Source organism: Pteronotus mesoamericanus, unplaced genomic scaffold (genome assembly GCF_021234165.1).
Source record: "Pteronotus mesoamericanus isolate MK-2021 breed Mesoamerican mustached bat unplaced genomic scaffold, CSHL_Meso_final scaffold_137, whole genome shotgun sequence".
Classification (NCBI taxonomy): Eukaryota; Metazoa; Chordata; class Mammalia; order Chiroptera; family Mormoopidae; genus Pteronotus; species Pteronotus mesoamericanus.
In genome coordinates this window covers 6,640,171-6,707,983 of record NW_026555306.1, presented here as the reverse complement: position 1 = coordinate 6,707,983, position 67,813 = coordinate 6,640,171, and the positions used below count along the sequence as shown (strand labels likewise).

Below are 67,813 nucleotides of genomic sequence, written 5' to 3'. Positions count from 1 at the left end.
CCCAAAACTGTTATTCTCCAGAGCGTTTGAGATTTTGCTCCCCGGCCTACGTCTCCAGTTTGGCTCACATCAGCTCTTACAAAAACCATTTACAGGTCTGGGTCCCTCTTACCCTGACAGCGTTTTGGATTTAATGCAACAGGGTACCAAGGAAAGTGACTGTGGGTGAGGAGTCAGGTTGCCATATTAAATAGGTGACCTCATTCCACCACACAGTGTTAATCTATCCACGTTGCTGTTTGCTCATCTAGTTTATTGTGTCTAACGGTCACAGTCTTCTCAACCTGTGTGGTCCAACATGGTAGCCACTAGCCACTTGTGGTCATTTTAAAATTAAGATGAGCTCCATTCGACCCATGTTGCATTTCCATTGCTTAGTTGTACCGCCACATTCTGGCGCTCAATAACCACGTGTGGCCGGTGGCAGCCATATTGGGTAGAGCCAATAAAGAAAACATTTCCATCATCGAGGGAAGTTCTATTGGACGGTCCTGCTCTAGTCTGTGCCTCTGCTTCTCATAGCATTGTCCCAAGAACAGCAGACTTGTAACCACCTGACGCTTAGTAGACGTTCAGTCTTGGACCCCCACCCCAGACCAACTAAAGCAGGATCTGCACTTTACTGAGACCCCCAGGGGATTCCGTGCATATTAAAGTGTGCGAGGCACCAATCCATGGTGTCAACGTAAGAAACGTCCAAACTGGCAGAGAATTTTTATAAGAGTTTATTTGAGCCAAACTGACAGTGTGTGCTGGGGAGAAAGATCTCGAATGTTGTGGAGAGTAACAGTTTTGCAGCTTTTTTTTTTTTTTAAAGATTATTTTATATTTAGAGAGAGGGGAAAGGAAGGAGAAAGAGAGGGAGAGAAACCTCAATGTGTGGTTGCCTCTCCTGCTCCCCCTAGTGGGGACCTGGCCAGCAACACAGGCCTGTGCCCTGACTGGGAATCCAACCAGCAACCCTTTGGTTCACAGGCCGACACTCAATCCACTGAGCCACACCAGCCAGGGCGTGCAGCTCTTTTTATGTATTTGAAACTAAGGAGTGAAACCGTGGCCAAGTAGCTCAGTTGGTAAGAGCATCATCTTGAAAAGCCAAAGTTGTGGGTTTGATCTCCAGTTCGGGCACATACAAGAATCAATGATTGCTTAAGTGGAACAACAAACCGATGGTTTCTCTCTCTCTCTCTCTCTCTCTCTCTCTCTCTCAAATAAATAAATAAATAAGCCCTGGCTGGTGTGGCTCAATGGATTGAGCACCGGCTTGTGAACTGAACAGTCACTGGTTCAATTCCCAGTCAGGGCACATGCCTGGGTTGCAGGCCACGTTTCCCAGTAGGGGGCGCGCAAGAGGCAACCACACATTGATGTTTCCCTCATTTTCCCTCTCTCTGTCCCTCTCTCTGTAAATCAATAAATAAAATCTAAAAGGAAAAAAGAAATTAAGGAAGGAACTAAGGAAAATTAAAAGAAAGTAGAAGAAAGCAAGGCAGGGATTTGATTACAGGAAAATTGGTAAGATTATGTGCTCTCTTGAGGGTGGTTATGCCTTCAAGGGGTAGTACTTCTGGCATTTCCAAGGTATGTTAACCTGGATGCACAAAAACAATGGTCAGGACAGCCTTAAAAACTTCTCACTACAGGTGTGATAGGTCCGGCGCGAGACTACTCACCATGCCCTGCCCAGCTGGGAATTTGTGACATATTTCAGCTCCTCTTTTTCCTCTGCCATGTTAGTGACCCAGTCCCCCAGTGATGGACACACCTCGTTCCTTCTACTACCCAGGCAATGGCACAATGCCTACTGGGGTGTCGACCATAAACAAAAGTTGACTAGGTATTTATTTGGTCACCAAAAGGGATTTATTTATTTTTTAAATGCAATCCAGTATGGGCAGCCATGGCCAGCCACCTGGAAGTTCCTGCCAGGACAGAGATGGAGAAAGGACCCTGGAGAGGGGGAAAGAACCTTGAGGGGATGGGCTGTTACAACCAAGCGACATGGGAAACATGGATTGGATCCTCCAGGGCTTTCTCAACAACACAGGGAGTGAGAGCTCCCCCTCCCGACCAGCCCTCCCAAATCCTGTCTAGAGTAAGGTCTCTGTTCTAAATTTTGACAGGGGGCATGCTTCTTCTATACCTAGAGGAGACGTCCTGGGAACACAGGCGCGGAACTACTGGACCCAAAGGCCTCCTCTTAATCAGTTTCACCAAGTACCAGCAGGATTTCGTCCAGATGAGGCTTCCTGTCCCCCCACACCCTCAATAATGCAACAGTTCATTCATTCAGCAAATAGTCATTGACTCCTATTATGTGCCAGGTACTGCTCTAGGAAAAAAACAGTTGAACACTTTTGCCCTGGCTGGTGTGGCATAGTGGATTGAGAGCCAGCAGGCCAACCAAAGGGTTAGCAGTTCGATTCCCCATCGGGGCACATGCCTGACTTGTGAGCCAGGTCCCTGGTTGGGGGTGTGCGAGAGGTAACCGATCAATGTATCTCTCACACGTCGATGTTTTTCTCCCTCCCTTCCCCCTCTCTCTAAAAATAAATAAATAGAATCTTTTAAAAAAAGCAAACACCTCTCCCCTCGGGGAACTTCCAGAGGAGAGGCAGGCAAAGAAACAGCGAATAAATAAAGTGTAAAATATTACGGGTAGGAGTGAGCTGTGGAGACGAAGAAGACAGAGGGTTGTAGAGAAGGGTTGCGCTGTTTTGTTTTTTTGTTTTTAATTGTCGCGCGAACACCTCCCACGTGCTGCCAGGACTCAAATGATTCCGTTAATGGGTGAGTCCCCTCTAATTTGTCAATGACACTTGACATTCATTATTCTCTTATGTTCACTTCAGGTGTACAGCATAGTGGTTAGGCATTTATATAATTTATGAAGTGATTCCCCAGATAAGCCTAGTACCCACCTGGAACCGTGCCTAGTGATTACAATATTATTGACGATATTTCCTGTGCTGTGCTTTACATCCCTGAGGGTTGCAATGTAAAGTGCGTGGTTGTACGTGAAAGGTTGTTAACTCAGCAGGTCCTGCACATTACAAACAAAGGTTTGGCCTTTGCCTGGATTCTGGGAGATAACCACTAAGCCTCTGTGATACCCTGTTTTTGTTTACCTGGGGGCACTGGACCATGCCAGAGAGTCGATCCCAGTAAGGTTACTAGGTACTCAAAGCACGTCATATCCATCTGACTTCTGGAGGGCCCAGAGACTAAGTGAGGTCAGCCACAAAGGCAGCTGGCTGTGCCTACCCGACCAGCTCTTAGTACAATACCTAGATACCAAAGCACAGGTGAGCGCAGGTGGGCAACACTCTGTACGTGTTTTCAAACATCCTTGCTGGGCGCAGCCACTGTGGAAAACAGTACAGAATTTACTCAAAAAAATTAAAAATAGACCTGCCTTATGACCCAATGATTCCACGCTGGGAATATACCCTAAGAATCCCGAAACACCAACTCAAAAGAACTTACGCACCTTGACGTTCATAGCAGTGCTATTTACAATAGCCAAGTGCTGGAAGCAACCTAAGTGCCCAGCCGTGGATGAGCGGATTAAAAAACTGTGGTTCCTGTACACAATGGAACACTACGCAGCAGAAAGAAAGAAGAAGGAACTCCTACCCTTTGTGACAGCATGGAAGGACCTGGAGACTATTGGGGTAGGTGACATAAGTCAGTCAGGGAAAGACAAATACCACATGATCTCGCTTACAAGAGAAATCTAATCAACAAAATCAATTAATGAGCAAATCAGAGCCAGAGACGTGGAAAGAGGGAACAGCCTGACAGCAGCCAGAGCGGGGGTGGGGCGGGTGGAATGGTGGAAAGAAGGGGAAGGGAGCAGTCAAAGAGCCTGTACGAATGACACGTGGACACGGACAACAATGTGAGGACTGACCGTGGGAGCGGGGGCGGGGTGGGCTGGACAGAGGCGAGCAAAGGGAGGAAAACTGGGACAACTGCAATAGAATAAACCAGATTCAAAAAAAAGGAAAGAAGCCACTGTTGGGAGAATTGAGTGTCGTCTGTGTGACTATACCAGGGAGCAACAGGAAGCTCGTGCCTCTCTCCCGGGCTCTGCCCTGGGTGCCGTTTTCCTTTGTTTGTGTTGATCTGTAGCCCTTCGCTGTTACAAACCAACACCGCGCGCATAGCAGCCTTTCTGAGCTCTGTGAGTCCTTCTGGGGATCCCCGGAACCAGCCTGGGGATACCCAGCTACCGAGGTCCAAGAAGTCTTCATGGGGACGATGACAAGTGTGGAAGAAAAGAGGCCACGTATTAGCCTGAGGAGCTCAGGGGAGGCCTGCGAAGAAGCGGCCGTGCAAACTCAGAGACCGAACGTGACCGCAAAGGATGGTCTGAAATTAAAACATATTAACTGAAGAAGTTCACGGCATGTAGTGCTGTCCTAGGCCAGTATTTTACCTTAACTGAGCCTGTCTGTTGTCTTTCTGCGTCTAGGATAACAGACCTTTGGGATGTGAGGGTGGCGTCCCTTTTCCCCAAACCCCTTGTCTCCTCGTTGTTATCACATTAATCGTTGACTGTGAACTACCCCTGACCTACCTAGGTAAAAAAAAGTATGTGTGAAAACAAAGATTTTTAAAAAACCAAACTATATGTCTCTCTGTGTATAATGCACACTTTTTTACCCAAGTTTTTTTGAGGGAAAAATAAGGATGTGCATTATATGTGGGTATAATGATTACACACCACAGGCATAGTAACGGGTAATCCCGTGTATAGTGCGCACGAAACCGTGGGTGCACGTTATACGCGGCAAAATACGGCATCCCTTTTACTTTTTCTCCAATCCCAGAGGTTTCACCACTTGGCTTTCTCTCGCCTCCCTCATCTGTCACCCGTGGATTTCCTGTTACCGTTTCGTGTCTCCTCCTTTGATTTCAATGTACAAAATAAGGTGCTAAATCGCCATCCTCTGGACCATTTCTCAATCCGTTGAGACGTCGCTTCCCGGCAATCAACGTCCATGGGCTCCGATAAAGTCACCAAAAATTCTCCAAAATTCTCTACAGGTTCAAATGTTTCCTAAGCCGACGCAAAGCTAAGAGAACCCATGGACGCAGCTGGCTGGGAAGAGGGCTCCCGCGGCGTGAAGGGCAGCCCTGAGGGAGGAGTACGCCTGGCAGCCCAAGAGGCGCAGGACGAGCAAAGGTAGGTGATGCCAAAGGAATAGGTGATGCCGGGGCTAGAGCCTTGTAGGCGACCCTAAGGAAACTTGACTTTCACTCTGAGTGAGGCGGAAGGCATTGCAGGGTTTTGAGAAGAGGAGTGACCTGCCCTGACTTACTTTTTAAAAGGTCAGTCTGGCTGCTGTGTCGCAAACAGAATGTAGGTGGACAAGGACAGACCAGAGAGATCAGATAGGAAACGTACAATAATCCAGGTGAGAGATGATGGTTCCTGGGAGGGACCAGGGCGGCAAGGATGGAAGGTGTTGAGAAATGGGCAGATTCTGAATCTATTTCGAAGGCAGAGCTGACAGGGTTTGGTAACAAAGTGGACGTGTGGTATGAGAAGAGGAATTCAAGGGCGAGACTGAGGTTTGGGCCAAGGGCTGCAAGGATGGGGAGACCATCTACGGAGAAGACGGAGACCGCAAGAGGAGCCTGTCCAGGATGTGAGAGGAGTGGAGGACATGAGTTTGGTTTTGAATGTGGAGATGTTGAGTAGGCAGTTGGATGAGAAGGCAGGAGTTCTAGAATGAGGTCTGGCTGGAGACACAATTTTGGGAGTCGTCAGCAAGTGGATGGTATTTAAAGCCACGAAACCAGATGAGATCACCCAGGGAGTGAGTAGAGACAGAGGAGAGAAGAGGACCTGAGGTGCCCCACCACGTAGAGCTTGGGGAGATGAGGAGAAAACAGCCTCAGATACGGATGAGGAGCAGCCAGTGAGTTATGAGGAAGACGTGTCCCGGGAGCTGAGAAGAGAAACTCTTTGCAGGAACAGGGGGTGATCCACTTGTTAAACGCTGCTGATAACTCAGTAAGATGAATCCTACAGAGCCGGCCACAGGGGCCAGCAACGTGGGAAGTTATTGGTGCCCCTTAACAGGAGCACTGTCGGCGGAGCAGTCGGGGAGAGAGCCCACAGGGAGGGGGCCCAAGAGAGAGCAGGAGGAGAGGAATCGCAGGCAGTGAGCGTAGCCAACTCTTTAGAGAAGAACTGTTGTCCAGGGCAGCAAAAATGCAGCCGGCAGAGTATGAAGGACGAGAGGGTTTTTTAAAATTCTTTTAATGGAACATGGGGAAGATTGTGGCATGTTTGTGTGTTAATGGGACAGCTCACTAGGGGCGGAAAAACTTGATGACACAGACAAGGCAGCGAGAGAAGGGCTGGCTGGAAGGCCGCCCTCAAGAAGACAAGAGGGATGGGATGCCCAGCCCACGTGGAGGGGTCTGCTCCCGGTGGAGTGCAGACCGTCCATCTGTAGACATAGGAGAGGAGGCAGAGGATGTGGGCACACACGCAGGTAGGTGGCAAGGCGGCCCTTTCTAGCTTTTGCTGATCTGAAGGGTGTAGAGTGGCCGGTCATTGCTGCACAGGAAGGACGGCGGCCGGTATCTGTGACACAGGGACCCAGCGCTAAGGAATTCCTGGCGCTTGACGCGGTGCCTCTTGCGTCTGGTTTTTTCCTGGGACGTCGCGCTGTCTCGGTGCCTTGGTGCCCTTGCGTCTCACTCTGTCTGCATTTCCTGTCCTCTCCCACCCACGTTGTCTATCTCTGCGTGTTTATCCCTTTGTCTCTCTGTCTCCCCCCTCCCTTCATGTTTGTATCAGGGCCTCTCCTCAGGGCCTGGTTGTGGGGCCAACTCTCTCGTCCCAGCCAGCGCTTCCAACCAGAACTTCCAGTTCCTGCCTCACAAAGAACCCCATTTTGAAGCCAAGCTAGGGTGGGGCTTCCAGGAACCTCGGGCTGCCTCCATCTCGGATTTACTTATTTAACAAGCACACGAGTGGCCCTGGGTCCATATCAGGCTCTTGCATAAGCGCCTTCCAGTATTAACTCATTTAACCCTCCTCTATGCGGTCGGTGCTACTGATAGCGCCATGGCACATATGGGGACATGGAAGCACGGAGGGTCCTTGTCACTGGAACTCAAGCAGTCGAGCTCCAGAGTCTCAGCTCTAAGCCACCAGGAACGCTGCCTCTTTTTCTTGCCCTCCTTTCCCCAGCCTTGCTCTCTAAGACCCTGCCCCATGAGACAGGACACAGGGACTCGGTCGAGCTGGTGTGTGGCTTTCATCACCTCAGTGCCCTCCGTGGGCTCCCGTCGGTCCTGTGAGGGGGTGGAACACACCCAGCCTGCGGTGGGTCCATGACCTCACTTCCACGGGAGTCAGCCAGCCTAAGTTGTGGCCAATCGTAAGCTCCACTATCAGCGTTGACCCGGCACTCACCCCTCAGCAAATGCCAACGCCGGCCGCCCCCACTCTCGGTTCCAGCCCTCCCGAGTGAGAAAGGCTTCTGTGGCATTGCAGACCCGGGCCATGAGAAGGCACAGGTACCCTGTCTTCCCACACAGGCCTGTCACCTCACTTAACCCAGCTTCCTCCCTCTCGCCACCCAGCCTGAACCCAACCCCACTAGAAAAGAGTGAACGTAGCATCCGTCCTGGGCCCAGCCCTGTGAGGTGGGGGAATTCCAAAGTGGGGAAGGACCATTGCTTTTCTTTCACCTTGAGAGGAGTTCACAGCCATGACCCAGCCCACTCCCAGCAAACCCTGCTGAGCACCGCCACTGACACGCAACCTCATGCCCCGTCCTCGCCGTCCGTGCCGACGCACAAAACCGATTCCACGGCATTTCAACACCTCCCCATCCGAAACATTAGTCTTGGCCCCATCTTCAGCCCCATCCCGGCAGGACTGCATCAACAACCTTACCGCCGGAGCCCTCGCAAGTACAACTCAATCCTCTCCCCCAAACCAACTTTAACCCTATGCCCCCTGCACATCCGTTCTCCTCCCAAAACTCACTTGCAGTCCCAAGGCTGTCCTCAGACCCACCCTAAACCTGACCACGAACTTTTCTCCCTAGTGTATGGAGAAATGATTGATGAACAGGTGTCTTCGATGGAAAACTAGATGGGTTAGCTGGTTTTGAGGAATCTCTGCTCCTTTTCCTGTCTTTGAGCTGCTTAGCAACTCTAAATTACAGCTAGCCAATAGCAATGCGAAGAATTCTTGGCCACAACTATGCAAATAAGTTTGGTCAGGTAGAAATACAATCCCCCCTTCATACAGAATAAGACAATTTTACATCTATGTATAAATTCATCTCAGCATTCCTTATTGCCTCTATCTGTAGTTCTTTGTACCATCATTTATTTTCATGAATCAAAATAAAATTAATTTTTATTGATTTGGAGAGAGAGAGAGAAAGGGGGAGAGAGAGAGAGAGAGAAACAGAGATCTGTCGTTCAACTCATTGGCGCATTCTTGGCGTCTCAGGACGATGCTCTTACCAACTGAGCTACCCGGCCAGGTCAAAATAAAAGCTTAGGCCTATGTTCATTTTATTTATGGAGGAGAGTCACGGTTAGATTCTTTCGAAAAAATTCTCTTTTACCGCCAGTCTTGGTGCCTATATCCGAGCGTTAACTTTCCCTAACACGGACTGCACCGACTCTGGATTCTGACGTTCCCATCCCCTCGCTCTGGCTCAGCCCCTTATCCTCACCCTGACACCACTGCTCTCTGCGCGTCAGCTGGCCCCCATCCCTGGCCTTCTTCCTAATGCTGACCCCACCTCTACCCTCCCTAATCCCTAATCCTACCCCCTCCACCCCCTAGGATTAACTCACAGCCCCGCCCCATCACATGTCCAAGAGACTCCTACTCGTTCCCAAAACACCCTCTTCCTCCTTCCTCTTCCCTCGTTCCAGCCCCTTGGGCGTCTCCCTCTTCACCTCCATGCCCACGGACTCCCTCACCCCACCTGGCCCTGCTCCCCAAAGGCCATTTATCCAAAGCACTGCCCCGTCCATGCCCCCGACCGCGTTCAAGGACAGCTGACATCCGATCACCTATCTGAAGATGACCTCCCAGGGCCTCCTGGTTGGGGGTGGGAGTGGGAAGGGCAAAATGGTAGAGTAAGTTCGGGCCTCCCGTGTTTTCTGAAGAAAGTGGGCTAGAGACGGCGTTGGGCTGGAGAGGAGGCCAAGAGCCGGGATTTAGACCTGTTGTGTTTGGTGCCGAGAGATAAGGGTGAGAGGAGGCACTGCTGGTGGCACTGGTTTTGAGGGCTAGGCCAGGAGGCAAGGGGGTGCATGGTGGAAGTTGGGCAGAGAGGGCGCGAAGAGGGCAGAAAATGGCCTTCCGGCAGCTGACGTCTATGACGAATGCGCACAGGCTTGGAGTGGAGATTGGAACGCGGGTTCTGTTGCAAGAAGAGGGTCATGGGGATTTAGGGTGGGTTTGGGGAAGGAAGTGATGGGCTTTCTCCTTCCTCCTAGGTGGGTCCTGCTGCCTCAGGGTTCACAGTGGGTTCAACGGGCGCTTGGGCGGGGCCAAATCTGGGTCCCAGCTTGTCCTGAAAGCTCCACCCCCAAGCAGAGGGCCAAGCCCAGGCTGGGGGGTGCCTGGCACAGCCTGCTGAGCCATCGGGGGTGGAGAGGGGTAGGCCAGCAACCGGAAAACGCTGAGGGCGCTGGGGGAGGGAGTTCAGGGGTTAAAAGGCATGGGTCGGGGCTGAAGTTGGAGGCAGCTGGCTGCAGCTCTTCACCCAGGCCCCTCACCCAGGTAGGGTCTGGCTGGGGCAGGGGCTGGAGCCATGGAGGAGGAGGAGGAGAGGAGAAGGAGAGAGAGGGAACGAAGCTGAGTCAGGGAGATGGAGCGGGCACCCAGCGGCTCAGTTATAGATAGAAATCTGCAGACAGGGAACTGGAGCCGCAAAAAGATAAGCAGCTCAGTTTAAGACCAGGTGTCAGAACCAAGCGCGGGACAGGAGACGGTGGACAGAGCGAGGGGCGGGGGAGTGCACCCCGGACCCTGCTTGCGGGAGAGCAGGGGCAGAAGGCTGGCCGCGCGGGTGGAGGGGCAGCAAGCCAGTGCCCGAGGGGTGCACTCCGCCCCGCAGGACGGATTGTGGCGGCGCGGCGGGCGGGGGGGGGGCGGTTCTCGAGGTGAAGGAAGGAGATGCGCAACTGAGATGTTCGTGAGCAGAGCTCAGGTGGGCGGAGGGTGGTCAGCGACGGGGGTTGCGGTCAGCCCTTAACACCTCCCTTCAACTTCTCAGGCCCCTCCCGCCCTGCCGCCCACCCGGGAGCCGCCATGTGGCCCCTGGCCACTGTGATCGCCTTCCTGACCGTGGCCCTGTCAGGCGGTAAGAATGCGCGGGGGCGGGGGCGGGGCGGCCGCCCCGGACAATGGTAGGAGGGGTCAGGACGCGGGGAGGGGGCTGGGAGCCGCGCGCTCCGCCCCCCGCCCACTCCGGGCAGGGTCCCGCGGGGACAGCCCCGAGAGCTTCCTGCTTAGCCCTGAGTGACCTGGTTTCGCGGCTGGGGTCAGCCCACGGTCCCCACTGGGCCCCTTTCCTGTTTTACTCGGAGCCAGAAAGCCCACCCTCAGCCCTTCAGACAGTCCCCAGCAGCCCCTCCCACATTCAAGGCCCCTGGGGCGGGGGGCGGGCGGGGGGGGGTCCCAGGCCTGCCGGTTCGAATCCCGGCGCTGCCCCTGGGAGCCAGGGCCGTCGCTTCTTTGTGCCTCGATCGTCCCGTCTGTAAAGTGGGAACCTGTGAGTCCTTTCCCCAGAGGGCTGTTGAGGCAGCAGCGCCCGCCTGTGCCGACTGCCTGGCGCAGAGAAGGGATGGAAAGTTCGTCGCCACTCTCGTTTCCTTGGTTGTGTTCTCTAGCGGCCGCAGCCCCTTCCAGAAGCTTCTAGGCCTTCCTTTCATCCTGCGGGTGTCCCCAGACCTATCCGAGTCCACCCGGAGCTGGAACGCTCCCTGCCATTGAAGCCCCTCTCCCTGCCTTTGCGAGCAAGTTCCCTGGAAACGCCATTCAGGGATCATTTGTTCGTTTATACAGAGGACGTATTGTAGACCTGGCTACCCTGGACACGTATATAATTGCATTAACCAATGTCACCCCAATAAATTCCATTTAAAATAAGTAGCCCTGCATGCCAGGTGGCGGCCGGGTGTGGGCAAGCAGAGACAGAGTCCCCGCTCTCGGCGCCCAGAGCCTAGCGGTTCAGCTGCGGACATTATTCCGAAATTGCCCAAATAATTAGCTGATAATTAGTTACAATTGTAACACGAGGGGTCAGCTGCAAGGGGCCCAGCAGTTTCCTGCCGGGAGGCCCTGCACCCCGCCCCCTCCACCCTCCCAAAGGACGAGACCCTCGCTCGAGCTGAGACCCAAGGGAGGGAGGGGTCCAAGGGCACCCGACACCCAGCACCACCCTTGGCCTGGAGGTGGGGTGGCTCATCTCTTTTGGCGCTACTCCTAGGACTCCTGCCCTTGTCCCCAGCCCCTCCTGGGGCCCACACCCTGGGCTCGGGACTCCACATGCATTGGCTTGTGGAGTCCCCAAGAGCCTTAGGCTGTCTGTGAACTATAATTACTCCGGTTTTATGGCTTAAAAAGCCAAGACTCTGACCAAAGTCAGTCCAGCCCCAAAGACAGCAGCGGTGCCTGCGTCAGGATCCTGATCCAGGGGCCGGCTGTCTGCCCTGCCCCTGCGGCCTGGACTTCACGGCCTGGCAAACCATCTTCATTGTTTTATTTTTTTATGGATTGATTTTTTTTTTTTTTTTTTTTTTTGCTGAGAGGGAGGCAAACATCGATTCGTTGTTCTGCTCATGGATGCATTCGTTGGTTGATTCTTGGGTGGGGCCCTGAGCGAAGATCGACTCCGCAACCTCGGGGCATCGCGATGATGCTCTGACCATGCGCGCGAACCAGCCAGGGCCCGTTTCCATTATTTTAGACTGAAAGGTCTGCTTAGACTCGGCTGTTTTTAACTAACATCACAGCACATTAAAAGTAAAGGTTATGTCATTGCCCTACATGGAAAACCACCTTCTTGGCTATAAATGAGAGAGAAAAAAAATATCCTGCACAGCGAAACAGAAACGGTATGTTTATTGGGTTGGGCTAGGTGAGATTGTCGGCCTCTCCCCAAATAGCGATTGTAGATGGCTCGGCTAATACATTTTAGGTTGCAGACTGAGGATTCTGGCCCCCTTGGGTTTTAAAAAGTGAGCTCGTTTAGTTCATTAGATTCCGCATAGGAGTGAAAGCATATGGTGCTTGCTTTCTCTGACTGGCTTATTTCACTTAGCGCATGCTCGCCAGGGCCATGCGTGCTGTCGCAAAGGGTAAGATTTCCGTCTTTTTTTATGGCTAAGTAGTATTCCACTGTGTAACTGTACTACAGCTTTTTTTATCCACGCCCCTGTGGATGGGCACTTAGGCTGCTTCCCGATCCGGGCTATTTTAAATAGCGCTGCAATGAACATGATTCTTTTGCATTAGCATTCGGATTTCAGACGTGTAGACAGAGAACAGGCGGACAGCGGTTGGAGGGGGCGCTCGGGGGGTGCAGGGATAGAGCCAAAGAGGAAAAGGAAAAAGAAAAAACTCATAAATATGGACGACAGTGTGGTGATTGCTGGCGGAGGGAGGGGGGAAGTGGGGGGTAAAGGGGGGTGAATGGTGATGGACAGAGACTAGACTTGGGGCGGTGAGCACGCAATGCCGTGTGCAGAGGGTACAGGCAATGCGTTGTGGAACTGTGCCCCCGAGACCAATAACACTTGGTGAACCAGTGCCCCGCCAATAAATTCAACGAAAAAGAAAAAAGTAGTACGTAAAGAAATCAAAAGTGAGCTCAGCAAAGATTCTAGAGGCATTAAGCGCACACTGGCACCATCCTAAGACGTCTTCCTTGATAAAATCAGAACTGGAAGAGAGCTGGACAGTGACTCAGTTTCTGAGGCGGCGATGATGTTACTTACACCTCGCCCCCACAGCCACCTAACATGACCTTGTGCCCAGCAGTGACTTCTGTCCCCAACTTTGAGAACTCCTAATCCCACTGCTTATGGGGGCTGGGAAGGGGCTTGCTGGCCACAGAGCTAGGGGTCCCCCATTGCAGCTAATAACAACAGTCTCCCCTTACTGAGCGCTGTGTGTGTCTTAGGCGCAGGATTTTACTGAATCCCACAGCCACTCCATGAGAGAGGAAACGGTTACTTTCCCTACTTTATAGGTGAGAAAACTGAGGCTGGCAGCTAGTAACAGGATCACCCAGCCAGAAAGCAGCGCATTCAGGATTGGACTTTCTCTAGGCCATTGTCAGCTGCTGTGTCTCCAGTGCCAGACGGTGCTTGGCACCCACAACACTGGTTGAGCACCTGCTGTGTGTCAGGCAAGGTGCTAGGTCTATCTCCTTCCTATATCTGTAGGGTCCAATGTGGTGGCTACGGGCCACTTGGCGTTACTGAACATTTCAAATATGACTGGTGTGAGTGAAGAACTGAATTTTTTTCATTGATTTGAGAGAAACATGGATTTGTTGTTCCATTTATGGATGCATTCACTGATTGATTTTTGTATGTGCCCTGACCGGGGATCAAACCTCCAGGCTTAGCATATCAGGATGATGCTCTAACAACCTGAGCTACCTGGCCAGGGTGAGAACTGAATTATTAAGTTCCATTTTAATTAATCTAAATGAAAACAGTCACATGTGGTTAGTAGCTACCATATTGAACAGCACAGGTCTAGAGAAAGAACTGTCGAAAAAGAGGAAGCAGCAAAGGCAAAGGATCTGCTGTGGTTGAAGAAAAAGATCCATGAAACTGGAACAGAGTAAGTGAAGAACAGAGAGGTAAGAGATGGGGTCAAAGAGGTCAGCAAAGGTGAAGTGATTCAGGGCCCTGGAAACTTTGAATTTGGGAGCCGTTAGTCTATGGCTGGTATTGAAGCCAAAAAGAACCCAGTACATAGGTGTTAGAAAGATGGATGGATGGCTAGATGGACGGATGGATGGATGTTGGATGGAAGGTTGAGTGGATGCTGCCTAGGTGGTTGTGTATGTCTGTCTCCCTTCTGCCTCCTGAAACCATGCGCATGTTGGAACGAGAGGAAGTGCAGGTGGGGAGAAAGCCAGACTTCCGCTTCTCAGAAGCATCCTCAGTCGGTGAACTCTTCCTTCAACCCCACAGTGGAGGGCATGACACGTCTATGGAAAAGGACATTGTCTCCTTGCTCTGACTCCCCTCCACTATGTAGGAAACAGCAACTCTCAGCCTCCAAGAAATGAATCCTCAGTTCCTGGTCACTGAGAGCAAGTTCTGACCCTCTCCCTCAGCCCAGCAAGTACACCCCCGGGCCTCCCGCTCCGCCTGGGCCCCAGTTCCCAAGCGTTTTCTCCTCTTCACCAGGTACCTCTCAGGAGTATCCCAAGATTCTCAACGGCACCAACAGGACCAAAGGGTTTCTCCCCGGTGGCTACACCTGTCCGCCCCACTCTCAGCCCTGGCAGGCAGCCCTGCTGGTACATGGGCGGCTGCTCTGTGGGGGGGTCCTCGTCCACCCAAGATGGGTCGTCACGGCCGCACACTGTCTGAAAGAGTATGTAGGGGCCGGGGGAGCACGGGGTAGGGATGACAATGGGGCTGGGTGGGGCTGCATTTGAGGAAGAGGTTAGCGTTTCCGTTGGGACAGGAATGGGTGAGAATAAGGTTTGGCAGCAGGTCGGACCCTGTCCGCTGGGCAGGGACTTGCAGTGGATGCTTTGGGCGGGATTGGAATTGATGTGGAAGGCCCCGTGTTTGGAGATGAGGAAGGTGAGACGAGGGGAGGAGGCTGGGGCTGGGATGGGCTGGGGAGGGGTTCATCTTCACCTCTAACCACCCTGCTCCGACACCCGCAGGGGGTACAGAGTCCACCTGGGCAAGCACGCGCTGGGGCGCGCGGAGGCCGGGGAGCAGGTGAGAGACGTGGTGCGCTCTATCCCCCACCCTCTGTACCGGCGGAGCCTCACCCACCTGAACCACGACCACGACATCATGCTGCTGGAGCTGCACAGCCCGGTCCAGCTCACGAGCCACGCGCGCACGCTGCCTCTCTCCGACAGCGACTGCCTCCCCGCTGGCACCTGCTGCCGCGTGTCGGGCTGGGGCACCACCACCAGCCCCGAGGGTGTGTACCCGCACAGGTGGCCTGGGTCTCTGCGGGCGGGGGGCGGGGGGGGTGCCGGGGACCCTGGGGCAGAGGCGGGAGAGAAGGCTGGGGGAAGAGTTCCTTTATATATAAAAATGAAAGTTAAAAAATAGATAAGTATCAGGGAAAACAGAGAAAACATATAGTTACATGTTATATAGTGCATGTAACATGTATAAAGTTATGCATATCTTTTATAAAGATATGCATTTATAAATATATAGTTATGTGTTATATATGTCCTTTATATAAACTGACAAGTATAAAGTTATTTATGTTATAGATCATATACTCTATAGTTATATACCTTTATATAAATTTACAAATATAAAATTATAGGAAGTTGTTTGGGCATATTTATAAAAATAAACATACATCTGTTTATAAATATGCCAATGATAAGAATTAGATTTATTTTCTAAATTATAAGTCTGTATTTATGCATTCATTTAAATATATTTGTATATAAAGTGTATATTTTGCAGAAATATGTTTAAATAAGGACATAAATACAGACTTTAGAAAGTAAACGATATTTTGACAGCTATTAAGTGTAATAAAATAGAACCAACCGCGCCCTTTGTGCATGAGGTACACGGTGTGAAGGTGAGGGGGACCTACCGCAGCGGAGCCCGGGGCAGCCCCCTTGCCACCCCCAGCTCCCTGCCAGCCTCATGTCTGTGTCTCCCTGCCCCGCGTTCCCCAGCTCCCCTTCCACACTTCCCTACTCCTGCAGGCCTTCCATCTCGCCTGCGTTTCCTCTGCCTCCAATTCTCACTCCCCATCCCTGTCTTCCTACTTCTCCCGGCCCCTCTGTCTTGATGCATCAGTTCTCTGTCCTCCTCTGCCTTCCCGCTCGCTCCTGTCTCTCCACTCAGTTCCCTGCCTGCCCCCGGCCCCATCTCCCCCTCCACTTTCCTTTCACCTCCCCCCCACCTCTCTCCACATTTCTGGCTCTTCCATCTCTTCGCTTCCCGCCCCCGCCCCCCGCTGTTAACTCTCATCTCAAGGCCTGTCCGGGGCAGCAGCGCTCCTCAGCCCTTCCCCTCTCTCCTCCCCAGTGAGTTACCCACAAACCCTACAGTGCGCCAACATCCAGCTGCGCTCGGATGAGGAGTGCCGTCAAGTCTACCCCGGCAGGATCACACCCAACATGCTGTGTGCTGGCACACAAGAGGGCGGCAAGGATTCCTGTGAGGTGAGGCCATGAGGGGCTGGGCTGGGGGCTGCCGTAGGCCAGGATGAGAAGCCGGGAGGAAAGGACAGATGCCAGACGGAAGGATTTGCTTCGAGCCTCTGGGGAACTGGCTTGTGTAAGGTGAGATATCCCTTAGTGCAGAGAGTCAAGACAAAACAAAGTGCCCATGGATGACAAATGTAACTCATCTTAAGCCCCAGCTTTGCCTGACAGTGGCTGCCCAGAGCTTGGGGTTGACATGCATAGAGATGAGGATGTTTTTTGGTTGCTAAGGGACCAAAAAATAAAAAAATAAACTTAAAAGAAACATCTCAGACTGCCTTGAGCAAAACGCTGGCTTCTATAACTAAAAAGTCCAGAGGTTCCTGCGTCAGGCATGGATGGATCCAGGTACACACATGAGATGCTTATGACTTACATACATGTCTTTTTTTCTTTCTTTTTTTTTTTAAAGATTTGATTTATTTATTTTTAGAGAGAGGGGAAGGAGGGAGGAAAGAGAGGGGGAGAAACATCTACGTGTGAGAGAAACATGGATGGGTTGTCTCTCGCGTGTCCCCACTTGGGGACCTGGCCCACAACCTAGGCGTATGGCATGCCCTGGGAATTGAACCAGCGACTTTCTGGTTCACAGGCTGGTACTCAACCCACTGAGCCACACCAGCCAGGGCAAGACCTTGAGCATGACTCTCGCTAGGCTGACTTAGGTAGTGTCCTGGGACCATTGCTCTGGACAGAGCTGTGGGATTCCCTGATAGACCAAATCTGGGTCACCTGACTAACTGTGGGGGATGGGAGGGGCAGGGACAAGCATTGAGAGTGGGGGAAGGGTCATTCCGCAAGTGAAAAAATCAGGAGGCTGTTACCAAAATAAAGTAAAATGGGTATTACATGGGCAAAATGGCAACCTGTGTCCAAGAGAGGAGGCTTCTTAGGTTGAGGTTGAGGTTAGTGGGAAAGGGTACAATTATGAATCGGTGATGAGTGCCTTATCAGTAGTAAGAATGTATGTTCTGGGCCCAGGGGAGACAAAGCACACATGGGTGCAAACCCCGCGCAGATGTGGAGAGGTTAACTCAATAGTTAGATGACATGAAGAAACCATAAAGCAGGAGCAGGTTTGGGGGACCAGAGGGCACAGGGCAGGACTTGGTGCCAGGGAAGCAGGAACAGGTGTGTAAGGTAAGCTGCCACTGCTTGAATGGGACAAGAACAGAGACGCAGAAGTCTCTCTCTCTCTGTCTCAGTGTCTATCTCTGTCTTTCTATTTCTCTCTCATTCTCTGTCCCTCTGCGTTTGCCTTCTTCTTCTTTTGTTTTTTTAAAGATTACTTATTTATTTGTTTCTAGAGAGAAGGGAAGGGAGAGAGAAAGAGAGGGAGAGAAATATCAATGTGCGGTTGCCTCTCGTGCGCCCCCTACTGGATACCTGGCCTGCAACCCAGGCATGCGCCCTGCCTGGGAATCGAACCAGCGCTCAATCCACTGAGCCACACGAGCCAGGACTGTGTTTGCTTTCCAGTCTCCGCTTGTCTCTGTTGCTGTCTCTCACCGTCTCACTGTATTCCTGCCCCTGCCTCTGTGTCTGTCTCTCTCCATCTTTCCCTCTCTCCCCACTCGTCCCCATCTCTGCCTTTGTTTGGCCCCAGCAAGGACCCCGTCTTTTTGTCTCCCCCCTCAGGGTGACTCCGGAGGCCCCCTGGTCTGCAACGGAAGACTCTATGGCATCATCTCCTGGGGAGACTTCCCCTGTGGGCAGCCCAACCGGCCCGGCGTCTACACCCGCGTCTCTCAATATATTTCCTGGATCCAAGAAACAATCCGAACACAGAAACCTCAGGAGCGGAAATGGACAAAAAGCCCACAATAAAAGTCGCGTTGACTTACCCACCTCCTTCCCCCCATGGTGCCCTCCTTACTCAGCTTGCCCAGCCCTTCGCTGCCCCTCCCAGATTGTCCCACTCAAATCGACGATCCACGTTCTCAAAAACTCCCATCCCAGCTGATGTTCCGTGTTTCAAAAGCACACAGTCACTGCCAGCATCACGCTCTGCCAGACGTTGCATCCTTGAAACACCCCAGTGCCCCGTCTGTCCCAGCCCAGACACGTTCCAGATCTCCCAACTGTTTCAACATAAACCCAGATCAGCATCTGAATGTTTTATCTGTGAAACACTTCAATACCTCCAGCCCGTCCTAATGAGATTCTATGTCCCGTGCACACACCACCCGTGAAAACATCCCATGCCCCTTCAGACATGTGTTCATTGCCAATATTCTAGATCCCTCTGTGTTTTGTACTCAAGATGGTTCTAGACCCCCATGATCCCATGCCGTTTCATTCTGAAAGTACTCTTGGGCCCACAGTTTTCTGCCCTGACACCTTGCTATGTCCTTCTGAATGTCATCGCCACTCATGTTGAATGTTCACACTGGTTCACGCTGCCATAGCTCTGGGCCTCCCAGATGTGCCGTCCCTACCAACGTCCGGCCTCTGACGATACTGCCTGTCTGTGAGTCCCCACGCCCACTCTACGGTAGCACTCGAGTCGAGGACCACGGGATGCAGTATCCCAAGGCCTCCATGCCTGCGCCCTACGGTCCATCAAATATCCTGCCATCTGTCTCCTTGTTCGGTGTCCCTTGCTGCGATGACACCTTTGCTCATGACCACATGAGCCAAATGCTTAAGCCACTGGGGTCTCTGCTTTGAATGAGTCATAAAACTCACCATGTCTCCTTCCTCATCTGTAAAATGAGGCTCATGTTTTTGATTCCTTTTATTTATTTACTTTCAGAGAAGGGAGGGAGAAAGAGAGGGAAACATCAATGAATGATAGATACGTTGATTGGTTGCCTCTCACATGCCCCCAACTAGGGACCTGGCCTGCAACACTGGCATGTACGCTGACTGGGAATTGAACCAGTGAATTTCCAGTTGGCAGGCCGGCACTCAGTCCACTGAGCCACACCAGCCAGGGCTCATAATTATTCTTCATGGCATTATCGTGAGGATAAATGTTGGCTTACTGCTACTATTTGCATGGTTCCCTATAAAATATAACCTTTGGGTCCTGGCGGGTGTGGCTCAGTAGATTGAGCACCGGCCTGCAAACCAAAGGGTAAAATCTTTTTTAAAAAATGTCACCTTTGGCTGTCAATAACAACCCCTTTGCAGAGTATCCAAAGGGTGTTGCATTTGCTTCTTTTTCTCAGCAAACATTTATTCAGGGCTGACATGTGCAGTCATTCTCCTGAGTATTGGTAAATATAATTTTGTGTATTCAAATGTTGGTACCTATGATAAACCAGGCACTCTCGTGGACACAGGTGATAAACAGTGAATGAAACAGGTAGACATTCCTGCCCTTGGAGAGCTTACATTTTTGGTGAGAAAACATACAATAAAAAGGTGAATTAAGAAATAGATTGTCACGTGGTTAAAAAAGGGGGTCAGGGTAGAAAGGTAGGTTAGGGAGAGTGAGTGGGATCGTATATATTTATTTATTTTTAGAGGGAGGGAAGAGAAGGAAAAGGAGAGAAACATCAATATTTGAGAGATACAGCAATCAATTGCCTCTCACATGCCCCCAACTGGGGACCTGGCCTACAATCCAGGCATGTGCCCTCACCAGGAATGGATTTGTTATTCCACTTATTTATGCATTCATTGGCTGATTCTTTTTTTTTTTTTTTATTTCACTTATTTTTAGAGAGAGAGAGGAAGGAAGAAAGAGAGGGAGAGAAACATTGTTCGGTTGCTTCTCCTGCGCCCCCTAGTGGGGACCTGGCCCACAACCCAGGCATGTGCCCTGACTGGGAATCAAACCTGTGACCTGGTTCACAGGCTAGTGCTCAATTCACTGAGCCACACCAGCCACTGCTCATTGGTTAATTCTTATATGTGCCCTCACGAGGATCAAACCTGCAACCTTTGCATACTGGGTTGGTGCTCTGACCAAGTGAGCTACCTGGCCAGGGCTGGAGTTGCTTTTAAGTAGGGTAGTCTGGAAAGAAGGCAGTGCACACAAAACAATACACGATTTGTTATACCATATACTAATAAAGCTACAACATTATGAATGTACTAACTGCCACTGAACTGTTCACCTTGAATGGTTACCTTTTCTTTTAAAGGTTTTTCTTATTTCGTTTTAGACAGAAGGGAAGAGACGGAGAAAGGGAGAGAGAAACATCCATGTGTGGTTGCCTCTCGTGCGCCCTCTGCTGGGGACATGGCCTGCAACCCAGGCATGTGCCCTGACTGGGCATTGAACCAGCGACCCTTTGGATCGCAAGTCGTCACTCAATCCACTGAGCCGCACCAGCCAGGGCTTGAATGTTTACTTTTATAGGTAAATTTCATCTTAATTTTTTTAAAGCTATGCAATAATATAATAGCAAAAGATACACAGTAATGGAAACAATAACAAGGATATACAATAAAAATAATAGCACAGGATAGACAATAATAAAAGCTAGCAAAAATACACAATAATAAAATCAATAGCAAAGGGTACACAGTAAAGATAATGGCTAAAGATACACATTAAAGATAAAGAGAATAGCAGGAGAAAACGGGAGAAGAGGGAATAAAATAAGGAAAGCAAGATCACCCATTCAAATCTCTATTTGAGGCTTAAGAACTAGCTAAATATATCAGTAAACCTTGAAAAAAGATAGCACGCACTTCAAAGGGCTCCTTGGGAAGATCAATAGCGTTAACATGTGAAAAGCGCTCGAAAGAACACCAGGTTCTGAGTAAGCGCTTAGTTAGTGGCAACTGTCATTAGTATTGTTGCTCTTATTGATATAATTGTTATGACGCTACGTCTCCCAGGCTGCCAGTGCCAGAGCAAGCAGCCGTAGGTGACAGCTGAGGATTTGCGAGAGGGAGAGGTGGCCGCCCAAATCCTTCCTGTGGAACAGGGAACAGAAAATAATGACATACCTGAGCTGAAGATGGAACTGCCCACACCTTAAATCAGGAAAGCCGGCCAGGGAGCCGGGCTCTGCAGCTTCTCAGCCTTTCCTCCTCCCTCCCTCTTCTGAATTTGGAAACCTAGTGTTCTTTCTTTCTTTCTTTCTTTCTTTCTTTCTTTCTTTCTTTCTTTCTTTCTTTCTTTCTTTCTTTTTCCTTTTTTTTTTTTTTTTTTTTTTTTTTTGGTCTACAGAAATTTTAATAACAATGGGGATCTGGGTGGAGAGGAATTTGGAACGCCGGAGGAAGGGACTGGAGACCGGGAAAGCCAGGCGAGAGGGGAGTCGAAGGGAAGGCGATACTTCCAGACACCGGCCCCGCTTAAGAAGTTTCATTCTCCCGAGACCCCCGGGGAGGATACGGCAGCGTCCCGATTTACAGAAATGTCAGTCTAGACTAGGGAAAATTCATCAGTGATTTGGGCTTGTCCAGGCTGATGGGGACACATTCCTGTGCTTGTCCCCAGGAGCATCCCCAAGGACTTCTCCCTCGCCATCTGGAGGGTCGAGGCCAAGCTCAGTCACTGCCCCAACGGTGGCCCTTGTGTAAGGGACTGGGCTGGACGTTCAGGGCTAAGGGGATAATAGGGTTCTGCACCCGATTCTAATGCGTGGGGTGGGTTCCCTCCCGTTCCCAAGCAATTCGCAGGCACCAGCGGGGTGCCCTACAATTGAAACTCGAGGCAGACACTGTCCACCAGGAGAGAGTCAGACCCCACAGGTCAAAGGCTCAGCCCTGCAAGACTGCCCCGTCCCACCTGCTGGCCCCTGCTTCGGATGCCAGTCGAAAGCCCGAGTGGTCACCTGTGCCCTGACCACCAGCAGGAGGTCTGAGGTTACGACTCCCTCCTTGGGCTGGATTATTTGCTGGGGTGGCTTGCAGAACTCAGACACTTTACTTATTGGATCACCACTTTATTACAAAAGGACATGACTCAGGAACAGCCAGAAGGGGGAAAGGCAGAGGGCCAGGTACATGGGACGGGGCTCAAATCCTGCATGACCCCCCACCAGGTGCCTCTCCCCCCAAATCGCGTGTGCGCCGACCCTGAAGCAGCTTTCTGAGTCCTCTCCTCCTGGGTTTTTATAAAGGCTTCACTACACAGGCAGGACTGATTAACTCCTTGGCCATTGGTGACTCATTCAACCTCCAGCTTCCATTCCCTCTCCTGAGGTGAGGGATAGGGGTTGGGATTGAAAGTTCCAACCTTCTAATCACACTGTTAGTTCCCCTGGCAACCAGTGCCCATCCTTAGCTGCTTTCCAAAAGGCACTACATTAACCTACCAAGAGATGCCACCACTTTGGAAATTCCACGGTTGTCCGGAGCTCTGCGCCAGAATTGGGGATGAGGACCAAACATTTATTTCTTGATGTATTTACACTATCACAGGGGACCATGGGCTTTAAGCCCAAGCTTTGGTTTTCACAAGTGTAATGACAAGATGAGAGAAACGAGCAGGTGGCAGGAGGGCCGAAGAGGCCGGGGACCCAGGTCAGGCAGCTTGGAAGCAAAGCGGACTCAGAATCCAGTAGCAGGCAAGACAGATTTCAGGGGCAGGGAGCTGGTGGTTGAGCACTCAGTCTTGGGGCCTGATGGGATATCCCAGGAGACATCAAGGGAAGTGGGGTCTAGAGAGGCTTGGGCTCCTGAGGGTCTGAGGCGGGGGACTGAATAGCTGGAGAGGCCACCAAGCAGACAGGCTAGGACCTGAGAGCAGGTCAATGGGGACAGACGATGAGCTCAGTCTGGGTCATTTGGGAAGTTGGGGAGAAGCCTGAGAGCTAAGCTGCCCCAGGGACAGGTGACAGGTGAGATAGTCAGGTGTATGCAGTCAGTGCATTCGCTGTGGCTTAGGACAGGGCCCTGGGAACACCCTTGTTTGTGAAGACACCAGGGAAGGAAGAAAAGGCCTATTCATGCAAGAGACCAGGAAGGGGAGCCAACAAAGTAGGAGGAAAACCAGCAATGCACGGCTTCCGGAAGCCGGAGAGGAGCGGCCGGCATGCGGAATGTTGTGGAAAGGTTGAGTAAGAAATGCTCAGATAAATGGACAGACAGGTGGCCTCTGGGTTGCTCAACATGGAAATCTGTGGGAACCCAAAAAGAGCGTGGCTGCAGGGTACCAGCAGTGAGCGGGGCCCTGCGGAGGAGTTTGGCTGGGAAGGGTGGCAGGAAGGCAGGGTTGTGGGGCTGGCTCCCAGGAACTCTCTGGTCCCAGGGTCAGCCAGCACAGCAGTAGGCACACAGGCACCTCAGACGGTTTGTTGAGTGACTGAATGAGGGGCTGATGGGATGAATGAATGAGCAGAGGAAGCAAATGAGGTAGAAAGATAAGACAGAAGAGGAAGAAATTGTAGCACCAAGTTGTAGCTGCTATTTCTTCACTATCTGAGAAAAAAAAGGTTGTTATCTAAGTCAGCTTTGTTCATTTTTTTAATAAAGAAATTAACACTCTCTGTCTGACTTATTACACTTAGCGTAATAACCTCTAGGTCCACCCGTGTTGTTGCAAATGGTAAGATTTCTTTCTTCTTTTATGGCCAAGCACTGTTCCATTATATACATGTACCATGTCTTCTTTATCCGGTCACCTACTGGTGGACACTTAACTGTAATTGAAAAAGTAAAAATTAAAATGGAAAAAATAAAATTCTAAAAATAAATAAATTTTTAATCCTCACCCGAGGGTATTGGTACTGTTTTCAGAGAGAAGAAGGAGAGGGCGGGGAAGAGAGACATTGATATGTGAGAGAAACACTGATTTGCTGCTTCCTATATGCTCTCCGACGGAGGATTGAACCCGCAACCTGGGTACGTGCCCCGACTGGGAATTGAACTCACAACTTTACGCATGCATGGGATGACCCTCCAACCAATTGAACAACCAGGCTAGGGCAAAGAAATAAGTTGATAATGGTAATTTTGATAGTGTCTACAGCTCACCTATCTGATATCCCCACTCATCTTTGTTACCATGTTTGATGAGCCCAAGAGAAAGTCATGTGTAGACATTTAGCTTCGTCCTAACCCCATTTTTCAGATGGACCAACAGAGGTCAGGACAAGCAAGTGGCTCAATGGCCCCCAGTGAATCATGGGATGGACTGAACGTTCAACCCAGTCCACACGATTCCAAGTTATCCTCTTTCTTTGAAACCCATAAGAAAGGTCCTACATCCATCTAGTCACACATATACCCATTCAGTTATTCATCTCTTCATTCGTATGTCTGGACAATAATTAACAATACAGGCTCTGGAGACAGCCTGCCTGGGTTCAAACTCCGGTTCAGCCACTTACCCGCTGGGCGTGTCTTCATCAAGTGGTGCCTCAGTTTCCACATCCATGGCCGGGTGTTGGGTGGCTGAGTTCTCTCTGGGCAATGGGCTTCCTATGGGACGTATGACGACAGCCAAGAGTAAAGCGGGAGGCGTGGGGGCTCTCCCAGGGGAACTTGGCAAAGGTGCTCAGAGCTGCAAGCCAATCTCTGCTCTGTGAGCCCCCAGCTACAAAAACATGGGGTTGGCTTTAGCCAGAAGCCACAGACTGCACGTTTCTGTGTCTGGGAGAACGGCCATTTCATGTAAAGGGAATCCTACAACACGTGGCCTTTTGTGTGTCTCTTTTTCTCCCCACTCAGCCTCCTGTTTCCAAGGTCCGTCCATGCGGTAACAGGTGTCCGCGTTTCATTCTTTTTCATGGCTGAATAATGATCCCTTGTGTGGAAGGACCCCATTTGATTCCTCCATTCATCAGTGGACCAACATCAGCTTAATGGGTGTGCGGGTCTCTCGAGGGGAGGTGAAAATGTTCTTGGATGAGACCGTGGCGATGGCCACACAGCCTGGGGAGCGCAGTGGAATTCATGGAATCGTAGATTTTAAAATGACTCACATGCCCAGTTTTATGTTCTGTGAATTTTACTTCCAAAAAAGGAAAAGAGATGCAGAGAGAGGGAGAGGGAGGTGGGGAGCGGGATGGGAGGAGAGAGAGTTCTGAGTTGGACCCATAGTTGTATTTTGGGGAAGGGCAGATTGGCCAATATCTAAAGTTGGGAAATGTCTCAACATAAATCTGAATTTCCAGCTTTTCTTGAAACGTCAGGAGAGGACTTGGCAACGGTGGGACCGGGTTCCAGAGGGCAGCTCCAGACTGAAGCTGAAGAGTGAGTTTTATTGCCTATAAATTGCAAACCAGATTCACACACCCCCCCAAAAAAATCCACAAAAAGGGAGAAATCAAGGAGTATTTCAGAACAAACCAAAACCTGAAGGTTTGTGATTCTGAATTCAGAGAGAAAAAGAGACCCAAGATCGCCCAAAATACAGAGGAGTGGAGTGGGGACCCCTCCCCTACTTGTCCCCTCCCCCACTGTCCCTCTCTCAACGGAAGCCCTTTTGCAAAAAAAGTCTGTGATGCGCCCTGGCCCGGACGGGGACGCGCTCAGCACACCAAGGCTGCAGGTTCCGTCTCCAGCCAGGGCGCATACAAGACTCACCCAATGAATAGATCAATAAATAAAAATCTTATAATTAAAAAAAAAATTCAGTGAGCACCAGACTTCGACCGAACCCAGTTTGGAAACGCTCCTCTGTCTCCTCCTGAAATCGCTTCCGTCTCCTCCTCTCCTCTGTCCCAGGCTCTCTCGGCCTCCGGCGGTGCTGCCTCTCACTTCCCCCCTCCTGACCTTTCCCTGCACCGCCGGGGGTGGGGCCAGGTGTCCGCGAGCCACGCCCCCCCGAGTTTTTTTCACTGGAGTTGGGATTAGAGCCCAGCTCTCGGATGGCCCTGAGTCAGCAGAGGGAGATGGGGTGGGGGCTCCTGGCTGGTTCGGAGAGGAAGAGGGAAGGGGTGGGGTCGAGCCCTTCCTCCCGGCCTTCCCCGGGCCCCCTCCCGGCTCCCCTTCCTCCATTCAGCTGTGAAGCTCAATTAGGCGTCCTCAAAGTCAGGAAGAGTTTGTAGGGGATTAGAAGGCGCCCCGCCCTGTGCCTTCCTCATCCTCTCCCCTCCACCAGGAAACTGAATGGGCTGGAACAATGAGAGTTAAAAGCCGAGTCAGCTGCCGACCCGGCCAGACGGGAGGGGGACAGGTGGGGCAGCATGACAGCTGGCTGAGAAGTCAGGTGGCCAGTGGGAGCAATGACTGGCCGGCAGGTGACAAATTAGGCAGGTAGGTGGGCAGACAGATAACTGAGGCACAGGCAGGCTGACACCGGACGGCCACGTGGAAGACCCAGCGGACAGAGACAGAAGGTGAGTGGGAGGCAGGCAGTCACAGCTGAGGGGGTGACAGCGGGAGACTCGCCGAGCCCGGGGAGGGGGACGTCGCCTCCTCGTGTCCCCGTGGAGCACACGTGGGAAGGATGAGGACGGGAGGGACCGGTCGACAAGAAGAGGGCCGTCTCTGAGAACCCCCTCCTGTCCCCCAGAACCTGGAGGTGGCCCACCATGGGGTCCAGCATCTTTTTACTCCTGTGTGTCATTGGTGAGTTCCTCAGGGGGACGTGGACTCCCTCCCTCCCCCATGAAGTGGGGACCCTCATCTCCCCGTCTCAGCACCGCCCCCCGCCCTCCGCCTGGCAGCAAGGCGGGGAGAAGGGCCGACTCTGTTCCTTCATTCCCCTCCAGCGCCTGGGCTCCCTCCCCTCCCCCCGGCCCCCCCCCAGCCTTTGACCCACCTCCCCTCTATCTCCCCCGTCACTGTGTCTCTGCTCACTCACTCTGTGTGGCCCCTCTATCTTTAAGCATCTCTCTCTCTCTCTCTCTGTCTCCCTTTCTCTTCCGCTCTGTATCTCTAGGGGTTACACTGTCTGTGTCTTTCATCACTAGGTGTCTGCCTCTGCCTGGCTCGCTCTTTCTTGGGGTCTCAGTCTTCCTCTTGCCTCTTTCTCTTTTGTGTGTCTCGCCATCTCTGCATCTCACTGTCTGTACCTGGACCACAGTCTCTGGGTCTCTGACCTCTCCTCTCTGGCCCATACCCCTGTCCTCAGGGCTCAGCCACGCGTCCACAGAGAAGATTTTTAATGGCACGGAGTGTGTGCCTCACTCGCAGCCTTGGCAGGTGGGGCTGTTCGAAGGTACCAACCTGCGCTGTGGGGGGGTCCTCGTCGACCGCAGGTGGGTCCTCACAGCTGCTCACTGCAGCGGCAGGTAAGCCCCCTGTTTGGGTCTCTCGCTGGCAAAGATGGGTGGCGCGGAGGAGAGGGCTAGGGGGTAGGGGCTCATGGGAGGGAGCGGCAAGGAGAAGGGAGAGGGTCCTGCCACAAAGGACTCTGAGGTTAGACAAAGAGGAGGACTTCCTCAAACACGGGCCTGTGGTGGGGTTGGCTGGGCTTGGTGGGGTGGAGGGCCAGGCAGGGCCCTGGAACCTGCCCACCCCGACCTCCCATCCTTCGAACCCCACTCCCTTCCTATACGGCATTGCTCACCAGCCCCAGCCGTTCTCTGACGCAGCCTGGGCCCGGGGCCCGTGTCTGACCCAAACTCCGGTGCAACCGCAGTCACTGGTCCCCTCTGCAAAATGACAGGATTGGGCTTTCTAGGTCTGACACTCTGCACTTTATGTGGAAGGAAAGGTTCAGGCACAAAGAGATGGAGAGCTTTGGGGACAGGGGGAACCCCAAGCAGGACAGAGAGCATTCCCTTAGTTGACAACGTTGAGAGCCCAGGCAGCCTCCGAGGTGGTGGGAACAGAGCAGCGAACGAGAGTAAAAGACGTCCCTACCCCTGTGGGCCTCACCGGCTAAGGGCATCAGAAGGGGACACAGTACAGTGGCGGGGCGCTGGGCGGGGTGAAGCTGGTGATGGAGGCTGAGACCAAAGGTTGGAGAGAGAATGCCTTAGAGAGAGAACGAGAGCAGATGAATGGGGGACACGAAAGAGAGGCAGGAGGGCCTGGGAACCTGGGGGCAGCCACCTGCTGAGCCACACTGCCCCCCAGCAGGTACTGGGTGCGCCTCGGGGAGCACAGCCTCAGTCGCCTGGACTGGACGGAGCAGATCCGGCGTAGCGGCTTCTCCGTGACCTACCCCGAGTACCAGGGAGCCCGGAGGAACCATGAGCATGACCTGCGACTTCTGAGGCTGGGCACCCCCATCCTCTTGACCCGCAGTGTCCAGCCCCTGGCCCTTGCCACCAGCTGTGCTGCACCTGGCACGGAGTGCCACGTCTCGGGCTGGGGCACCACCAACCGACCGTGGAGTAAGGGGGCCCCGGGGTTCGGGGTCAGGATGGGCAAAGGGCTGGGTATGGGGAGAGAGGTCAGGAGTAGCACCATGTCAGAGGAAGGAGGGGTCAATGTCCACACGTCAGGATTGTAGTTTGAAGTCAAAGGTCATAGTGGATGAGGTCTTGGGAGTCCAAGTGGTTGAAGGTTGAGTATGGAGTCCGAAGTGATGGGTCAGGGATGTCCGTAGAGGTCAGAGTGCTGTCAAGGATCATCAGACTGGAGCAAAAGGCATATACAAACGGGATGACGGAGCCGTGGGTTATGGACTCTGGGCATTTGAGGTCACTGGAGAATTGAGGTCATGGGATGCACATGTTGCAGAAGCTGACCGCAACCTAAGAATGGAAATCAGGGATCAGTGGTCTGGGGTTGGAAGCCACAGTGTTTGGGGCGTGGAGCCAGACGTTAGGGGTCACATAGTCAGGGTTCAAATAGACAAGGATCAGAGGTCACTTTGGAGAAGGGACCAATGGTTTAGAGGATGCAGAGCCGAGGCTGGAGCTTAGGGTGAAGACCAGAAATACAGGGTCAGGAGAGAGGCGACGTGAGGTCAAATTGGCATCAAAGGATGATAAGATTGAAGGTTGAAGATCACGGTAGCTGAGACAGGAGGAGGAGGTCTGGTCTGGGTTCACTGTCCCTTAAGTTGGAGGGACAAGGAGGGTCTAGAGTTACGGCACTCAAAGGTAGAGGTTGTTAACAGGTCAGGGGACTGGGGTCAAGGGTCACCATGAAAACAAGTCGTACATCCAACATTTGGAGGTCTGAGGGCTGTAACGGAGGTTGCCAGGAGGGGATGGGTCATAGGCTTGGATCGAGCTTCCTTGAGAGGAGGGATGTGGCCGCAAAGTGGGAGCGGTAGGGGAAACTGCAGCATGCATCTGCTACCCCCAGACCCCTTTCCCGACCGGCTGCAATGCCTCAACATCTCCATCGTCTCCACTGCCGCCTGCCGAGCTGTGTTCCCCGGGAGAATCACGGACAACATGGTGTGTGCGGGCGGCATCCCCGGGGAGGACGCCTGCCAGGTGAGCGGATGCAGGCAATGCCCGGTCCTCCAGGACCGGAAGTCAGGGACCGAGAAGGGGAAATGGGGAGGGTGAGTCAGAGGAAGGGGGTGAGGGAGAAAGCTGAGGTCCGAAAGAAAGGGAGGCACAGAATAAAGGAGGGGGACGGAGCAGGAGGAAGAGCCAGGGAATGGAGGACAGAGAGAGGGAGGGTGGGCAGAGAGGAGAGGGAGGTGGGGGAGGGCAAAGGACCAGTCCGCAGGGCACCTGGGGCTCAGGCAGGGAACCTGCTGCCTCTCCAGTTCTGAGTCTTCCCCATAGAGTCCTCCAGTGGACACTGGCGCCTGCGAGAGAGTTGAGGGTGGAGGCAGGAAGGGGGACTGGGGAGCTCTCTCACCCTCACATTCTGCTACCTTGTCCTCTTGGGTCTTCCAGAGAGGAGGCCTGCCCCACCTGTCAGTCCCCTCCAGGGAACTCTCAGAGTCCCGCCCTCAATTTGCTGGGATTGGTTACTGACGCCTGTGTCCTCGACCTTCATTGGCCAGGGTCCCAGCCATTGTCTTTGAGGGACCTCATTACCCTTTGTGGAGCCCCGCCCCCTTCCCTGGGATTGGTCATTGGTGATGGTGTTCTCTTCCCTCATTGGTCAGAGCCAGAGACATTGTCCTTGAGGGAACTCTCTACCCTTGGCGGAGCCCGCCCGCCCTTCGCTGGGTTTGGCTCCTGGAACAGTGCCTTCGTCTCTGGGGTTCAGTCACTGCTGTTGTCCTTCTGGAACCCGGCCGTGGTCTTTCTCCGGTGCCCAGGCTTGGAGCCCCTGTCCTCAGGCCCAGAAATGGGTTGAGGAAGGGGACACTGGAACAGGATTTCTCCGTATTCAGGCCCGGCTCCTTTTCCTTCAGGGCGACTCTGGTGGCCCCCTGGTGTGCGGAGGCGTCCTGCAGGGTCTGGTGTCCTGGGGGTCCGTGGGGCCTTGCGGGCAAGGAGGCATCCCGGGAGTCTACACCAACATTTGCAAATACGTGAACTGGATCCGGAGGGTCATAAACAACTGACCTACTCCTTCTACCTCGGCCCCCAGCTTGGGGGCCACTGGGACCTTCAGAGCTCCAGCATCTCCTCCACCGTCAGCCCCCGCTCTCGCGTGTCTTGGTCTGAGGGCCTTCTTCCCAGAACTCCACTCCAGCCAGCGCTCCCAAGGCCCACGGTTCAGGGAGGAGGGAGTGTGTGACTACTTGGAATAAATAGAACTTGAGAATGGGCGATGTCTATTTGGTGCCCCCGTGCTGGCTGAGAATGGAGGGAGGGCTCATCAGTTCCCCGACTCACAGCTGTAGACATACAGGTCGGTGAGGGTTTCCCCTCAGAGGCCTCACAGAAAAGGAGTACAGAGTGTATAACCAAAATAAAAAAAAAGGGGGGGGGGCATTTTTCTCCATCTGGTACAAGAGGAAGAGCAACCCAGAGCTTCTATGCTTTTCCAGGGTCCATAAGGACCTGAAGGGGGGAAAAAATTATTGGATGCAAGATACCAAATGACAACTGTGAAATCCAATTCATGACCATTTAATTAAATGCCTATAAAATGTAACATTCCTCCGACCAGCCAATGGCAGCTCGGTTCTGCTGGAGTTGAACATACATTAAATTGAACATGGAATGTGGGTTCGTTTTTTGTGCTTGCGAGGACGGAGGGTGGGGTGCAGCCTTTGGAAGGCAAGAAGACCCATCCTACCTCTTGGAACAGGCCTGCCCGCCCCCTTGGGGTCCCGTCTTCACCGTCCCTCCCCCCCCGAGGCAGAAAGAGAACTCCCCCCACCCTCCCCGGCGAGCGAGCAGAAGGGGGATTTGAGACGTGGCCCCAACCTCTGGGGGAACCGCTGCTGAGCGCCTCCTATCCTTGGCTCCCCTGCAGCCCTCATTCCAACCCCCCAAGGCAAGGCCGTCACCCCCATGTCGCAGGTGAAGAAACTGAGCCTCGCTCGGGTGGAGTCCCTTGCCCTACGTCATCGAGGTAGGAAGAGGCAGAGCTGAGGACTGGGGCCAGGGCTGGCTGCCTTAGGAGCCCAGGCCTCCCCGGCAGTCCTGCTCCGCGTCCGGTTAGGGGAGAGAGGAAGGCAGGACGGCAAGGAGATCTGATCGATAACAACCCAGGAGAAGCAGGGGTTGTCCCTCGAGTTTGCAGACGAGGAAAATGAGGTGGCTCAGATTTGGGAAGTCGTCGGACCCAGGTCACCCAGCGAGTAAGTGCCGTGGCTGCATTCCAGGGACCCTGGGGCTCCTGGCGGACCGGACCGGGAGGCAGGGCAGGGGAGCAGAGGGAAGGGTCCGCAGAGGAGCCCTGGTTTCCCACTCTCGGGCCTCGACTCCCACAGGCCCCAACCTGCCTCCCCCACCCTCCCGTCCTGCCCCTTCGCCTGGCAGCAGCCCCACCTTGGAATGGAGAAGGGAGGGGCCCGGGGGAGGCAGGGCCCCCCCCCCAGCTCAGGCTTGGGGAGGGAGGGGCAGGCACCGGAGGGGATGAGGCAGGAGACCTGGGAGAATAAGAGAGCGTGGGAGAAAAAAACCAGAGGGAGACAGAGACAGAAAGGCACAGTCCCACAGAGACAAAAAAATGACATGCATGCAGAACCACAGAAAGGCGGGGAATGACAGATGAAGAGAGAGATTTGCAGTGACAGGGCAGGATGTAAACAGAGATAGATGGGCAGACGGGAGAAGCCGAGAGAAGAGGGGCTTGGAGAGGCGACAGAGGCGGGCGGGCCGGCGGGCGGCATTGCCTCTGAGGCCTGTCTGGGGAGGGCCCCCACACATACCCCGCCCCCGGGGCAATAAGGCAGGGCTGGGAGGCCCAGTCGTCATGGGCCATCCCCCTCCCGCCTGCCTGCCTGGTGCCTCGAGCTCCGGCCCAGCCTGCCCCAGCCCGCCCCAGCCCGCCGCCGCTGCCACCACCACCGTGGGCCCCGGAGCCCCAACCCCAGAGCCCGTGAGTGTGGGAGGGAAGGGGAGGTCGCCCTCCAGGCCGCGCCAGCTGGAGTGCAGCAGGCCTTCCGGTTCTCCAAGCAGCACCAGCCCTCCTGGGCCTCGGTGCCTTTCTCCCTCTGCTCTGTCCTTCTAGGCTTGGGTGGGGGCTCTCTGTTTCTCTCTGTCCCTCCAACCTGCTGCCCCCCAACCTCAGTGACCTCTGACCCCAGCTTCTGTCACTGAGTCCAGCCCTCCACCTCCACCCCTGCTGGCCAGGGCAGCTGAGGGCGCTGACTCTCCCGTGACCAGTCCCTCCTAGCTCTGTCCAGTTGTCCTTCCAAGGGGCAAAGGTTCAGCAGCACGAGGTCCCAAACACCATCCCAGGCGGTGCCCCCTCTGCACCCGGGGAGCCCATGAAGGGCTCATATGCCCCTGGGTGGCTGCCACACGGTGCCCGTTCCCTCTCTCCTCCTGCCCCAAGCTGCTGGGGCCTGGTCACGTCTCAGGCGGGCAAGGAGAGAAAAGCATTCTCCAGAATGAATCTCAGAGGTCCAGCGGTTGGCTTAAAGTGGGGCCAGCCCATCACCTGGCCTGGCCAAAGCCTCTCCCAGCCACTTCCACATCCTCCTTGGATACCAGAAGCTTCACGCTGAGATCAGGTCCCCAGGCCAAGCTCCATTCCAAAGACTCACGCCAAGGCTTTGGAGGTTGGGGTGCTGCGAGAATGGGGCGCTGCGAGAATGCAATTCCAGACCTGTCGTCTCTCCCTGGGGAGAGTCGGAGCAGGCAAGGGAGAGAGGACGGGGCAGGGCCCAACCCGAAATCTCCCCATAAAGTGATTGGGCCCCTTGTACCTCCTTGTCCTCAGAAGACCCCGGGGCCTGCCCTCTCCCCCTCCAGGCCATGAGGATTCTGCGATTCATCACACTTGCTCTGGTGACAGGTACGGCGGGAGGGCGAAGGGGAAGGGCACGGACCTCCCCCTGCGAGCTCCAGAGTCCCCCAGCCCTCTGTGTCTGGACGTGGACGGGGCTGACATTCCACACACAGAATAGCCCAGACGGCACCCGAATGGGTATCCGGGCCCTAATGAGGTCCTTCCTTTACGTGGAATCCCTTTAGATGCTCCAACACGGAGGCGGAGGAGGGCCCCAGGGGAGGGGCCAAGGCTGCCGGGCTGGAGCGGGGGACATTCAAAGAGCGCAGGACGGTGGCTACTGGCCAACCGCAAGGAAAGGATGTCAGTCGTTTAGGGTCCGGCCGGTCGGCACCGCGCGTCCCAGCAGGACACCAGGCCCCGGGTGCAGACTCACCACAACCCGGCCCCTGTGCTGGGAGCCCTTTCACCCCTGAGCCCCCTCTTTTGCCCCCACCCTCTCCAGGGCACGTAGGGGGAGAGACCAGGATCATCAAGGGGTACGAGTGTCCTCCTCATTCTCAGCCCTGGCAGGCGGCTCTCTTTCAGAACACCCGGCTGCTGTGTGGAGCAACCCTCATCGCCCGTAAATGGGTCCTGACAGCCGCCCACTGCCGCAAGCCGTGGGTGCGGGGGCTGGGGCGGGGCCGGGAGGGGGCTGGAGACGGGGAGATGGATGGAGAGAGGCTTGGGGATGGGGAGAATGTTTGGGGGGGGAGAAAGGTGGGGTGGGAGTGGTGGAGCCCTCTTGGGATTGAGGAGAGAAGTATGGGGGGGCGCTGGAGCTGCGCTGGGGTTGGGTATGGAGCTGGGTGCGCGGGTCGGGCTATAGTCTGGAAGGGGCTTCGGTGGGGGCCAGAGGTGAGGACGGAAGTGGAGGTGTGGGCCTTTATTCTCTCGGGCGCGTTCATGTCTCCCCCTCCCCCAGTGCCTCTCGCCCCACCTCCTGTCTCCCCCCGCCCGCCCTGCCGTCTCTGACCACCACCTCTCCCACCTCAGCCAATACACAGTCCACCTGGGGGAGCACAACCTCCAGCGGCCGGACCACTACACGCAGATCCGAATGGCCACTGAGTCCTTCCCCCACCCAGACTTCAACAACAGCCTCCCCAACAAAGACCACCGCAACGACATCATGCTGGTGAAGTTGGCAGCGCCGGTCTTCCTCACCCGCGCCGTGCGGCCCCTCACCCTGTCGTCCCACTGTGTCGCGGCGGGCACCCAGTGCCTCATTTCCGGCTGGGGCAGCACGACCAGCCCCCAGTGTAGGAGCCCCACAGGGGATGTGGCGGGGGCAGGGCGGCCGCGAGGGTGGAAGGATGTAGGAGACCGCAGTGAGGTGGGGGTGGGGGGCTCCGTGGGGTGTCGGGAGCGGGAGCGGGATATGTCATGTCGAAAGGAGGAATTGAAAGTGAAGGCGGGGCTGGCAGGGGAGGTGGAGGCAAAAGTGTGGGCCTCAGAGTCAGACAGACGGGACGCGCGGCCCCAGGTCCACCCCTGCCGCCTGTAGGACCTTAGGCAAGTGGCTTCACCTCTCTCTACCTTGGTGTTCTTCCCTACAAAATGAGGGTGATCACGCCCACCTAATAGGGCTGGATTGGGATCATGTTTCTAGAGCAACTAAGAACTTACTCGATAGCTGCAGTAACAAGCAGAGAGACGAGCTGGCCCTGAGCAAACCCAGGGACGGGATTGAGGGCAAGGCCCCGGGTGCGAGGTGCAGAACAAGCTCTGCAGTGAGGGAGCGGAGCCAGGAGGCTCGCAGTCTCCACACCCCTTCCTGACGTTTCCACAGTGCACCTGCCCAACACCTTGCGATGTGCCAACATCACCATCATCAGTCACAAGGAGTGTGAGAACGCCTACCCCGGCAACATCACGAACACCATGGTGTGCGCCAGTGTTCGGGAGTCCTTAAAGGACTCCTGCCAGGTGAGAGGGCGACGCCCGGGGCTCCAGCCTCCGCTGCGTTTGTCATCCACATCCCCAGCCTCACGCCAGCCCTCCCCGCTCCCCGCTCCCCCACCTCGGCCCCAAATCCATCTTGGGCCCCGGCCCCCGACTCTTTCCGGCCCGCAGCTCCAGCCTTACCTCCAGTCCGCTCCTCAATATTCACCACACTCCCAACGCCGTCCCCACCTCCTGCCGCACGCCAGGCCCAGCATCTTTTCCTCTCCCACTGCCTCCCACCCTCTCTGACTGGTTTTCTCTCTCCCCACCCGCAGGGCGACTCTGGAGGTCCTCTGGTCTGCAACGGGTCTCTTCAAGGCATTATCTCCTGGGGCCAGGACCCGTGTGCTATCACCAGAAAGCCTGGTGTCTACACAAAGGTCTGCAAATATGTGGACTGGATCCGGGAGACAATGAAGAACAATTAGCCGGGACCAGCGCCCCATCCTTCCGCGGTGATGTGGTTCCCGTTCACTCTGTTCATCATGAAACCTGAGCCACGACCCCTTTATATACTTTCTCGGGGCTTTCTTGACCAGCGAGAGGCTGCAGCTTCCTAGGCAACTCGAGTTCGGGATTAGTGAGACCCGAGTTCAAATTCCACCTCGCACTAACCTGTGACTCTGGGAGTGAATATTAACACCTGTTTGTTTCACTGTTGTAGCCCCAGCTCCCAAAGACAGTCCCGATACCAAATCAATGCTAATAAACACATGAACATTTTGAGTGCTTTCTGCATGCCAGCCCCTGGCCCGAGGGCCCTTAGGTATATCAATTAACTGAACCTTCACAAAAGCCTCATGCGGTCGGTGCTATTATAATAATACCTATTTTGCAGAGGAGGAAGCTGACACACAGCGAAATGAAGTCACTTGCTCATGGTCACACAGCCAGGAGGTAGAAAAACAAGGAGTCTGAAGCAGGGGTGACTTCTTAACTACTTAGCCACACTGCCTTGATACTCAGCATTCTTACCTGACAAGCCGTGCGTCCAAAAAGCGCGCTAGCACGCGGCGAGGTCGGGGTGCCTACGCTAGTGACGACTGAGCAAAGGGGGAGCCACTACCCGCAGGTGACTATTTAAATTAAAAGCACATGCAACCCGAAATGTCATTCTTCAGTCTCACTTGACACATACCAAGTGCGCCACAGCCACCTGTGGCGGGTGGCTGACCGCTGGATGGCACCCATCGGGCATCGCCGTTGTTGCAGACAGTTCGATTAGACGGCAGCCTCTGGAACGAACGCACGTCTCGCTGGAGACGTCGCCGGGCGCAGAGTCCAGCGCCCAGGCTCTTTGCCGATGCTCCTCTCCCCTCGCAGGGGAGGTAGCTGGCACAAGGGGTAAGAGCCCAGAGCGGGACCTGGGGCCTCCCGGTTGCCAGGCGGTTGCCAGGGGGATTGGCCATGTGACCTCCCAATCCTCACCTGCGATGAGGAAGGCGGCTGAGGTAATGTTGACTCCTCTTGCAGCCTCCTGTGATTCATGGGCCCGCATGTCACCTGGAGAGGATGACAGGGAGGATGTGAGGTGACCACACATGGGGATGACACGGAACCTCCCGCCCCCAACACACACGGGTCCCTGGGACACACACCGAGCCCCGCGCTCTGGCTGTGGGGCCGGACGGACGCAAGCACAGAGCGTCCTCGGTGTCTACCCGTCTTCCTCCTCCCGTTTCTGTGTTTGTCCCAGTGGCCCCGACTCTTCCCTTCAGCCTCTCTTATTTCTCCGCCTCCCTCTCTCCCTGGCGGCCTCCTGGCTTTTCTGATGTGGTCACCCCAGGGATGCATTTCCCCGTGTTTTTTCTCCTCCCTTGCAGTGGTCACCTGTCTCCAACACTGTGCCCGCCGCCCTCAGGCTACCTGGGCACCCTCCTTCCCCATCTGGGACGATTTCTTGAAGCCAGAGACCTAGGGGCATCCTCAGTGAAATACAGCTCCAAAAAGGGTGTTTCGAGCAATGGGAGACGCCTGTATTCCCGAGGCCGCTCCCAGAGCAGGAATCTGGGGCCCGGGCTGGGTGCCAGCCGCACCCACGGTATAATTACGGAGAGGGAAAAGGAGGGGGTGAGTCCCGGGGGGAGGGTGGGGTAGTTTCCGGGCTTTGCGAGGTTAAAAGGGAAGGCCCCGCCAGGGGTCCCTGGGCAGAGGATCCTGGCGGCCCACACGGCAGTGTAGAGGTCCTTCCGAGTCCCCTCCTCCTCCTTCTCAGCGACTCCCAGGTGAGGCGGGATGCGCGAACCACTACGGCCGGGGAGCCTCAAACCACGGGCAGGGGCCCTGCGTGAGCCTCGACTTCCCTTCAGGCCCTCGCCCTACCTGTGCAGGAGGGTGAAACCCCACGCGCCAAGAGGCTGGCAGCGGGGCAGTACCAACGGGAGGGAGGGAGCTCCCGTCCAGTTTAGGGAGGGCGGGAGGACGCAGCCAGGGGCATCATTAGGATAATTGCGCCCCTTCCCGCTGTTCCAGCTGGAATCGCCCGCCCGCCCGCCCTGAGGACGTGGATCGCAGGTTACACGGTTCTCGGGGTCTAGGGTGGCCCAGGCTAGGCGGGCGGGCGTGGCGGGATGACGGTCTCGGTCAGGACATGTTTTAACCCCCTCCTCGCCCCCCGCAAGCCCAGGTCCCGGCCATGAGACCCCCACAAATCCACCTTTCCGCCGCCTCTGGCGCCCTGGCCCAGGCGAAGCTGCTGCTGCCGCTGCTGATGGCGCAACTCTGGGGTGAGGCGGGTGTCAGGGCTTGGCGGGAGGCGCGAAACCCGGGGCGATGGGAGCGCGCGCTCTCGCCACCAGCCCCCGCACTCCGCTCCTGCGCTGGGCCCTCCAGCACTCCCCCCACCCCCAGGCCAGGGACGCCCCTCTTCTAGCTCCGCCCAGGGTGCTGCGCCCCCCGCCCAGGCCGCGCTCCTCCCGGCGCCCGCGTCCTCTCTCCCACTTCTCCCTCCCGGCCTCCTTTACTTTCGCCCCTTACTCCAGCGGGTGCTCATCCTGTCCCCTGACTCCGTTCCGTTCTGTCCCGGTCCCTTCTTCCTCCGCCCTCTTTTACCCAAAGCCTCGCCTTATCGGCTTTTGCCTTAGCCCCCTTTTCCAGCACGTTGCGTTAGTCCCACACCTGCCCCGCCCCGCGTTCCACCCCCGCCCCCTCCAGACCCGCCCCGTTGGGTCCCCTTTCTCCACTCCGCCCGGGCCCCGCCTTCTTCCCCTTTCACGCCTTTATTCCTCGTCAACTTCCATTAGGTTCCAGCAAGACCTTCCCCTGCCCCCACTTTCCACTTTCTCCCGAGTTCAGGCTGTGCCCCTCCCCGCCCCCGCTCCGTCCCAAGGCCGCGCTCGGACCCCAAACCCAGCCCTTGCCCTGCCCTGCCTGCTCTGATCGCCACCCCCTTTCTCCAGCTGCAGAGGCGGTCTTCCCCGGAAACGACACGGCTTCGGACTCCGGGGCCTCTGGCGCCCGGTGCGCGAGCGGCTCGCAGCCCTGGCAGGTCTCCCTCTTCGATGGCCTCTCGTTCCACTGCGCGGGTGTCCTGGTGGACAAGAGCTGGGTGCTCACGGCCGCGCACTGCGGAAACAACAAGTAGGGGAGCTCCTCGGGGACCCCGCGAGGCGTTGTGGAAGCAGGACTTGGGGGTGGCGGGGGCGGGGGCCACGACTTGAGGGTATGGAACTCTCCCCGCTGAGCCGGGGACCGTTCAGCGGGAGGAAAGACGGGGCTGTGCTGTGGCCGCCAGGGGGTGGTGTGGTCCTTCGCAGCTTTTCTAGGCGCATCCTGAGTCGGCTTGCGTTCCAGTTAGGTGTAAGACAGTTGTGTGCAGCAGAGAGAAGTCAGGGTCTGGTGTGGTTAGGAATTTAGAACGAAAAGAAATTGCTCATCTCAAGAGTCCTTGAGGGAGGCGGGAAAGGATAGGCTTCCCCAGGTAGACCGTCAGTAGAAGTCAGGGACCCAAACACCTGATGGGTTCTCCTCATGTCCCTAGAATTCAGGTGCCAGGCTCTCCTCTCTTCCACTCACTCCTGATCCAGACCCAGGAGTCAGTGCGCCCTGTCCCCCCCCCCCCCCCCCCCCGCCAAGGACTCCCAGCCCCCTTCAAGGATCCAGGCGTCCACCCCACCGCACTGCCTGTTCCCACCTCCCCCGGGACCCTGTCCGGGTTTGGCCTCCACAAAGGCTTCGCCTCCAGGCGCCTCTTCCCTCCCCAGGCAACTGTGGGCTCGCGTTGGGGATGACCACCTGCTGCTGCTCCAGGGCGAGCAGCTCCGCAGAACCACGCTCTCTGTTACGCACCCCAAGTACCGCCAGGGCTCTGGCCCCATCCTGCTGAGGCGAACAGATGAGCATGACCTCATGCTGCTGAAGCTGCGCAGGCCCGCCGTGCTCGGACCTCGCATCCAGGCCCTGCGCCTGCCCTACAGCTGTGCCCAGCCCGGGGACGAGTGCCAGGTCGCTGGCTGGGGCACCACGGCCGCACGGAGAGGCAAGAGCTAGGGGCTCTGTGTCGGGCAAGAAGAGCTGGGAGTCTACACTCCCGGGTCTGAGGGAGGAGGGGCTGGGGGGCTGGACTCCCGCGTCTGAGGGAGGAGGGGCTGGGGGGCTGGGATGGGAACAGCCGGGGGCGGGGGGCGGGGGGGGGGCGGCCCCTGGGCCCTGGATCACTGAGGCTGGGATCCGGGACAACCTGGTGTTTTCTCCCATTAGTGAAGTACAACAGGGGCCTGAGCTGCTCCAGAGTCACCATCCTGAGCCGCCAAGAGTGTGATGTCTTCTACCCTGGGGTAGTCACCAACAACATGATGTGTGCAGGACTGGACCAGGGTCAGGACCCCTGCCAGGTAGGGACCACCCAGGTAGGGTCTCTGACGCGGGGGATGAGCATAAGCCGGTTATGAGAAAGCAGACGAACACATGCTTGTCCCCAGCCCCATAGCCGCCCCAGCCGAACGTCACCTCCATGTCCAGCGCTAACCCATCCCTACCCCAACTTCATCCCTATGCAGAAAAGTACATCAAAGCCTATGTAGAAGTGTTATTTGAGTCAACATTTTGAGGATATGCCTGGAAGCAAGATCTCAACAGATTGAGAAAATGCTCCGGAGAATAGCAGTTTCCCAGTTTATTTATTTTTTTTTAAAGATTTTATTTATTTATTTTCAGAGAGAGGAAGGGAGGGAGAAACAGAGGGAGAGAAACATCCACATGTGGCTGCCTCTCTCGCACGGCCCCGACTGGGGACCTGGCCTGCAACCCAAGCCTGTGCCCTGACTGGGAATCGAACCCATGACACTTTGGTTCCGGGCTGGGGCTCAATCCGCTGAGCCACACCAGCCAGGGCTCCCAGTTTATTTAATACACTCAGAATCAAAGATGAGAAGTAAGCAGGTTCCATGAAATCCACTGGTGGTCGATGAGGGAGGCAGGAGAAAGCAAAGCCGGGAAATCTCTGGGCTGGATCCAAAGTAACGAGATACATGTTGCTTTTACCTTGGTGGGTGCAGGATACTTACCTCTGACATTTACAGTAAATGGTACAGAGAGGGTATGCGGGGCACAAGATAAGGAGTCCTTCCGTGGTCTTGATCTGCTGCCAACTACTGTACCTCCGAGGGTTTTGGAAAAGAAAATATCCTCCCGTTTCAAAGGCATGTTATCCTAGAGGCACAAGACCCTGGGCCGTGTTTGATGTGGATAAAGACGGGCCTTGGCTAGGGGCGCCGTAGGCCTGGGACCTACTCGCGGCTCTGACCTGCCCAGCCAGGGATCTGCGACCAGCCCATCCGATGCGGTCACTCCCGTCTCTGGGCTGGTCAGCCTGCCCTGTAGCCCCCTGAGCTTGCCTGGCTTATTACAGAGCCCCTTTTTCATTCATGTCTCCACGTCCAACTCTGGACGTGGGTTCATCTGCTGCTGCCCGAATCTGTCCGCGGCCCTCCCTCCTTGGCAGGCCATCCTGCACCTCCTCCGCATCACCAAGCCACCCTCAGCCCCCAGCCCATCTCCCTCTGTAGATCCGCCTCCTGCCGCTCACTCAGCGGGCGCTAGACTCTCAGCCGCAAGGCGTCTCCATTCTCCTTGCTGGAGCCGACACCCATAACCCGGGTCCAGCTCCGCCACATCCCACCCCCTTCATACCGGATTCCAGCCCCACCGCAACCTCAGCTTTCTCCCAGCCCCTCGCTCCCCCATTCCTTCCTCAGACCCCTGCGTGGCAGCCCTGGCTTTGGTGTGTTTATTGGACCTCTCCCCCTTCCTCCCTGCAGAGTGATTCCGGGGGCCCTCTGGTCTGTGATGAGACCTTGCAGGGCATCCTTTCCTGGGGTGTCTATCCCTGCGGCTCTGCCCAGCACCCCGCCGTCTACACACAGATCTGCAAATACACCTCCTGGATCGAGAAGACCATTCGCTCCAACTGACCCCGCCGTCCCGCGATGGACCCCTTCGCCCTCTGCCCCACTTCCTGCCCAGTGGGCCGGACCCTCCGCCCCCCACCCTCACCTGCGAACATCTCTCCTCCTCCCCCACCTTCCTGCCCGCCGCTCTTCTCCGCCCACCTCGAGGCCGGAGCGCAGAAGGTGGAGGCAGTGTCGTTCACGAGAGGCCAGGAAGCTGGCGGCCAGCCGTTCTCTGAAAGGAGTTATCAGTCGCCCACCTTGGCTTCCTCTGCCGTTCTTCCCTGCTGGGTGACCTTGGGGCAAGCCCAGGAGCTCCCTGGACCTCTGCGTCCTCCCCTGGAAGGTGGGGACACAGAAATGCCTACCTCATAGATGGGTTGTAAGGAGACTATGATGTAACGTGCGTGTGTGTGTGTGTGTGTGTGTGTGTATCATTCTGGTAATTCTCAGTAAAGCATTAGCACAGTGGATGGCGAGCTGTGACTAAACCTTGTTGCTTGTTGTCATGATGTGTCCTGGTAAGAACATGGGTGACTCTGTCCTGGGGAGAAAAGCACAGAGGAAGTTTCTAATCCTACCCCCACCCTCGCACCATCCCCAACTCCATTCCTCAGGGCCGGTGGGAAAACCGCACTGTCCGCCCCGCTCTGAGGCCCTGCAAAGCACGGCTGAGCCACTTCCTTCTTCCCTCCCACTGTTTCCCATGTCGGGGTCCACCCAACACCAGTCTGTCCTGTCCCAGCAGGAGACAGGCCGGCTTGAGTCATCTGGTACCTTCTCTGCTGTTCTGGGGCCGCTGGAGTCCAAGGGACCTCACCCTGCCTCCATCCCTACCTCCGAGACAGGAGGAGCCCTCCTCACCTCAGTTGATAAGGTCACACAAGGAAGCCCCCCGAATGCAGGGGAAGTTCTCCTGTCTGTTAGACCCAGCTGCTTTCCCTCGCCAGCCAAGAGCTACAACCCCATCTCCCCACGTCTCCCTCTTCGTTCCTCACCCAAGGCTTATAACCCGAGTCAACTCCATCCCAGATCGTCTTTGTGCTTTTGCTCTGAAAATGTGGGCAAATGCGTTCTTTTCCTCTTTCTGAAATGGTCTCCCCTGAGCCTGGGTTTGGGAGCAGTAACCTAAGCCAAGCATATCGCAAGAGAAGTGTTCCATCCAGCCCAGGTTGTTCTTGTTTTCCCTTTCAAACACCAATTTATTGAGCATTTATTATACGGCAGGCCCTGTGCTGGGCTGGCAACATAGCGGTGACCACAAGGCCCCCGCCCTCGCAGCCTGTGTGAGGAAGGCTCTTGCATTCCGCAGGCATCTCCCGCTGACTCCTCCCCCCGCTCCCATCAGCACACCCCCGGAAACGTCAATGAGGCGCATCACACTGGGCCCGGCCCTCCAGGAGCTGCTGGTGGGGGCAGAGAGACAGGCATGCCTAACATCCTTGACATTCAGGTCTCCACTTAAAGGTCACTTCCTCAAGGAGGCCTTCCAGGGTTCCTTTGCGAAAGGTGTTCCCAAGGCACCCATCCATCGCTTTCTTTATTTCTTTTGGAGCACTTGTTATAGCCAAACCGATCTCATTTATTTGTTTACTCCATAATAATCTGTGCCCTCCCTCCTCCCCCACTCAGTCCGTGCAGGGAGGGGCCGTGATTTATTCACCGTGGTGTTCTATGCACCTGGTTTGGTGCCTTGACACAGAAGCCACTCAACATATGGTGGAATGGAAAACAACACAAACTGATCAATGACATAACAGGAAGAAGTCCAGGGCCCCAAGGAAGGGCCAGAGCCCAGGAAGTCTTCTCGGAGGAGGAGGCTTTGCTGTGTGGTTTTAAAGGGTACCATATTTTGCCGTATAGAATGCGCACTCTTTGGTCCAACTTTTTGAGGGAAAAATAAAGATGCGCATGAGACATGAGTACTGCCTGGAATACCTTACATCTGTTCTTGTGTTTGGTAATTATTTGTTACATAAAATTTCTTGTACCATAACGTGCTCAGAAATAAATGCTAAAGTTCCTTTATAGTACAAAAAAAAAGTACCTACATATAAATCAATAAATAATTGAATTAAGCCCTGACCGGTGTGGCTCAGTGGACTGAACGCCAGTCTGGGGACCAAAAGGTCGCCAGTTTGATTCCCAGTCTGGGCACATGCCCGGGTTGTGGGCCAGGTCCCTGGTTGAGGGTGTGCAAGAGGCAGCCGGTCAATGTATCTCGCACATATCAATGTTTCCCTTCCTCTCTTTCTCCTTCCCTTCCCACCTCTTTAAAACTAAATCTAAAAAATCTTAAAATATACATAATTGAATTAAGAAATTAAAAGGTTTTCCTGAACTTTTGGGACAAAAACGTGGGCGTGCATTACACACAGCAAAATGCAAGTCAGTAGGAGCTCACCAGTGACAGAACAAAATGTATTTCTATCGCTCATCGTGTGACCTTGAGCAAATTACTTGAATGCTCTACCTCCATCTCCCCCCACCCCCTCCTGTGAAATGCAGATTGAAAAGACCCTTGTAAGGAGTCAATGAGACAGTTTATGTGCAGCCCTAACAGCCGGGTACAGAGCAAAGGGTCAGTCCAGATGCCCGTAAGAGCAGTTAGTATGGCCCTTAGCACGTAGTCTTGAGGCTCCTGGCCCAGAGTGGAAGTAAGACAACTGCAGTCATTGGAAGCCTCGATATGACAGGGACAGACATATTATAGTTCTTGAATGCATACGATGTGCCAGACACTGTTGTGCTTAATAGTGTGAATTCACTAATCCCCCTGCAACCTTGGTGGCTATTGCATTTCATAGGTGCAGCAATTGGGGAGGTCCAGTGACCTGCTCAAGTTCACGCACCTAGCAATTGCCAGTGTTGAGATTTGGACCCACGTAGTGCAGGTCCAGGATTCGTCCTCCAAACTGCAACAGCACCGTGAGGGTGCCTTCAAAGGGAGCCCAGACCCAGCTTGTCAGTCAGGCTTGTGGCAAGTGGAAAAGATTGTGAGTGCTCAGGAGAGGAAAAGATGGATTTTGCCTGAAGAAATCAAGGAAGGCTTCCTGAAGGAAGGGGCATTTAGGTTGGGTCATGACGGATGAGTAGGAGTTTGCCCGGAAGAGATGGATCTTGAGAAAGATATTCACTCAATTAACATATTCTGAAACCTCCCCTGAGCCCAGCCCAAACAGGGTGATTCTGGGGACACAGCGATGAGTCAGACCTGGGCTCGGCCCTTCCGGGGCTGCCCACCCGATGACGGGGGATGGGGAAAGAGGCAGCAGGAACGGGCGATGGGAAGGAACACGGAGGGGACAAGATATGTGAAAAGAACAACAAAAAAATGCTTTCCAGGCTTAGCCAAGATCTGGTGGTAATAAGAAAAAGGGAAAAGTGCTGAGTTTTAGGCAGGTCGGCCACCTGGGCCGTTGTGGTACGGAGGATGTGAGGAAGGGCGTAGCTTCTGACAAATGTGGGACCACATTTGTCAACCATCACTGTGGTCTCTGCTTCTCTCGAACTGAGCACCCCCCTCGCCCGGCCATCTTTCTGTGTCTCTCTCTCCACCTCTCTTTTCTCTCTTTCTCTTTCCCCATTTCACCCCCATCCTGTCTGCCTGCGTGGCTTCTTCCCCCGAAGTCCGGTTCTTTCTCTCTCCTCTACCCTGATTTCCGGGCACTGCCCCTCTGCATTGGTCCCAGCTCCCCACCGCTGCATTCAAGATAAACTTGCTCCCTCCTCAGGACCCAGCCCTAGGGATCTTCCTCCTCACGCTCTTCCCCGTCCTGGCCACAGGTTCTCCTGTATCCAGATCCTGCATGGGGGCTCCCTCTCTTCGGAGACACCCAGGCCCCCTCCCCCAGTTAGCCAAGCCCTGACCCAGCAAGAGGCCAGCTCTTCCTGCCAGGGGTCTTCCCTCACGGCCTCCCTCGCGGAGGTTTGTTTCCAGGCAAGTCCCAAGGGCTTCCTCCTCCCCCAGTAACATTTCTCAACTCCAATTAATCACAGGGTGGCCCCAGGGAGGAGGAAGGAGATGACATGGCTTACCATAAAGAAGCAGAGATGTCACAGCCGGGCCCCAGGACCCAGGCGCCCAGAGGTCATGAAGCTGGGATTTGTCTGTGCGCTGCTTTCTCTCCTGCCAGGTGAGGCTCCTGTGTCCCTCCTGCCCATCCCTCCGACACTCGTTGGTCCCAGCAGCCTCGGCAGCTTGCCCTTTGCGCCCTTGGCCTTCCGTTCCTGCCCTCAGCATCTCTCCCTAGCCCTCCCACCTGGCTCCCCATTGACCCTCTGCCTCCCACCTGTCCCCAGGGTACAGCTGGGCAGACACCAGAGCCATCGGGGCCCAGGAATGCCACCCCAACTCGCAGCCCTGGCAGGTCGGCCTCTTCTACCTCACCCACCTCTTCTGTGGGGCCACCCTCATCAGTGACCGCTGGCTGCTCACAGCTGCCCACTGCCGCAAGCCGTGAGTGACCACTCTGGGGAGGGGCCGTGGGTGGGAGGGGTGGGCAAGGGTCTCTGGTAGGAAAAAGAGGGGGCTGTAGGCGAGAAGGGATGGGACTCTATTTCTCTTCCCAGAAGTTGACCTCAGAACTACAAAGAGTCAACTTTCCTAATCCTAGAGTTTTAGATAATGAGTCTAAGAGTCTAGGATTTAAAATTTACTCTCTTAGAATCTTAGACTCTGACCCAGAGAAATCCAGAATCATAGAGTCTGAAAATCTCAGATCCATGAGATTCTCCATTAACCTCAGAGAATTATAGAATCCACAGACTGAGACACTATTAGAATCTTACAAGTCCAGAGCAGCTCTGCCAACGAAATATAATGCTAGCCACGTAAGTTTTCGTTTTCTAGTAGACATATTGAAAAGGAGAAACAAAATTAATTTTAATAATAGATTTTTAATATACACAAAATAATATTATTTTACTATGTATTCAGTGTTTAAATATCTATAAATGCCATCATTTCCTCTTTTTAGTGTAAGCCTTTGAAATCAGACATGTTTTTTCCACAAATGACACATTTCAGTTTGGATTAACCACATACCAAGTGCCCAGTAGTTGTACGGGATGGGTAGAGCAGTACTAGAATCTTAGATCCAGAGTATTCTGGCGAGGTTCATCGAATAAAGATGCTCATAGTCCTAGAATCTTTGACTCACACTTCCTAGAATACTGTGATTTGTAGTATTCCAGAATCTTGAAGCAAAAAAAATCTAGAAGGTTATATGCATAAATTTCTAGAATTCTGTGGATTTAGTATCGCGGAATGCTATCATTCCAGATTCTTAAAATCGCCAAACTTTTAATTCAGAGAATTCTAGAGTCTCAACCTTGGTTGAATCCTAGATTTTTTAATTTCCAAAATCACAGATTTGGAGAATTCGAGAGTGATGACGTTCTAGTCTTATTGTTCAAAAATATTAGAATTCTAGGCTCATGAAGTCCTAGATTTAATTCCAATAATTTTATTATTTTTAGCAATAATTAATTTTTATTTTTTTAAAGATTTCATTTATTTATTTTTAGAGCGAGCGGAAGGGAGGGAGATGGAGATGGAGAAAAACTTCGATGTGACAGAGAAACATCGATCAGTTGATTCTTGTACATGCCCCGACCGGGGACAAAACCAACAACCCAGGCACATGCCCTGACTGGGAATCCAAATGGCAACTTTTCGCTTAATGGGAGGGAGCCCAACCAACTGAGCCACACTGGTCAGGGGCAATTACTTTACTTTCTTATTGTATTTTTCTATTACCATTTATTCCCTCCCCCCGACCGCTTCCTCCACCTTCACCCGCCCCCAAATTCAGTTAATATTAAAATCCTAGAATTTTTGATTCCGAGAAGCGAAAACTTCTAGAAGTTGAGCCTCATAGAATTCTAGAAGCTGTTGATCCCTGGAGTGTTAGAATCCCAGAGCACTGGAATTTTAGATTTTGGATATTTTGATGGAATCCTAGAATCTGCTGGAGGGAGAAGTCCAATCTGCTTGTCTCTGGAAAGGGGTCGTCCGTCTGTTCGGATGTTCCTCCCTCCAGGGATCCAGCGCAGGTGCAGGGACAGGGTGCTCAGTGGTGATCTCCCAGCATGCATTGCTCTGCGATGGGTCTCTTTTGGCTCCAGGTTCTGTACACCACGCTAGGAGAGCAATGTTCAGATTTTAGCCTCAAAGACAAAGAAGGAGAAAAGCAGAGACATGGAAGTAGAAGGGATTCAGGGCTAAGGACGAGGTGGGATCTGAGGTTTCCCGGATACAGAGCCGAGGCACCACGGTGACAGAAAGGCACAGAGACAGAAATAACCACACAGGCCTCAAGCCCGGGCTTCTCAGTCATTAGCCTGGTCCCTGATGGGAGAGATCAGAGGCTGGGGGTGGGGGATGGATACATAGACCCCCAGAAAGTCCCCATCTGTCCAGGGCACGGACCCAGAGCAGAGCACACGGACTAGAACTGCAGTGAGACAGGGCTTAAGGTTAGATTTCAGGAGGCAATGCATTGTGGGGTGAGGGATATGGCAGACAGAAAAGGCCTGAGGCCGCAGATGACCCCAAACTTGGGGATTTTCCATATCCCATCCCCCTCCATACATACACACCGGAACACACACAGAGCCACTCCCCACAGAAGCCACCAGACCTGTGGGGGCAGGGGTGGAGCTGTTTTTGTGTTGTAGGTGGAGTCCCCATGTGCCTACGGGGTTCCAGGGGACCCAGGTCACCACTAAGGCTCCAGGTGGGGCAAGGAAGAAGGTGGTTCACTTGGCATGGACCTAGGAAATGGTGTGAGCTTTTGGGGGAGAGCTACCATAGCAGAGGCAGATGAAGGGACAGAGTGGGGATCAGAGGCCCAGAGACAGTGTGAGTCTTCCCTAAAATCACACAGCACACATATGATGAGGTGCCAGAGAAAAGAGGTAGCCTGTGGAGAGTCACACAGCGCCCGGTGGATGGTGGACATTCACCTTGACCTCTGAGGCATGTCCCAGCAGGTACCTGTGGGCCCGCATCGGGGAGCATCACCTCTGGAAATGGGAGGGTCCAGAGCAGCTGTTCCGGGTCACGGACTTCTTCCCGCACCCTGGGTTCAATAAGGATCTCAGAGCCCAAGACCACAACCATGACATCATGCTGATCCGCCTGCCCAGGAAGGCTCGCCTGGGATCTGCTGTGCAGCCCCTCAACGTCAGCCACACCTGCGTCTCCCCAGGCACCCAGTGCCTCATCTCGGGCTGGGGGGCCGTGTCCAGCCCCATGGGTACAGCCTTGCCCATGACATACTCTCTTACGTCCCATCTGGAGGGTCTAAATCCCTCCTCTTCTGTCTCTGCCTTTTTACCTCTATCCCTTATCTATCTATCTATCTATCTATCTATCTATCTATCTACCTACCTACCTGTCTATCGATCCACCCATATATTCATCAAATCTAAGATGCTATAAATTATAAGGTGCATCATTACTTCACAACCCACTGAGAGCGGGAGGAAAACAGTCCCATTGATCCTCGTGTGACGCCATTTACCAGAAGATACATCCTGATTTCAGGATGTTTAAATGTAAAAACATGTGTATCTTAATGTTGAAGTAAGTCCTACATTTCTCAGAGTCACAGACCAACAACCTGTTAGCCAAATTTGTGTCCCACGTTAGTGCTGGTTTTCAGAGTGTCTTGGAAAAAAAAGCCGGAATGTGTTGCTGCCAACATCAAAAACCTGCGAGCTTTCACATAAAGGCCAAGCCTCTGGATTCACTGGTGAAGGACTAGCAATGCGGGGCCCACATTCCTAAAAGAGCGACCGTTACTGGATAGAGTGGAGGTGGCCCCTGCAGACAAAACCACAACAGTCCCCCCACTTCTGTTTACCCATCAAGACCCTGGATGGTTAGGGACACACATACACACGTATGTATATATATACACTCATATATATCTATTTAGGGTTATATATCCATGTCTATCTCTATTTGCTTTAACTCCTTCTATTTCTACTGAATATCTCTAAATCTTTATCTCTGTGCCTACCGATGACCTTCTCCTTATAAATATCTCCTCCCCTTTAATTCACTGCCTCTCACTAGATATCTCTGGGCCCATTTCTATTTCTTCACATCCTCCTCTGGGAATTTCTTTCCCCTTTAGAGGTCTCTAGCTCCTGCCATGGTCTCTATTTTTCTCTCTGCAAATTATACATGTGTCTTCTCGTCTCTTTGCTCTCTGCGTCTTTCTGTCTCTCTCCCTCCCTCCATCCCTCTCATACACATCTGTTTCTCTTTCATGCTATGATTGTCTTTGTCACTGCCCCTTGTGTCGTTCTTGGAGAATCTTATGCTGTGGCTCATGGATCCTCCTTAAGAAAGGACGGGGGGCGGGGGTTGTGCTGAGTGAGGTGGGTACAGCTGCTGACCCCCTGTGGTCTCCCCCACCAACAGTGCAGTACCCGCTCACGCTGCAGTGTGCCAACATCAGCATCCTGGAGCCTAGACTCTGCCACCGGGCATACCCAGGCCACATCTCCAAGAGCATGCTCTGTGCCGGCCTGTGGGAGGGCGGCCGGGGCTCCTGCCAGGTGAGGCGGAGGGAGATGAATATCCTTCTGGGGCCCCTGGGACCCGAGAGAGGATGGGGCCAGGACCGAGATTTCTGGATCTAAAGAAGGAAGGAACTGGGGGTCCGGACTCTTAAGTCCTGGGGAAGGAGGGTGCTAGGGACCCAGAATGCTAGGTCCAAGGGAGAGGTGGAGGCTATGAACTCCTTTGACTCCTGAGTCTGAGGGAGGAGGGACTGAAGACCTGGACGTCTGGGTTTGGGGCCAGTTAGAAACTGGGGATCCCCGGGAAGGGGGGAAGTGGTCTGTGTTATGTCATAATTAAACTGGCCTAACAGTTTCTCTGCTTCTTTTCCCCGTGCACAGGGTGACTCTGGGGGGCCTCTGGTTTGTCACGGGACTCTGGCTGGCGTGGTGTCCGGAGGCGCCGAGCCCTGCTCCACACCCCGGCGCCCCGCCGTCTACACGAGTGTCTGCCACTACGTGCACTGGATCCTAAATACAATGAAGGAAAACTGAGAGCCCTCGTGCCTTGGACGACCTAGAGAGAAAGGCAGACGTAGAGCACAGAGGCTCCAGCCTCCACGGTCTCCACCCGTGGCCTCAGCTGTCCCGAAGAAGCCTTCTAGATATTTAGGCTCCGCCGCCTCGGGATGGAGCAGAGAGACAACTCCACCCTCCTGGCCCCCGTTTCGGACGTCACCAAGAACTGGCACCACCCTGGGGAACAGCATCACCTGGTGGTCCTGCCTCCGGCACGAAATCCACCAATTAGCTCCTCCCCTCGGAGCTTTGCCCAATGAGACGCCCCTGCTTGGACTCCACCCCGTGTGGTCCCGCCCCCCGTGACGTCAGGGGCGCTGGAGCTTCCCCGAGACGCTCGCAAACCGAGTCTGGCTCTCCCGCCTCGGATTAGGGGGGTTCTGGGTTTGAACTCTGATCCGGACCGTCTGGGAGAAGTTACCGGGAGGGTCTCGATCCCTTCAGAGCCAATGGATGATTTTGCAATAAACGCGCGGAACCCTGTCTTCTTTCTGCCCGCGATGTGGGATGGAGGAAGGGCAACGGAGGGGTGGGGGGCAGAGGAGGGCAGACAGGGAACCGCCACCGCCTTAAAATTTCCCTTGAACCCTTAGCCGGCTCTGCCTGAAGCCTTCCTTCATCAGCCCTATTGCAGCAGACCTCCCGGGTTCTGCTCAGGCTGGTCCCGTCACCCCCAGGGGAAGGGGAAACCAGGTCACGGTGCCTCCCAAACCTGCCTTCCCAGATCGCGGACCTCTCTCCGGGGACAGCGGGCGGGTCCGGTCCGCCCTCAGACGTCAGGACCCAGAAGACTCGCCTTTCTTCTATTCGGGGTTATTGGCAGCAGCCCCCCTCCTTTCTCAGTCTCAAAGGCCGGGACTCAAGCCCTCTCACCCCTTGGATTCAGGGGTCCAGACCGCCCCCCGCCCCCGCCGGCCTCCTCCTCATTCAGACCCAGGAGTCCGGCCCCTTCCTCAGGGTTCAGCGTCCCCAGTCCTGCCCTCCCCGAGATCCAAGCGTCCGAGCCCCCAGTCCTTTCTGAGACCCAGCAGCCACAGCACTGAGCTCCTCTTCCTTGCCTCCGAACCTCGAGATTTCAGCTCCCCCTCCCTCAAGAATTTCCCTTCAGCCCCTCAGACTCTCCTCACTCAGACCCAGGGATGCTCCGTCAAGCTCGGGCACGGAGGAGGCGGAGCGGGGGGCGGGGATTTCCAGATAAAAACCTCCAGAGTCCCGTACCCGGCAGATAGCCGAAGTACTGGGGCCTCTTCCTCTGGATCCGGATCAGTAGGTGACCCCGCCCCTCTGGACTCTGCATTCGCGGCGTCTTGCTTCTAGCCCCGGGGCCCCTCTTCCTTCAGGCCCCGGACTTTAACTGCTTATCCCTTCCTCTTTCAAGGGCCCAGGCATCTGAGCCCCAGCCTCCTCCTCCTCAAGATTCAGGAGGAATCCTGGACCCTAACTCCCTGCTCCCTGGGACCTGTAAAAATCCAGACCCCCAGCGCCCTCTCGCCTCGTTTTCGGGAATCTGGGGCGCACCCTGTTCTCACTCAGACCCAAGAATCTGGGCCCCAGTCCCTTCCTCCTGCATGAGCCAGAAGAACAACTCTGGATGCTCTGCCCCCTTCCCAATCCTAAGATATCAGCAGGATTTCAAGCTCCTCCCTCCTTGCCTCTCAGCCCTCTGCTCCCCCTCCCCCAGACCCCAGCATGGGACACCCATCTCGTGCTGCACTTTGTGCCTGGATGTTCCTGCTTTTGCCGTTGGAAGCCAGTGCAGGTGAGGAGCGCTGGAAGGCACTGGTAGCACGCGCGAGCCCGTGGACATGCCGTGGTAGTTATGTGGGTGCATGTGGTGGCGGGTGGGGTGGGCGAAGTGTGCAATCGGATGTGGGGGCTTCCGTGGCCTTGCTTTCCTGGGCGGGCGTGCAGCTATGGCACTGGTGGCAGTGGGTAATAGTGCCAGGTAATGCTGCAAATTGGCATGAGCACGCCAAGCCTGTGGGGCTGCCTGCCAGGGGGTGCAGATACACACGGGACTGTAGGAGCATGTGGATGCATGTGGAGGCATGTGAAAGCATGCAAGCATGCTCAGGTGTGCGACTCTGTGTGATGATGACTCATGGGCTTCAACGAGTGTCCGTGTGTGTCTGTGTGGCATCATGTGCAAGCCAGGAGCCCCACAGAGTGAGGGTGTGTGGACACAGGAGGAGGCAGGCAGAGAGCTCGGGTGTGTCCCTTTGAACCCACAGTGGTTTTCCTCCCCTCCCCCTTCCTCCTTCGCCCGTGTACTTTCTGGGAGGGGGGGGTGGGTAGCGACCCAACCTTCTCCATTCTGGCCGCAGGACACTGGAGGGCACAGGAGGACAAGGTGCTTGGGGGCCAGGAGTGCGAGCCCCATTCGCAGCCTTGGCAGACGGCCTTGTTCCAGGGCGTCCGTCTGCTCTGCGGGGGTGTCCTCATAGACGCCAACTGGGTTCTCACAGCAGCCCACTGTAAAAAACAGTGAGTGGATGTCTGGGGCAGAGGTGGGCTGGACAGGGCCGGGGGGGGGATGAGGAGGTTGGGGCTCGCCCTCAGGAAAGAGAGAGCTGAGGGCCAGCGCTGAGAGGAGGTGTGAGAAGAGAGGGCACTGAGGGGCCTGGACTCCAGGGTCTAAGGGAGGAGGGGCTGGGGGCCTGGACTCTGGGAGATGAGGGGACAGTAATGAGGGGGTTGGGTCCCAAACTAACCCCCATCATTAACAGGAAGTACACAGTACACTTGGGAGATCACAGACTGCAGAACGGGCCAGAGCAAGAAAGGGCGGTGGCTCAGTCCATCCCACACCCCTGCTACAACAGCAACAGCAACAACCACAAGCATGATCTGATGCTCATTCGACTGCGTGATCCAGCATCCCTAGGGCCTAAAGTGAAGCCCATCAACCTGACAGATCACTGCCCTCAAGCTGGCCAGAAGTGCATCGTCTCAGGCTGGGGCACTATTTCCAGCCCCCAAGGTAGTGGGAGGGGAGGAGGAGCTGGTGGGCCCTGTGAACCCCAAGCCATTGGCAAAGCTCTATCCTTAGAAGGAGATAAGGAAGGGATAGTGAGTGTGAGGCTGAGATTCGCAAGTGGCCCATGTTAGGAACCTTGAAGGCTAGAATGTTAATAGGAGCGGAGGGAGAAAGAAAGCAAACTAGCATGCTGTTAAGCAAGGCTCAAGACTCTGGATGGATGGATGAATGAATGGATAAATGAATACATCTCTCCTTTATGGTGGGGAGTACCATGTTATGAGACCTTTGTTGTATAGGGTTTTATACAATCTCATTAATAGACGTGGGCTACAAAGGATTTGCCGTGGCCCCCAAAAACAAACTTCTCAGCACTTTTTTTTCTTCTTGAACCCAAGAATTCCTGGGCCCAGATTGCTCACAGTCCCAGCCCTTCCTACCCCAGGACCCACAGTCTAGGTTTCCGGCTCCCTCATTACTCTGGACCCCCACTGAAGTCCTCCCTCAGGGACTTTGGGGGTCTAAGTAGCCCCATACCCTGCTTCACAGTGAAGGAATTGGGACCCATCTCAGAGAGGCGATGTGATTTGCCAGGAAGCAACAAAGCCGGGGTTAAGGCCCCTGCCTGCCTGACTCTCACTTCTGGAGAGAAAACAGGATGATGGGAAGGCCTGCCTGTTCGTGCATCAGGCAGGTCCGAGCAAATCGTGGCTCTGTCCTTTGTCCCTGGACAAGTCCCTTCCCATCCCTTGGCCTCTGTTTCCTCATCTGCAAAACGGGGATAACTAGCCAGTAAATGTTTAAGCTCCACAGGGGTTCATGTTATATCTGTTTTCTTTCTTGGGTGTTCCTTAGTGCTCAGGGTTGTGCTCCATAAACATTTGCTGAATGATTATGTGTATGAGTGAATTAGGGAATGAATGAATGCACCCTTCCTTCCAAAAGCTGCTGTGAAGGTTCAATGAGATGTGACCATATAGCTTCTGGTACATTGAGGTGCCAGATAGACATTCCCCCCATCATGTTTGTTGCTCAAAGGCTGAAAAGAAAGATGAATTTCACTTCCAGTCATTAATTCAGCACTTCCATGTGAGGATCTGACAGGCACCAGGTGCTGTACTGTATGAGTCTTGATCCTTATGGAGTTGCGTGCAAAGTGGGGGAATTGGACAATTAAACAAATACCTATAACACGAAATGTGAGGTAGAGTTAAGAGCTACCGTGAACTATCATAGATGGCAAGAAGACAGGGGTGGTGTCTAAATTAAAATGGCCATAAAAGGTTTCTACAGGGAGGTGGCATTTGCAAGAAGTAGGATTTAGCTGAGATTGAGAGCCTGGTGGTCCGGGGGTGGGAAAACTGCACAAAGTGGGGCCAGAGGTATCGCAAGGGGGCACATGCAAGCCCTCCAGGTTCCTGATTCTTAATTTGAAAATGACTCAGGGCAAGAAACAAAAGGTAGAGCCCAGTGGTCGCACTCGAGGTGGAAAAAAGAAAGCAGCAAGGACCATGGCTTTGTTTAAGGTGGGGAGAAGTGATGCGCCTGAGACATCTGTCAGAAGCTTCCATATGCATCTGCGGGTTCACAGAAAGGAGATTGGTCCAGATGGGACTGGTAGGGGAGGGTTGCTCTCTCTGGGAACTTACAACCTCTACCCCTCAGAGAACTTTCCGGATGCACTCCACTGTGCACAAGTAGAGATCTTTCCGCACAAGCGGTGTGAAGACGCCTACCCTGAGGATGTCACCGAGGGTATGATCTGTGCTGGTGACAGCAAAGGGGCTGACTCATGCCAGGTGAGTGAGTCCCTAATTAACGGATTGAAATTACTTCTGAATGAACCGATCTGAAACCTCTCTCTTCCTTTGTCCTTTGTCCCATGTAGAAGGCATGGCAGGGAGTGACCCCAAGGAGTTAGCAGGCACAGAGGTCGTTCCCATGTCTATGAAGTGGGAAGAAGATTCAGAGAAGGCCACACACACACATGCACACACACAGGCTCCCCCGGCAGGTCCCACAGTGCAGGGATCCGAAGCATTAAATAGTCTCTGTCCTTTTCTTTGGAGCCCCATCTGCAGGATGGGGCCAGGGAGGGGGCAGTTAAAGGGGGTGAGAGGAGATGCCCATGAAGGAGTGAGTCTGAGGCTAGAGGACACACAGCCTTCCGCTCCCTGTGTGAGCGTCAGTTCCTGACATTTGTGCTGACTCTGCCTGCGACCAGCTAGGCAGCCACTCCTTTCTGGCACCTGACCGGGCTCCCTGGCACAGCGGCCTGCTCCTCTGATGGGTTTCATGGGGAGCAATGTTCTCTTCTCCGTTGTTCAGCGAATGGCGCCCTGGACTTCACTGCTCCTTCAAAGACGTCCCGTCCCTGCGAAGACAAATCTTGGGATTTCCCCGCAGATAAAACATTCTCTTTCCCATTGGCTGCACCTCCAGTCCTCAGGGCCCTCCCTGGCTTTGTCTCCTTCGTGGAAGCCCCTCCCCCCTTTGTCAATGATTGGTCCCTGAAGACCATGCTCCAGTGCCTCTTCCCCATTGGCCAGGATCACAGTCCTTCCATCGTGCTCCTGCCCTGAGGATCCAGTGTGTCTGGATGATTCCTAGAGACACTGTTTACTTTCCTTAGACCCTCCCACTATTTCCCTGTCCGTGCATGCGTGCGTGCGTGCGTGCGTGCGTGCGTGCCTGTGTCCAAAGAACCCTGCTCCTTGCTTCCATGTTTGGTGACTGGAGAATACATCAGCTCAGTCCCCGCTGTCTTCTCTCTGGATTGGACCCACCAGAGTATTCTCTTCTCTCATTGGTCAGGATTCCCCTCACCATCCTTAGATAGTTCGTTCCCTCCTGCATGGGAGGCTCCACCCCTTTCTCACCCTAGCCAATGGTTGGCAACCAGGGGACAATGCTCTTATCCCCTGGCTGGAGGGGACCAATCATGGTACAGAGCTGGTACTAAATCTTGTGTATAGCTGGGCATCTTCGGTGAAACTCTCCCCCTACCCCCGTCCAGGGTGATTCCGGGGGTCCGCTGGTGTGTGGCGGCGTTCTCCAAGGTATCACATCTTGGGGCTCAGACCCCTGCGGGCAACCCCAGAGACCTGGCATCTACACCAACATCTGCCTCTATCTGGACTGGATCAAGAAGACCATAGGCCGCAGGAGCTGCGCCTAGGGCAAGCTTTGGATCCCCCTCAATAAACCCAACCCCATGGCTTGGCTCTTTGCCTGTTTTGCTTTGGCTCTGCTGGGAGGGGTGGGGGGAGGGAATCGGAGCCTCGATGGGAGGCTTGACCGAAGCCTAGACAGACCAGGGCCCCATGGTCACTCTGGCCATCACCACTGTCTGAAGGAACCCCTTTTTCCTGGAAGGACTTGGAGGAAGGGGGGGTTAATTTCAGGGGACAGAAGACACGTAAGTGTTTTCTAACATCCAGTGACTTGCCCTGTGACACACTAGCCGCAAAGAGTTTAATCTTCTTTTACCTGAGCAGCTAAATTGTTTTTAAACTTTAGAGGGAGATTCTTCATTGTTAACTTTTTAAAAAACTTAAAATTTTGAGATACTCAGACTAGGGTGCAGGCATTTTGAGATACTCGGACCAGGGTTCAGGAAATGTATAAACAGCTTAAATATACATTTGTGAACACCCATGAAACCACCACCCAGGTGAAGAAATAGGGCACTGAGAGCCCCCCAAAGTCTGAGAGGTCGAACTCCCCCCGCCCCCCGCCCCAGGAAAAATCGCAGTCCTTCTCACAGCTCCGCGCTGCCGGACGGTGCCTGCGGTGGTAGAAGGAAGTGAGGCACGTGATTGCTGGTGTCCCAGTTGAAGTGTGGAGAAGAGGGAACTGGGGACAGTTTGGGGGGAAGATAATGTGTGGAGTGGGCAGTGGTGAGAATGTCAATAAATCGCAACAAAATGGAGACTGGGTCTGTCTACTGGCTCTTCCAGTACATTCCATGACCTTTGTGCTAACAGCTGTCTCACACATCTTGTTGATGCTCTAACTCCTTTCCCTACTTTACTGCTTCTGCATTTCCACAGTGTTTGCTCCTTCACGCCCTCCTCCATTTCTCTCTCTACGTCGCAACCTTTTAATTCCACCTTCAACCACCAGCTGCTCCATTCTCCCATTGTTTAATCAATCAATCAATTCTTAGACAGAGGGAGAGCAACATTGGCTTGTTCTACTTATTTATGCACTTGGTGGTTGATTTTTGTATATCCCCCCACCATCTTGGCATATCTGGATGATGCTCTACCAAAATGAGCTACCTGGCCAGGGCTCCTAGGATTTCTCTGATCATATCTTCATGAAATAAAATTCAATTGGTCCAAGTTAACTTTTTTCCTTAAGCAACCTCAGAGGTCACTGAATGGCCAATGGTTTGATGACATTCTGATCAGGTGACCCATCCTATCCAATCCGTGGGTACTCGGAGTCATTTTAGGAGACCTGGGGATGAAGTGGATCTCCCCAGTGGGTGTGGGTGTGTGAAATGTGCTTGTCCCCCTTGGCCAGGAGCACTGTCACCCCATCAGTGCTCTGACCATGAGGTCCAGTCTCTGGATGGGTCCTAGAGGCACTGTTTTCTTTCCTGAGATCCTCCCACCAGTGTGCACGCACGCGTGCGTGTGTCCAAAGAACCCTACCCTGTTTGGTAACTGGATTCAATGTTCTCTTCACCAGAGATCGGGAAGGAAGGGTTACCAGCTCAGTCCCCACCATCTCCTCTCTGCATTGGACCCTCAGGGCACCATCCTCTTCTCTGATTGGTTGGGATTTTCCTTCATTGCTCTTAGACAACCTGTTTGTGTCCCTGTGCATACGAAGATTAATTTCTAGTATTAAAATTTTGAGTGGCTGATGACATGGAGGGGAAGAGACTTGTCCAAGGTGAACCTGAAATTCAGGGAGAGAGTGGACTGGGGAGGCGGGCGGAGGATCAGAGCACCCAGGAGGGGACAAAAGCTGGAAGGACCCACGTAGATGGGAGCTCAATTCTGCCCTAGTCAGGGAGCACTTGGGTGCAGGTGTCAGAGCCCCACCCAACCTGGCAGACGTGCAAGGGGCCATTGGCTCACTGCGGTGGCTGAGAAGGCCGTGGGCATGGCTCTTGCTCAGAGGGCGTGACACGGGTACCAGAGTGTCCAGTTGTTGACTTGGCCACTTAAGCCAGTGAGCTCTCTTTTTCCCTCACTCTGCCTGCCTCTTTCTTCCCCTGTTTCTCTCTCTCTGCTGTTTTTCAGCTGTTTCTCATCTCTGCTTGTGTCTTTCCTTCCTTCATGTATCTCATTCTAGCCTCTGTCGACCTAAAGGGAAAATAGAAGCTACAAACTCAGTTAAGCAAACCCAGCAAAAACAAGGACTCCCTTTCTCTTGGCATCTTGATATTAGTCCTTGGGAAGGCATCCAGTGGGTCCAGCCTGAACAAAGCCCATCCCCCCTACCCTTGGCTCCATCATTATTTCTAAGGAAGGTGTGGTGCTCTTTTTGGCTTACGCTGCTTCATGCCCATATGTAAGTGGTGGAAGGGTTTAGAGAGGTATAATCGGCTGTTATGCCAAAACAAATGTAGGGGGCAGCTTCCCTAAAAGTGGGGACATGTTCTTAAGGAAGAGGAATGAATCCAGTAATTCAAAAACAATGGGTCCTCAGAGCCCAAGGTGATGAATCGGAAGATTCCAGGATCATTGTCCCCCGGGGCAAACACAGCAGCCAGAATAGTCAGATGCTAATTCTTAGGTGTGATTATGAGCTATAAGATGAGTCATCAGGCATAAGTCCAGGAGATAAGTCAAAGGACAAGGGTGATACAGTTGGAGTGTGTGGGTAGGATTTAGGAACAGGTCTGCGACTAAACCAAAGGTCACGGCAGGGCTGGGATTTGGGCCTTTTTGTCAACATGCGGGGGTTACATCATGAATAGATTCATGGGATCCTGAATTTGTTTAGCCAACTGAGAATCGGACCTTATGGGGTGGGGGGGGCGTGTCTCAGGACTATTTCCTTTGCAGAGCGTGGGCTTGTACAATGGTGAGACCCTCAGCAGTCCCCAGCTTTCCAACTCTGCTTCTTCTGGCTCCTGAGCTGAATGACTTCTTTCAAGGGACCTCACCTGTTTTAAACCTCCTTTTTCTCCTCTACAAACACAAGGAAGGCAATACTAGCATGAATCTAGGTGAGGAATAATGACAAGTTCTCGCAAGTGTCTGACACATAACACTTAATATACAACAAGAAATTGAAGCTGGTTTATTCTCTGGATGATGTGGCAAAGCAACTAATATTTCTTCAGTTCCTGCTAGTGCCCATCCATTTTTCTTTCATCATTTTATTTCATCCTCACATTTGTTTTGAGGTGTAGTTTTGAAAACTTAGCTTGGATTTATTTACTCAGGATCAGGTCAACGTTAATATGTTGTTATTTGGTAGACAATGTTAGAGTTTTTGTGAGAGAAAGAGTCAAGGCGGTGTGCAGAGTTGACAATAAGAGTTCAGCATGAAAAACAAGTTAGAATTTCAGGTAGAAAGTGAGCTGGGAATTAGTATCGGACTGGGATTGGGAATGGAAGAGCTAGGTCTGGTGTCAGCTGTGACTGGGAGGTGTTTGCAGGGTGAGGACGTCAACGTGGACGTCCTGGGCTGGGATAGGGAGGCAAAGAGAAGCCTGAGTCACGCCAGGGGTCAGGCTTGGGATTACTCCATGGGGACATCTAGGGTGTGGGACAAGGCTTAGTGTGGTTCATCACTATGGGTTCAAGGTTCAAGTCAAGAGTCAGGGTTAAGGTTGGCTGAGGTGTGAGATGTAGCTTGAATTGATATTCAAAGTCAGGAGCTTGTTCAGGAAGTAGATACCACTTTGAGGTAGAAACTAGACTTGGTCAAGAATAAAGCAGTATTGAGGTTTAGGATTAGTTAAGACCAAGGTCACAGGTTCAGTCTCTAGCTTGTGTTGAGATTAGAGTTGACAGTTGTGTCGAAGTAAAGACTGGGTTTGGAGATACGGTTGAAATCAGGGACCGCAGTCCTGCTCACCCTCTCATAAACTCTTGCTAAAATCCCACTGTGCCTTCTCATCGAACGGCAACACTCCATCAAAGGAGAGGTCTTGAAGCCCTAACATCACCAACTCCCTCACCACAAGTTCCATTCACCCCGTCGCTGTGGCCTGTTGATTTCCTCTCCTCAATGCACCCTGAATTCATCCAGTTATCACCATCTCCACCTCCCAAATGGCCTTATCCAAGTCGCCATCATCTTTCACCGGGGCACCAGCAATGGCCTCCTCATGACTGTCCAGCTTCTTCAAATCCTCCTCCATAGCAGCCAGATTGACATTATGAAAATACAAAGGTTTTTTGTCAGTTCTCTGAATAAAGTCCAAACGGTCACCATTGTCCATACGGCAAAGACCAACTCACCATAACCTCCAAGCTGCTTCGTCGTCGGCTTCCGGACGTCATCTGTTCCCTGAGCTCCACCCGGACTCCCCGCCCATCTCAGGACCTTTGCACCTGCTGTTTCTTCTAGATGATAGTCTCCATTTTTATTCTAGTTCACGCTTACTGTTCTTCCCACTCTCAGGTCTTTGTTGCCTCCAGAGTCGAATCCCCCTGAAAAGGCTTTCCTAATCCTCTGCACCTTTACTTCAGAGTGCACATTAAAGTAAATTTACTATCTTTGTATACCAGTGATTTGATTATTTTTCCTTTTACAGTTGCGTTTCAGTTTCTTGAAGGAAGGAACCCTTTGCATCCAGGCCTGTGCACCTCTGTATCCTCCGCACGTAGCCCACCCTGGCATCGAGCTGGTCTCGATATGTATTAACTAAGGGAATAAGCTCCACTATTAGAAACTGGCCGTCTAGTAATAGTCTAACTCTGGTTCCTGTCTCTTACTCAATGCAAATGCCGAAGTTCTACCTGGTCCTCAATCCTCGTGCAGTCCGAATCCTGTGCTACCTCTGACCCACTGTCTGCCCTTCTCTTGGCTCCTTTGGCTCCAGTCAAAAAGTCTTCCCTGCTGGGGCAGCTGCGGTTGCCCCTTTTCTTCTCACCACTCTGTTCACTCTGCTTTGGATTCAGTGATTCCCAAGCAGCTACATGAATCCATCCACCACCTTCTTCCGGATATTGTTTAAATGCCCTCTACACGTGGAGTCTTTCCAGCCACATTTTCTAATGTTACAGCTGCAAGGGTTGCTGGGGGAAAGGGAAACCAACAGTGCCTTGTCCCTCCTTCTGGTCTTCTTTGTCTCCATGGCCCTTACAGCCACATAATAAACTATAAATTTGAAGTCCTCCTCCTTCTCCCTCTCCTTTCCCTTCTCCTCCTTCCCCTTCTTTACTAAAGAACACCACTCACTGGATTTAGAGCTTCCGTGAAAGAATTTTTGCTCTTTTGTTGATGCTGTGTCCTCAGGGCCCAGGACAGGTTCTGCCACAGAGTAAACGCTCAGGGGATACTTCTTCAATGAATACAGTGGACGAAGGTGAACATACAAGGAATTCACCCTGCCATGGTTATAATGAAATTGATTCAAATCTACTTCAAAGTGAAACAGATCATATAAATCAGGAAAGAACTATAATGTAGAATATTGTATAAAAGTATAAAAGGAGAAGTGACCTAAATATCTTAAGACAAAAAATTTGGCCCTGACTGGTGTGGCTCAGTGGATTGAGCACTAGCCTGTGAATCAAAGGGTCACTGGTTCAATTCCCAGTCAGGGTACATGCCTGGGTTGCAGGCCAGGTCCCCCATTGGGGACGTACGAGAGGCAACCACACCTTGGTGTTTCTCTCCCTCCCCTCCCTTGTCTCTAAAAATAAATAAATAAAGTCTTTTAAAAAATTGTTCAATGTATTCTATATAGTAAATAAGAGGTAACATTAGTTGAGTACAGACATTTTTGTTTTAAATACATAATAGGTATGAAAATCTAAATGCAACAGTAAACACTTTGTGGGTGGAGTTGGGAGCACCTTCTTTTTTGATTCATATGCATATATTAATGTTGGGGTTGGGGTCAGCCTCAGAGACACGCTGGGGATTCAGCCTGGGCAAGTTTCCATAGGCTGCCCAGAGTTAGGGCGAAAGGTCCAGGCCACCTCTGACAGGGGCTGAGGGAATGAAAATTGACCACAGAGTAGGATCCAGGCCACAGTCCATTCCTGAGCTGGGCAGGTCTTTGACTCCTGTTCTTGCCCCTGAGCGCCCGCATCTGGTACCTCCCTTGATAGCTGCCACCAGGGATGGTGAATCTACAATGTGCTGGCGCCAAGCCCCCTGGGTACTGCCCCAGCCTGGCCTTAGAAGTCGGGCCGGGGAGGGAGGGCGGTGGGGACGTAGAGTTCGTAGAGTTTGTGCCTATGGCTCCAGCTGCCTCGAGGGTTCCAGATAAGAAAGAATGCAGGTGGGGGCGTCCGGGAGCTGAGTTTACCTGCACTCCACGACCCTGGGTTTTGGGCACGATGGGTGCGCTATAAGAAGGCCGGTGCTGCACAGGCTGGACACAGTGGAATCCCAGCCGGGACTGAACCCCGGATCAGGCTAGACCCGCCGCAGGTGAGGAGGCTCATTTGGGGAGAGGTTGGTGCCGGTGGATGCACAGCTGACTCTTGTTCCTCAGGGGAGGGTAGGAGGGGCCGGAACTTTGGGTTGCAAGAAAGAGGGGCTGGAGCTCTGCCGTTTTTGCTCTTTTACCTAAAAGGGACTTGGGATACAGAGTTAAAAATGGGAGACACAGGAAGCCGGATCCCTAGGTTCCGAGTGCAAGGATGTCTCTAGCCTGGACTTTGGAGGCTGAGGGAGGAGGGGGGTGCAGACCAGGGCTCTTGGGTCTGAGGGAAGAGAAGGGGCTGGGGACCAGGACCCCTGCTTCCTGGCCTCTTTGTCTTTCCAGCCCCAGCAGAACACGCCCGTCCTCCGCGTGGCCGCCCCCGGAGGCTCAGAGCAGCCCCATGGCCGGTCCCCGTCTCTCTGTCCTGCTGACCCTGCTGCTGTCCTTCGCCCTGGGATCTGCTGGGCTAGAAGGTAGGTCTGCCCTGGGAGGCCCGTCCTTGCCCCTGAGCCTCACACTGTCCCCGCATTCTCTCCGCGGGCCCCCCACCCCCTGCAGCCGCTTCCTCCCAAGCAGACAGGACCCTCCTCCTGGGGCCCTTTCCTCCTGCTTCCCTCTCTCCCCTGGGGTCTCCGTGCCCCCCAGGCTGCCTCCTGCCCTCAGTGTCTCTCCCATCAGCCTCTGGGGTCGCCTCCTGCCCAGACGCTCCCCTGGGTCCTGAGCAGGCTCCCTCCGCCTCTGCCTGCAGCGGCCTCTGCCCTGTGCTCAGCCCCTGCCTCTGCCCTTCTCCATGTCTCTCTGTCTGTCTGTCTGTCTGTTTCTCTCTCCATCGCTGTCTCTGGGAATCCAGCCCCGGTGGCCTCAGTTTCCCCTGGTGCCTGCTACCATGCTTTCTCTGTGTCTCCATCCAGCCAACAACACCGGGGAAAGGATTATTAATGGATTTTCTTGTCCAAGAGACTCCCAGCCCTGGCAGGTGGCCCTGTTTGAGGGTCATAAGTTCCAGTGTTCGGGCGTGCTGGTCAGCAAGCAGTGGGTGCTCACTGTCGCCCACTGCCACATGAGGTACGTGCAGGGGAGCCACGGGGACTCCACTTCTCTCTCTGGATCCCTGTCTACCTCTCTCTGGGCCTCTGTCCCCCAATCTTTGGGGCTTTGTCCCCTTCTCTCAGCCCCAGTGTCTCCTTCTAAGTGCCGCTGCTTCGTTTTATTTATTTTTTTAAGTGAGTACATCGTGCAAATGGGCAGCAATCTGCTGCTCCACGGGGACAGCCTCAGAATCAGGGCCACAGAGTCATTCATCCACCCCCGGTTCAGCGAGGTCACCCACGTTCACGACCTCATGCTTTTGAAGCTGAGCACTCCTGCCCCGCTGTCATCGACCGTGAAGATCGCCCCTGTGCCCTCCCGCTGCAAACCCCCCGGCACCAGGTGCACTGTGTCCGGCTGGGGCAATGTCGCCACGGACATAGGTGAGGCTGCTCTGCGGCCCGTTCGCCGAGGCCCGGCTCCCTTTGTAGTTATTTTTTTTCAGATCCTGGAGGCAGGTAACAGACCCACGATACCAGACCCCCAGGCCCCTCCGCCCTCAGACACAGGGGCCCTGAACTTTAGTCCCCCTTCCCCCAGTCCCATAATCCCTGGATCTTGGGACTCCGTCTCAGAAACCCAGGAGTGTAGAACCCAGCCGCCTCCTCACGTAGACCAGCAATTCCTGTCCCCCAGATGCATCTCCAGAGACCATGGCATGGAGGACCCAGCTCCCAACCCCCTCAGACACCAGAGTGTGTGCCTCTAGGTACCTCCTCCCACGGACCCAAGTGTCCAAACCCTCAGGCCCTTCCACCCGTGGTCCCAGGATTTCAAACACAAGCCCCTTCCATCCTCAGAACCAGGACTCCAAGAGACACGTCCTTTTCATGACCACAGTACTGAGTCACCCTCCCCTTCTTCCTTCAACATCCCGGGCCCCTACTCCTTACATTAGCACTTAGGGGTCCACCAGACCAAGCTCTGACTACCCCCTACCTTCCCCAACAGTGACAATTCCATTAGAGCTCATGTGCTCGGACGTCAACATCTATCCCTACATGTACTGCAAGAGGACTTTCCCCACGATGTTGAGAAGATACATGACCTGCGCTGCTCCCCCCAACAGACTCTCCTACATGTGCAAAGTGAGTCCCCTCCTCGCCTGCCCTGGGTCCTGCTTCTTCTCAGCAGGGGGCCTGCCCCCCTCCCCCACCAGAGCCTGGGGGCCTGGCCCTGGTGCCGAGCCTTCCCTTCTTCCCTCATTGCAATGACTGAGCTGTGCCCAAGGCTGATGTCCTGCTCATATACCTTTGTTCCTGGATCTAGATCTGGGCAAAGAATGAGCTCCTCCTTTTGCTCCCCTCTTCCTCATCTCTGTAAGCCTCTTTCTGTTTCTGAGAATCGACTTCCCTTATTTCTCTCTGCATCTCATTGAATTTCCTTGTTTTCTTCTGTGTTCCATGCATGTTGGGATCTCATCTCTTTTCTTCCCTTCCCTCCCCTTTCCTCTTCCCTCCTCCCTCTTCCCTCTCCTTTCTCCTTTTTCTTCTCCTCCCCCTTCTTCTTCTTCTCTCTCTCTCCTTGCCTCAGTCACTCTTATTTTCTCCATCTTTGCCTCTTTCCTCACCCCCAACATTTCTGCTTCTCTTTCTTTTTTCTTCCCCTTCTTTTTTCATCCTTCTTTCTACCTCTTCCTCTCTTCCTCTTTTGTCCTTTGCCTCTTTGCACCCCACTATCTTTTCTCACATCTGCACTCTCAACTTTCAGGGCACTGAAATGGTGTGTTAGAAGGTTGATGGAACAGGGGCGTGTGTTCTAAAAACTCAGGGGCTCCCTCTTGTCCCCCACTTGGTTTAAGGTGCTCCTCTTGCCATCTTAAATTATATATATGTGAACCTATATGTATATATTGTATATATAATATGTATCTATTATATGTATATATTATTTTGCACTGTACCCTGTAAATTATGGCATTAGTCTTGCCCCTGGTTTGCGGGCTACCTCATCCCCCAACCTGGGGTTCACGAATGTATCTGATTCCCTGGAGATAATGCCACGTCTTCCAGTGCCGTGACTAAAAGTCGTTCACTGTGGGGGAAAAAAAAATGGGGCTCTAACTTCCTGGAAGCCCCGCCCACTCTCTGTGATCGGTCCCATTGGCCAAGCCAATGTCTTCAAAAATCCTCCTTTCTCCTCTTCATGGTAACATTAATTCCTGCTCTCCCATTGGTTCATAGAGACAATGAGTCTCTTCCCATTGGTCAGGGTGACAGACTGTGGTTTGGCAGGACAAAGACTTGATAACCTCGGGGTGTAGGAGGCCTCAGTGCTTGCAGCTCTGGAGCTAAAGTTAATCTGCTCTCTCCCCTCCAGCGTGACTCGGGGAACCCACTGATGTGCGAAGGCTCCCTGCAAGGCCTGGTGTCCTCTGCACATTTCCCTTGTCCGCCACCATTCGACCCAATCATCTACATGCGCCTATGCAAGTACCACAAATGGATTCATGAAACCATGAAAAATAATTCCTAATTTCTCCACACTCCCATCTCTCCATCCCTGTGCCCACAATGGGAAACACACAGAAATAAAGATATCCATGATTAATAGCCATATTTGACTTGAGCATTTTCAAAATCATATTAAAACGGTAACAGTACTCTAATAAAGATCTCACCTCTAAGTGGAACCCAATCAGCAAAACAAACAAGCAAAAAAAAAAAAAGGGGGGGACCACAGACATGGGAATAAAGAACAAACTGACAGCGACCAGAGGGGAGGGGAGGGGGTGTACGGGGTGGGGGGAAGGGCAAGTCAAGGAACGTGTATGAAGGACGCACGGTGAAGGACAACGGGGTGGGGGTCTCTTTGGGAACTGGGGTTGGACGGGGCAGGGGAAAGCAATCGGGGGGACGGGAATGGGGACAACTGTAACTGAACAACAACAACAAATAAGTAAGTAAATAAAATTATCAAAAACCTCGATGCTGGCAAAGGTGCAACGAGACCTGCAGTTTCACGGGAACGGTACATTACAACCCTTTTTATAGAAGGAAGGCCAAGCAAGATGAATCCAAAGTCTTATTCATCATTTTCGACCTAGTAATTCTAGTAAACCCAAAAGGTGGACAAGGTTTGAAACCATCACAGCATCATTTGTCATAGGAAAGCAGCGACAACACTGAAGATGTCCCACATTATTGACTTGTTTATGTAAAAAATAAACTGATGTAGGAAAAGGCTACTAATGAAGCTGCTCAGGATAGCACGTATACAGAATTATTTT

At 53.7% G+C, this 67,813-nt stretch overlaps 5 protein-coding genes across 6 annotated transcripts; all 5 read left to right on the top strand.

Annotated features, from left to right (window-relative positions):
• The first annotated feature begins 10,315 nt into the window (after nt 1-10,315).
• LOC129082821 (kallikrein-13-like) lies at nt 10,316-18,284 on the top strand. 2 transcript variants are annotated; one of them, XM_054588559.1, is made up of 5 exons: nt 10,316-10,367; nt 14,437-14,626; nt 14,928-14,981; nt 16,283-16,415; nt 18,096-18,284. In XM_054588559.1, the coding sequence occupies exons 1-5, from the start codon at nt 10,316-10,318 to the stop codon at nt 18,282-18,284; spliced, it is 618 nt and encodes a 205-aa protein (XP_054444534.1). The 2 variants fall into 2 exon arrangements, with proteins under 2 accessions (XP_054444534.1, XP_054444532.1); XM_054588557.1 differs by having other exon boundaries at nt 14,928-15,196; nt 16,279-16,415.
• Nucleotides 18,285-26,845: 8,561 nt separating this feature from the next.
• LOC129082710 (transmembrane protease serine 9) lies at nt 26,846-35,890 on the top strand. Its single transcript, XM_054588422.1, has 11 exons — nt 26,846-26,882; nt 27,388-27,547; nt 28,338-28,597; nt 29,520-29,653; nt 30,535-30,672; nt 32,534-32,618; nt 33,465-33,539; nt 33,979-34,139; nt 34,441-34,777; nt 35,308-35,444; nt 35,738-35,890. Exons 1-11 carry the CDS (start codon nt 26,846-26,848, stop codon nt 35,888-35,890), a joined length of 1,677 nt encoding a protein of 558 aa, XP_054444397.1.
• Nucleotides 35,891-37,628: 1,738 nt separating this feature from the next.
• Nucleotides 37,629-41,872, top strand: KLK10 (kallikrein related peptidase 10). Its single transcript, XM_054588556.1, has 6 exons — nt 37,629-37,687; nt 38,089-38,188; nt 38,861-39,041; nt 39,665-39,939; nt 40,161-40,294; nt 41,720-41,872. The coding sequence occupies exons 2-6, from the start codon at nt 38,098-38,100 to the stop codon at nt 41,870-41,872; spliced, it is 834 nt and encodes a 277-aa protein (XP_054444531.1). The 5' UTR covers nt 37,629-37,687; nt 38,089-38,097.
• A 4,000-nt stretch (nt 41,873-45,872) lies between these two features.
• On the top strand, nt 45,873-50,920 carry LOC129082819 (kallikrein-9-like). The gene is made up of 5 exons (XM_054588555.1): nt 45,873-45,984; nt 46,151-46,307; nt 48,845-49,110; nt 50,286-50,422; nt 50,768-50,920. The coding sequence occupies exons 1-5, from the start codon at nt 45,873-45,875 to the stop codon at nt 50,918-50,920; spliced, it is 825 nt and encodes a 274-aa protein (XP_054444530.1).
• A 1,713-nt stretch (nt 50,921-52,633) lies between these two features.
• KLK8 (kallikrein related peptidase 8) lies at nt 52,634-57,099 on the top strand. The gene is made up of 5 exons (XM_054588421.1): nt 52,634-52,703; nt 53,269-53,428; nt 53,671-53,924; nt 55,587-55,720; nt 56,938-57,099. The coding sequence occupies exons 1-5, from the start codon at nt 52,634-52,636 to the stop codon at nt 57,097-57,099; spliced, it is 780 nt and encodes a 259-aa protein (XP_054444396.1).
• Nucleotides 57,100-67,813: the final 10,714 nt, after the last annotated feature.

Excerpts from the sequence above, each read along its gene's own strand:
- KLK8 (XM_054588421.1), top strand. The coding sequence starts at position 52,634 with ATGGGACACCCATCTCGTGCTGCACTTTGTGCCTGGATGTTCCTGCTT. Across the intron at positions 52,704-53,268 it reads GCCGTTGGAAGCCAGTGCAG|GACACTGGAGGGCACAGGAG; the intron begins GTGAGGAGCGCT and ends TTCTGGCCGCAG. Across the intron at positions 53,925-55,586 it reads CACTATTTCCAGCCCCCAAG|AGAACTTTCCGGATGCACTC; the intron begins GTAGTGGGAGGG and ends TCTACCCCTCAG.
- LOC129082821 (XM_054588557.1), top strand. The coding sequence starts at position 10,316 with ATGTGGCCCCTGGCCACTGTGATCGCCTTCCTGACCGTGGCCCTGTCA. Across the intron at positions 14,627-14,927 it reads GCCGCACACTGTCTGAAAGA|GGGGTACAGAGTCCACCTGG; the intron begins GTATGTAGGGGC and ends CGACACCCGCAG. Across the intron at positions 15,197-16,278 it reads CACCACCACCAGCCCCGAGG|TGAGTTACCCACAAACCCTA; the intron begins GTGTGTACCCGC and ends TCTCCTCCCCAG.
- LOC129082710 (XM_054588422.1), top strand. The coding sequence starts at position 26,846 with ATGGGGTCCAGCATCTTTTTACTCCTGTGTGTCATTG. Across the intron at positions 26,883-27,387 it reads TTTACTCCTGTGTGTCATTG|GGCTCAGCCACGCGTCCACA; the intron begins GTGAGTTCCTCA and ends CCCTGTCCTCAG. Across the intron at positions 34,778-35,307 it reads CAGCACGACCAGCCCCCAGT|TGCACCTGCCCAACACCTTG; the intron begins GTAGGAGCCCCA and ends ACGTTTCCACAG.
- KLK10 (XM_054588556.1), top strand. The coding sequence starts at position 38,098 with ATGAGACCCCCACAAATCCACCTTTCCGCCGCCTCTGGCGCCCTGGCC. Across the intron at positions 39,042-39,664 it reads GCGCACTGCGGAAACAACAA|GCAACTGTGGGCTCGCGTTG; the intron begins GTAGGGGAGCTC and ends TTCCCTCCCCAG. Across the intron at positions 39,940-40,160 it reads CACCACGGCCGCACGGAGAG|TGAAGTACAACAGGGGCCTG; the intron begins GCAAGAGCTAGG and ends TTCTCCCATTAG.
- LOC129082819 (XM_054588555.1), top strand. The coding sequence starts at position 45,873 with ATGACATGGCTTACCATAAAGAAGCAGAGATGTCACAGCCGGGCCCCA. Across the intron at positions 45,985-46,150 it reads GCTGCTTTCTCTCCTGCCAG|GGTACAGCTGGGCAGACACC; the intron begins GTGAGGCTCCTG and ends ACCTGTCCCCAG. Across the intron at positions 46,308-48,844 it reads GCTGCCCACTGCCGCAAGCC|GTACCTGTGGGCCCGCATCG; the intron begins GTGAGTGACCAC and ends ATGTCCCAGCAG.